Below are 61,133 nucleotides of genomic sequence, written 5' to 3' on the forward strand. Positions count from 1 at the left end.
CAGCCCACAACCTGATTCGGGGACCAGCCAGGCGACAATTAACAAGAAATCCCCTACAACAAGAGGCTGAGGCCCCGGAAGGAGATGAGGTCCCATGCCAGCAGCTGTTCCATGGCCACGTAGCAGCGTGTCCGAGCCGCCACTTTTCCCCGCAGAAAACTGTGTGGAGAGCAGGGGTGTGAGGCGACCATCCATCCTGCTCCCCCCTGCTCACAGCTATTCCCGGAAAGCACACGGCGCCGCAGCTTTATCCCTGATGGAGCCCCCAAAAACAACACCCCCGGGGCGGCAGCAAGGCCGGGGGTGGGGGTGGGGGGGAGGAGGGCGTTGGGACTGGCAGCCGGAGCGCTGCACGCCCCCAAGACGAGATCTCGGTTATATTTATCACTCGACAGTACCGGTCCCCGCTATTTTTAGAGCGGTGTTGCAGCTGCAGCGAGGTGAGTCGGCCGGGGGAGGGGGGGGAGGCGGTGAGAGTGGCTGTTTTTTACCGAGTTTCACCCAAAATTTGCTGAAGTCAAGGTGTCACCCGAACGGCCCGCGGTCGGGTCGACGGCAGTAAGTCCGCACCGGGTCAGAGCCCTCCCCCCCCCCCCGCCGCTGCCTAATGGCTGCTCCGTGCTGAAGTATTTCTCAGCAGCCATTTCCCGGGGGGCGGCTGCCTCCCCCCAACCCCTCCATCCCCCGCCCCAGGTCCTGCCCCCACCGACGGCTCCGGAACCGCCATTTCCCAGCCTGGGTTTGCTGGGAGAGGGCTGGGCCCGTGCGGCACCCCGAGCGAGGGACACCCGTGTCTGTGGGGCCGGGGGGGGCCGTGTCCGTGGGGCAGAGGCGCAGGGTGACGGCGGTGGCAGCACATCCCCCCCCACCCCCGCCGGCTTCACGGCGCTGAGTCAGGCCCCGCCCCTGCAGCCGGGCGGCCAATGAGGAGCCGCTTCGTCTGGGACCGCCCCTTCCCCGCTGTCATCACACACCCGCACGTGGAGGGGGCGGGAAGAGGGTGGTATCTCGGCGCGGCGCGTCACCACCCGCCCGCTCGCCCATTGGTTGCAAAGTCACACCGCTCGCCTCGCCCCCCGCCCTGCCCCGCCCAGCGCACCAATCAGCGCGGGGGAGGCGGGAGTTGGGGGCGTGTCCCCGCCGGCACCCGGAAGGAGCCGCGCAGCAGTCGGGGCCGCGGCGGTGGCGGCAGCGGAGGGGGCGCTGGTGGGTCCGGCCGGGCCGCGGCGGGTAGGGCCGGGCACCGGGGGGGGAGCGGGCCGCTTCTCCGGCGCGGGAGGGGTTAGTGCCACCAGGTTCCAGAAGGTTCGGGGGCGAGTGGAGGTGGGGGATGACGGTGGGGTTGGGGGACCGGGGGGGGGGGGGGGGACGGGACGAGCGAGAGCGGGGAGGGGCCGCGGCCGGGGGGGGCCGTAGCCGGGTGGTACCGGGGGGGTGGGGGGGTGGGCCGTGACTGGGATGGGGGTTGTGAGCCGGGGGCGGCTGCGACCCGGGAGCGGTGGTACCGGTGGGGGGGTTGGGGCCGGTGGAGGCTGTGGCATGGGGGGAGGGGTGGCCTCGGGGGGACTGTTCTTGTCCCCCCCCGGACGTTCGTGCTCGTGGGACCCGTGGCGGTGGGAACGTGGCAGAGGCCCCGAGCTGTCGTGTCACGTCCCAGCCACAGCAGAAGGACCCGTCAGGGGGACATTTACCCACCCCAAATGAGTAGCTGGAGACCTGGTGGAGGTTTCAAGCGTTTTGCTGGAGCCGAGGCACCCAATTTCTACAGAAACCGCATGGGTGGTGTGCGGCATCCTCTTGGCAGTCCCAGATGTTGCCTTTAGAAAGCTGCTGTGCGTTAGGGAAGGTGGAGGGCAATGGCTGCATCATGGCAGCTGGGGCTGTGGGCTCGCTCACAACCCACCCGTGAACATGACCCGACTGGTGACGTGTACGAGGGGCATAGACTTGTCTCTGGGGCTGCCAGCCGTCTTTGTTTTTTTAAGGGAGGAGCGTAGAGTTTGCTGCTGTTGTGTAAAGTGTGTGGTAGAGGAATGCTGTGCTGTGTCTTAGGGTATTTTAGAAGTCACTTCCACTCCATGTGTTTTTAAAAAGCATCACATGAGCAAAAAGCTGTGTGTGGACCCGTCCTCCTCTGCCTGAATCGTGTCCATTAGCCTTAGTGAAGATGGGAAGTTGTGACCTTGTGGACAGTGTAGCAGGATTGAACCCTGACACAAGGGCAAGTCTTGGCAAACTTGGTAACGCGCACAGGAGGTGAACAAGGCCTAGCAGGTGAAGCAGGAGAAAACTCTGAATGGGATAGGTAGTACTAGTGTCACTTTTGGATGGGCTCTGCTTTAGAAAGGGGTTGAGGACCAGCAGAATGAAATCATCCTGTAAATCATGGTCACCGCCTTGTTTCATAGCAGCGATTCACATGATGCGTAAGTGAGCAGCAGGGCCCTGGTAGGGACTACATGTCCCAGCATGCAGCTCCTGTTTGGGCATGGCGGCAGGCTGGGATCTGCAGCCTCCTGGCAGCTCTGCCAGGGCTGAGGGCAGGGCAGCAGTGGGAGCCGGGTGGGCAAGGGGCTTTGTACAGGGTTTGGGTCAGAGTGGGACACTGCTGCTGCTGCAGTGTCTCTTGCAGAGGAGGCAGCACCAGCCTTCGCTTCATCCGCAGCAGCTGCTCCCATAACGTTTTGCCAGGTTCCTGCTCACTCCTGGGGGGCCCAAACACATCTGTCCCCATGGACCCTGGGCTGGCCAGGATGTGTGGGGACAGCAGAGCCCTCCTGTCACCCCAGCCATAGAGCTGTGGTCCTTGGGGAGCTCAGCTTGTGGACTGAGGTCAAGCCTGTGAGTGGGGCAGGGCTGGGGCCGTTGCAGCTCTGCTACTCACCTTGTTTCTGTGCCCCGTGTGAGCAGTTTCATACCCACTGCCAGAAGGAAAGCTGGTGGGGTCACCCTGCAGTGACTTTAAGGACTCTACTGTTTGAGGGGCAGCTCGCTGAGGGGCTCCCTGACTCTGACGCCTCTGCAGCAAGCTGGGCAGAGCAGCTCTTGATGCTCTCTGTTCTTCATGTCTGCCCTCGCTGCAGAAATGGACTTTCGCGAATAACGTATTGTTTTAATTTTACTGGTGGGGTTGATGTTTCACTCCTGGCAGCTTCCTCCAAGGCAGATGAAGCACCCAGTCCGTAACACCCTCCCTCTGCTGTGATGCTGAGCTTTCCCAGCCCCTGTTCCTTTGGCAGTTTCAGGTCTTCTGAGCATGCGGAGCAGGAGGAGGGTAGGAAGTTCCCTCCCTGGGTTCGAGTGACCTCTGAACGCAGGGAAGCACATCTGCGCTGCTGGTCTTCCTCCTTGCTATCTACCACCAGCTGCTTGCCCTGGCATGTTTCTGCACAGCCGTGCTGAGTAGCAGAGGGCAGAGACACACCAACCTTCCTCACCGCTTCTGGGTCTGAGGGTGGTTCAAGGGAATAGTTACTGATCTGACTCTTGAAAGTCAATGACTCTTGACTCTTCCTGAAGCCTTTACCTGCCCTTACTGCTCTGGGCCTGCCCACGCTTGTCCCCTTCTAGATTTGGTAGGCATCATCGTGTGCTGTGTGGAAATGCAGAGCGCCTGGGGCCCAGGACGCTTTCTGGATGCAGAACAAGAAAACACATGGTTTATGGGTATGCGACCACAGATGTGAAAGGAAAAAATGAAGCAGTATTGGTTAGAAAAGTGGTGTCCTCAGCAGGCTGCCAGTGTAGCTGTAATCAAATTATTGGAGGCTTCCATGGCTGGAGGAATTAATGAGTCAGGTTTGAAGCAGGACAGGTGTGAAGGGCAACATGGGAGAAATCCTTAAGGGAGCCATTTGGAGGTTAACAGATGGTTCGTGGAGGGTGTCGTCATGGGTTACTTGGCAGTGACAGTCTTCTGTGGGAGAGTTTTGCCTGATGGCTCTCCACCATGCATCGTGCCCAGGAACCCCTTCCTCCAGTGGGTGGGGTGGGTCCCTGTGACCTGCTAACTCCATCGTGTGTTTCTGGTCCGTCCTTCTGTCCACAGTGTGCGGCAGCGCTGCTCCCTGGAGCCTGTTTTCTGACCAGGTCTCTTCCTTTGTTTTTTTCCATTTTGCTTATGAGCAAGTGAGCCCGGTGAACATAACCTCTAAAGAACTTGGTATCACAAAGTTTGAGGTTTGCTTTAAAAATGTTTTTCTTTTGCTGGCAAGTGTCCTTGCAAATCTTCATCCTTCCTTTGCCTTTGCTCCCCTCTCTCATAGTCTCCTTTGCTTGGCCCTGTGAATGCCCAGCTGCCAATTAACATGTTTGCTCCCTGTTTCTGTCAGTGTCCTCAGCTGGTTGTGAATCCTGAATGAAGAGCAGCTGAGCTCACATGCTCTGCATTTCAGAGAGCTTTTTCAGGACCGGCCAGTGGTTTGCAGTCATACTCGCCTGTATTGTGGCCTGGACAACCCCCCCAGCTAAGCAGCGTGATGGCAGAACAATACTTGGATGGGAAACCTTCAAAGGAGTCCTGTGTACTGCAAAAAGCGCAGTTAGCAATTCAGCTGGAAGTGCTTTTTAGTAACGAATCCATGTCCCGGGCCAGGGCTGATGTCAGCCCTGTGATTCTTCTTGTTTGAAGTGAACAAAGATGCAAAGCCCTTTATGCAAGAGCTGAGGTGATAATCCAGATCTCCTGGCCTCAGACTGTTTGGGGTAATTGCATTCTTCCTGGGGAGTGTTTTCAACCCGTCCCTGTCAGATACATCGCCGTTGCTCCCAGCGCTGCAGCAGTATGTGGGTGGCAGTACTTCAGCCGTGTCCAAAGCAATTCTTGTCACTGCTCAGGCTTAGACCCTTTCGAGCCTTCTCTGAAAGACAGTGTGGTAGAGCAGGGAACTGGTGGAGGGTTTTAAGTATGGGTATGTTTACATATACACATGCTACACTTACTGGGGCTTGTTCTGCTTCTAAGCTCTCCAAAAACAGCCCTGGTGAGCAGCTGGTACAGCTTCCAGGCGGGACCTTTCCTGGGATGCGGGTGCAGACTTACCTGCTAGCTGTGTAGGTGCAGATGACATTAAGCATAAATTTTCTGGGTGCCTTCATGACTGCCCTAAGGCCCAGTGCACCAGTAAACTAGTGTGGGGATGCCTCCCCACATCACGATTTAAAGGCTGTGCTTCTGGGGGACTGGTAGCATGACTGTGCTCGCTGCTGCGGCTCTGGTTGGAGCTGGGTTGAGCTGCCGGTGGTCCTGCAGGGTGGTAGCCTACACAGGAGGGCAGGATGGAGAGCAGGGACTGCTCCTACACAGCTTTTGCTCATCACGCCTGTGGCCAGGGCAACATCAGACCTGGTTTGGGGGAGGTTAATGTTGTCTCAGTTTTCAGGACCTGCTGGGCACAAGGACCTAGCCCCCACACAGTGCAATCTCCAGTAGTCTGTAATTACAGCACTGGGAGCCCAGGGAGGAGTCTTAATGTCTTTGTGATGGTGTTGGCAGGTCTCTCGAAGATTTCTATTAAGCAGTTGTCGTTTTCCCCCCTTCCCTGTAGCCTGGGAAACGCTGCAGTGTTGGATTTGGCTTGGTCTGTTTGGGTTGTTCAGAGTGGTGTCTCCCCACAGTGGAGTTTGGTCCTCCCTCCCCTGGCTCCGTGTCCCCACAGGGTGGTTTAGTGGGTGGCCTGGGAGGACCACAGCCAGAGCCTGTTCTTGCAGATAAACCCTGTGCCAGTGCACCCACTCGAGTGCCAGCAAAGCCTGTGTGGTGGAGCAACCTATGGCTGCGCGGGTGGAGAAGAGCAAAGCCATGGGCGCAAAAAGGACTTGACTTCCCACTGAAATCCCAGGAAGGGGGATGGTGGCAGTGACCGTAGCAGCCCTCTCTGGGGAACCATCTGTGCACCCACCCGGAGTAACACAGGGAAATGGGGTGATAACTGGAACTCTGGGAGGGAGTCAGGGCTGTAGCTGGAGAGGTGGTGTCGGCACTGGTAAAAGATATGGGGGGTTCTTCGTAGTGCTGGGGTGCTCAGGGTCTCTCACTTCTGTTCACAGGCCACAAACTCGCTTGGCTTGGACAAGCAATTACTGCCTGCCCAGTGTTCAGAAGGTGTTCCTGCATGGGCAGGTTATTTCCCAGCTGAGCTGACTGTCTGCCTGTGCACTTGTCTTTCCAGGTGACCCAAGACAGCTGGAACAAGCAACCCGAAGTCCACCCCGCGAGAGCTGACAGCTGAGAGCTGCCTTTCCCATCTGCTTCAGCCCTACACCAAGGTTAGCACTCATTCAATCATCACTAGTTTCTCTTCCTTTACCAGGGCTGTATGAAGAAGCTGGGTAACCCTGTGCTCTCCTCCCTGTAGGGACAGCCCTGTAGAGTAGGTATCACCCAGGTGAGGTGCTCCCACAGCCCAGGCTTGCTGGGTGCTCCTGCCTCCCACCTTGCTGTCAGTGTGGCGAAAGGAGCCTGGATGCATACAGCTGGTGCTGTTAAGACTATCGAAACCTGCACACAGTTATCGGGAGCTCAAGGGCAGTGTGTTTCAAGCCCTTGGGAGCTTGCAGTCTGTGCTCCTTGGTCCTTCTGTGTACTGGGAGTATTGAATGGGAGTGTTTCGCAGCTGCTGGTCTCTGCTGGTCCCTGTCCTTCACCTGAACAAACAGAGCTGAGACTTCACTCAGAGCTTGTGGCAGACATGATCCTTTCTATCGGAACCGGTTGAGCTCTGTCTGCATTTTCCCAGGATTTTGTAGCTCAAGGAGGCCCTTGACCGTGGTGTTTGAGGCTTACAGTGACAGTGAAGTGTTTCAGGAGGACTAGTAGTCTTTGTATTGCCACTGTCAAGAAATGTGAAGGTCAGGCCCTCGCTGCTCTGAGATAACTGTTGGGCTGAGACAGCTGTGGGCTTCCCGCCTCGTCCCTGTGCCTGGGTGCTTGCACCCCTGCCTGGGATCCAGCAGCGCCTGCCCCACCTGCATGGCGTGCTCTCACCGGGCAAGGAGCCCTCATCAGCACTGTGCCTCTGGAGGGGGAAAGGCCAAGCCCTTCTCTTGCTCCAGAGCTCAGGTATGATTTGGCCAGGAGAGGTTACCTGGGGAAGCTGCTGTTTAGGATGCCTGGCTGCCCAGGCTGTGTGGCTCTTCCTCCAAAGCGTCTGCCAGGGGAGTTTGGGTCCAGTCCAGAAGCAGTTGGAGACTGGGCCATCTCATCCTTCAGCTTGATGCTGAAGTGGTACCCACAGTGAGTGAGGCAGGGGTAGATTCACCAGGAAAGTTAAAAGGAAGGAAGGAAGAAGTCCTTCGCTCATATCAGTGCTGTGTGCTGCAGACTCCCAGCTACACAATGCAGTGGCAGCAGAGCAGCCCCTTTATCCAGCTGAATTGTGACAATCACTAATACCTGCTCCATGCTGGGATCTTATGTCACTCTTAGTGATGGAAGAGAGACATGTTATGTGGCTAAGACCAGAGAACAGGTTTACTCTTGTTTCTGGTGGAGCTGGTTGCAGTTCCTAGTCCCCCAAGCTCACAGCACCTTCTCAGGGCTCCCCTAACTTTTGACAAGAGGCATTTTAGCACAAGGCTTATGGTGAATCCACTTTTTCCCCGACCCCCTCTTGCTGACCAAGTAGCTTGATACCTCCAGGGACAGCAAATCTCCTATATATGTGTAGTGCAGCAGCTTCTCCCATTACTTCATCATAGTATGAACCTCTTCTCTCTGGTTTAGATAATGCCTAATCGAGGTGGTACTGGTGAACTTGTTTTTGGGCTGAATTAACCATGTTAGTTCAGTTTAGTGCAGCTGGCAGTAATCTGGAAGCCAGTACAGCTTGTAGACCCTTGGACAGACTTGCAGTGCTTCTGTCGGGAGTGCTTTACCGGTATACTCAAAAGACTGGAACACCACTCTTATGAAGAAAGACTGAGGGAATTTGGTCTCTTTAGTCTGGAAAAAAGACGGTTGAGGGGGAACGTGATCCATGTTTATAAATACTTAAAGGGTGGGTGCCAGGAGGATGGGACCAGGCTCTTTTCGGTGGTGCCCAGTGACAGGACAAGAGGTAACGGGCACAAACTTGAGTATAGGAAGTTCCACCTAAACATGAGGAGGAACTTCTTTACCTAGAGGGTGGTAAAGCACTGGAACAGGCTGCCCAGGGAGGTGGTGGAGTCTCTGTCTCTGGAGACATTCAAAACCCACCTGGATGCGTTCCTGTGCAACCTGCTCTAAGGTGTCCCTGCTCTGGCAGGGGGGTTGGACTAGATGATCTCCAGAGGTCCCTTCCAACCCTATGATTCTATGACTGGGCAAAGTGGAGGTTTTATCTTTAACAGAAAGTGGTCAGCCTAATGTCCTTCAGCTTGGTCTCAGCATGTGTGGGCTGCCGTTGTCCCTTGGTATTACCAGCTGATCTAGGAGTAGGTCTTCTTTCCACTGGAAATCCCAAGAAAATGCTGCTGCCCCCTTCAGAGATGGGAGCCTGGGTTCCTCCTGAGTATTGGCTCTGGGGTTATGTGAGGAATCCCCTCTTTGCTCTACCATCTCTGTTGCAAGTAGGTTGGGCATTCAAAGATCCTGTTCATGGGAGTGTTGGGACAGCTGGATCCTTGTTTGGTTCTCACTGCTCCCAAGAATGGAGCAGATGATCATCTGCTGGGGCTAATTTTAGGTCTCTGAACATTGCCGGTGTCCCTCTGAGCCCCTATTTGTGTGTGATCCTGTGGCTCCCTGCTAAGAGCCATGTGAGAGTCCCGTATCCATGTGTGTGAAGGTTTTGCTGGGGCATAGCGTCCCAGGGATTAGGAAGAACTTTGAATTCCTCACTTACCTAAAGTGACTAAGCCATATCAGATATATGTCTGACCCTTTTTTTTTAGCCCTAGCACCAAGCACCCTTTGGACCTTGCTTTGTGGGTGCCCACGCATTGCGCTTTGGGAAGCAGGCTGCAGCTTTCCAGCCTTTCCCTGCCAAAAATGCAGTCTCCCTCCTATTTGCAGGAGTCTGTTCCTGTTGTCTCAGGTGGGCGCATGCGGTGCAGAAAGCAGTCTTTGCAAAGCCTCTGCATGTGGAAATACTCCAAAGCCCACAGATGAGTGGGACAGAAGCCAAGCTCTGGGCCTCTCTGTATGGCTGGATGGCTGCTTGGCATCTGCCACTGCCATCCCTTAGCCTGGCGCAGCATAGGGTGAGGCCTCCCGGCCTCTCCCTTGTTTGTACACCCGAGACTTTTGGCCTCTCTGCACATTTTGGTTTCCACTTGCTCAGGTGATTTTTCAGCAACGCTGAGCTTTGCTAAGTTTCGTGTTGAGGCAAGACGTGGCTCTGCAGTTTTGGCCCATCTTTATTTTTAGCCGGTGTAAGACATGGTTGATGGTATCAGAAGGAAGTTGCATGGTCTCCTGAGCTCCGTGACTCATCCTGGATCAGGACCGAGGCTTCATTAGCTTCTGCTATAACCCTCAAGTGATGTAACCCATTGTGGTGGGCCTTACTGGATCTGGGGATGGGTAGAGTGGGGAGGGAAGCAGAAGCTTTTAAAGTTGATTTTTATCCATTCTGTTAAGTCACTAAATTCATTCATTGAAAGATATTGGCAGGTATCACACCTGAGCATGGTTCAGCAGGGTCCTTTATCTTCTGCTTGTATCTTGTGCCTGTGTGGGAGAGGTGAACAGGAGAGGATCTCTGCTTACGTGCTGGGTTGGGTAACTGTTCGTCAGCACATAGCAACGTTAGACAACAGCTTTTTAGGACAGGAAGTGAAGCAGGATCCTGTCTCCGTTTTAAGCCACAGTGAGGTTCAGTGCAGCAGAACAGAACTGCCTGAAATGGAAATGGGCTGGGACTGGAGAGCAGAGACCTAGGAGATGCCTGCCAGGCTGCAGCAGGAAGAGTCTGGGACCTCCGTTTCCATCAAACCTGGTGCTGCTGTGCGGTAAAAAGAGCTCACTGGGCTTTCTGACATCCAGGCAGCCGGTTCTGCTGGACTGGGCAGGGGCTGCGTGTCACTGCCACGGAACAGGCAGTGTGGGACAGGCAGGGATGTTGAAGCATCCCTGCCTGCCACGGCATGACTGGGGGTGCAGCTAGAGAGGCCTCTGTACCCCAGGTCTGGCTGCCCAGCTCTCCTGTGTCGTGCCTCAGGACCAGGCACAGTGGGGTGCGATGTACCTGGGTCTGGAGTAGGCACCTTGCCCATGAAATGGGTGGGGATGAAGGCTTGTGGGAGTGGGCTTCCGCATCTGCCCCCCTTTCCTTCCTCAGGGTGATGAACAGCCCTTTAAGAGCGTGTTGAGGTTTTTGGGTGTTGTGCAGCAGGTTTTATGTGTGGGGCAGCGGGGAGGGGACAGCAAGGCTTGGGGGAGCAGAGACAAAGGAGGGAGGCAGGGGGACATGCTTGGGGGGATTGCTATGGCAACATGCTGCTGACTGCATCGCCTGCACTGTGCTTTCTGCAGCACAAGGTGGAGGAGCAGCCAGGGCAGACGTGCAGCCTGCTGCGGCCCTCGATGCAGCCCCATCCCAGCCATGCTATGGGCTCGGCACCGCTGAGCTTTTGTGTGACAATCTGGTGTCCAGAACCATTCTCCTCGCTGCAGCCTGGGGGTGGGTTGGCCAGGGGTGTTTTGTCCAGCTTCTCCCCTCTTTCACCCCTCTGTGGGGAACGGGCAGGCAGCTCCTGTTTGCAGACCTGTTCTGTTTGAAGCTTTGAGTTGCAGAGCAGGCCCAGCCAGAAAGAAAACAGTCTCCTGAGCCCTCTCACTGTACCACAGAGGGAAGCAAGTCATTCTGCTGCCCTTACTTATCCTCGGATAATCAATGTAAGTGGCTCCAGCCACGCCTGCATCTTCGCAGGATGCCCAAACCTGTACCATGCCGTCCACCTCTCACAGCAAGTTTGTCTTGCTCCAGGGTATCTGTACTCTGATGGAGAGCAGACGCTCTAGTGATCCCTCTGATATGGTCCGAGACCATCTTCTGGAGCAGGCAAAGGAGAGGTTATATGTTTCAGATGCTGCCTTTGGGCAAACCCCTTTCTAGATGCTGGCAGAGAGCTGGCTCCTGTTGCTGAAGGAAGCAGGGACATCATGTCGCTCGCTGCATGGAGAGAACAGGTCAGGAAGCTGGCTCCAGCCTGGCCATAATGTGAGCGTGACTGAGACCTGACCTGTCATCCATGATGTGCCTCAAGTCCTGGATGCGAGCCAGGGGGAAGGGACCGGCTGGCAGCAAGCACAGCTTGCCCGTCTCAACATGGGTGGCTGCGTGAGCTGTAAACCTCTCTCATTACACCTCTCAAAGGTCAGTGCTCGCAGTGAGCTACAACGCCCTGCCTGCAGCTCTGCCCCCCAGCCCAGAGCGAGAGGGGAAGGAGCCTGCCCACCACTTTCGGAGGATGCTCTGAGGTCAGATGTGTGGGATTGCCATGGGGTGGCACACACTGCTGTAGTGCCTGTGGCCAGAGTTTGTCTGGAACTAGGATGTTCAGGCAAAACTGGAGGGGAAGGGATGCTTGTCCATGAGCTGCCCAAACAACCTTGCGCTCACAAATGTCACGATCCCTTCCTGAGCTGTGACCACTCCGTTGAGCTCTGAATCAGGGCACAAGCCTCAGAAATTCCCCTGAAAACCATTTCACTATTTCCAGTCTGCCATACTGTCCCTCTCCAATTTAGGGTGATTATAAGATCTATGTAGACTGTCCAGCGCTGCCCACTGCTACAGTTTAGTTATCTTAAAACTCCCACATGGACTAGACTTGTTTGTAAAATGTCCCCTGGACTCCAGACCTTGGTGTTCACAAGGGAGAGCAAACAATGGGATAGAAGCTGGAACGTGGAGCCTCTGGGAAAGCCACCTGCAGCAGACAGCAGTGTGCTTGCTCCCTCTTGCTTCTGACAGGTTCCTTCCATTTTCGGAGGGGAACAGCTTGCTCTGCACTGACAGCTGGAGTTTCCTTCTTATGGAGGAAGCTGGGACGCTGGTACCTGACACTGCATTTCAGATCAGCAGCTTGAGCGCTGCTGTTCATGTATGTGACCTTCAGCATTTTGTGCAAGAATTGGCTTTACAATATATTACAGGTGCAGATGACGGTGGAGCATGGTCAGGATCCATCGAGCCAATCCGTAGTTCCCTCTGACCCCACTTTCACAGCCTGTTGTTTCTGACCTTTCCTCCGGACTGAGGCCCCAAAATGTGCATGAAATATCGTGAAGTGGATGCAGAGCCCAGCAGATAAGGCTCTGGATTATGTGCGTGTGTTGGGGTGTGAATGGACACTTTCTAGGGCAGGGGGTGTTCTCTCTTTTGCCATTTCTACAGCACCTCACTTGCTGAGATCCTTGCCCGAGACTCAGTCTCCTGGGCACTGTGACCTGATGAGTTATGACCGTGACATCTTTGAAGTGCTGCTCCCTCTTTTTCTGTCTTGCCTGTTCATTTTCAAGCACAGCACAAAGGATCAGAAAAGCCCAGCAGTGGTGGGGTCACACACTCTGCTCCTGATTTGGGGAGGAGTTAAGACAGGCAGTGCTGGAATAAGCATTTAGGGAGAGGCAGCCAAGAGAGATTTCCTCCTGGCTGAGCTGCGGCGTTGAAGTTTGGAAAGTACTGTGTGGGTTACGTGCTGCTGCACTTTGCTGCTGCCATCACCTTAGGCAAGTCTGGGACATGAATATCTGCTAGTAGTCAGATGGGGACACCATCTTAACCAGTGTCACTCTGAAAAAATGGCCAATGTCCTCTTGGACATCAGGAGCAACCTTAATGCTGCTGCTGTGGAAAGAGAGCTGGGGATTTCAGCAGAGAAATGATGGATCATTGGGACCAAGAGGAAACTTTGACTCGGTGGGTGTTTCTACCTGCATTCCCTGAATTGTGAGAAGATAGTCGAGCCCGGCAGTGCTGTACAGATTGCCCTGTCTGGAAGATGCATAAAGAACAGCTTGCAGGAGCCAAATCTTTGCTCAACTCAGACCTGGGGAAAACGCCTGGACTCTGTGCACTGGGCTTTTCTTACTGCCAGTCAGCAGTGCTGTAGCTGGGTAGAGAGAGCATTGCGTAGACAGGTTAGCACAGTCACTCAAGTCCTTTCCGTACCAGCGTTTGCGTTACTGATGAGATTAGCATAGCTGGGCCAGTGGTGGACAAAGAGGGTAATTCTCAAGGTACTCTCTGCTGTGGCTGCCAGAAAAATAAAGCAGTTATGGCATCAAGTAGCAGGTCGGAGCTTTGCTTTCAATTCATCTTCTACAGCAGCAACAGCTAAAAATATGATCAGTTTTTGAGGAACTAGAATATTCTCATGCTTTTTGTTTGGGTCTGGTCTGCCGACCTCTCCCCTGACACTCTGGGATCTTAAAATATTTGCAATGATCCCTCCTCGCCATGTGATAAATCTGAATAGAGACAACACAAATATCAGCTGTACCCTGAAAGTGCTCTTCTTGCTGCTGTGCCTGTTCCCTGTTTCACGGCTTGGATTTGTTGAGGAAACAGACTTATGGCTACTCGCCTTCTCCTGTGCTGCTCTCTCCCTGGTAGCTGAGTAGGAATGATTTATTATAGATTACAGCTCTGTTTAATTCTGTTTCTCTACAATATCATACTGTTAGCATAACTGAGCGAAACGCAGCAGTGTTTCCGGAGGAAGACTGCTATCAGAGGCCACCCCTGTAGCAGAGGCTGGAAGCAAGGAGGAACAGTTTACCAGGAAATGCCTGTGTTCATATGCTGGTGGCTTTTGGGAAGGAAAAGGCATCATACCCTTGAAAGCCTCCTTGCCACTCGACTCCAAACGTTGCTGATGGAGCTGCAGCAGTGTGAGCAGTAGTGAGAATGCTGCCCTCCAGAGCTTGGGAAAGGTCTGACCAAAGTGGTGGTCTGGAAAGAAGAGTCAAATTCTGTCCTCAAGTGAACCTCCAAGTGGGTTTTTTGGAGTGTTTTTTATTTGGGTTGGTTTTGGGTTTTGTTGAGGTGGTTTGATTTGGGCTTTTTTTTTTTTTTTTTTTTGGCTACGGAAAAGAAAAGGTATTGCTTGTGCAAATCCTCGTAAAGAAAGAGCAGGGAATTTACTTTGGAGTGAGCCTGCCTGAAACTCGATACGTCTCAGATGTGTGTTAACAGAGAAATGAAAAGATTGTGCCATAAAGTGATAGGGGATAATGAGTTTAATCTACTATTATGTTGTCCTGAGAGATAGAGCTGGGGCAAGGGTATTGGCAATAAAGTTATGCTTTGCACAACAACAGCAGCAAATACCACCTGAACGCACTTCCCCAGGGAGGAGTGAAAGGATCTGTTTTCATTGTCCCCAGGAAGGTGGAACGAGGCAGCCAAGAGACACGGGCCTGGGGAAAGATGCCAGGAGATTTGCAGATGAGCAGTGCGTAGCAGCTGGGCGTTTTCTTCGGCTTGACCTCTGCTTCCCCATTCAGTGGCCCAGCTGAACTGGACGACACTGGGCTCCTAACCTCATCGCGATCTTCAGAAATGCAGTAGAGAAACCGTAACTTTAATAACATTGTTGAAGTGTTTGACCTGGTGCCTGAATGGACAAATCTTTATATTTATCTTCTCTGCCTACAAGGTAGATAGATAGGTGGTGATTTGCTACTGCACCAGTCATAGGGATTTTAAAGGATGCTGGTGTGGGTGAACACTGCTTTGGGCCTGGTCCCGGGAAGCTTACCTGGTGAGCAGGCCCTCAAAAGGGTTTTTGGAGGTGTGTGGTGAAAACAGAGAGGCTGAGGTCAGTATCTGGAAGCTTATCAGCTCCTGGAGCTGGACCAGAGAATTGAAGTCTTTATTCAAACACATGAATCTTTTAAAGTAAAGAATGCAATAACACGCTCTCAAGGAAGCGTCCATATTTATCTCTCCCCGTTGCTGGGGTTTTCAGAGGTGTTGGTACCACCCTTGCACGACTCCCCAGGCTGTGGCCGGTGCTGGGACTGGCCGTGCCTGGTGTGGGGCTGCCCACCCACTCTCCTTCCCCAGGACAGTGACAACATGCTGTGACTCGGTTTCCCTGTGACCTTGGGAGCAGGGAGGGGTGGTGCGGGACCGGAAAGGGGCAGAGGGGAAGTGACAGCAGCTGGTAAGGAAATGGCATTTTGGGGTGCTGCAAGGTGGCCCTGCCCCATCCCATCTGCAGAAGTGATGTTTTGGGGTGCTGTGGTGCAAGCCTGCTCTGTCTACTGTGGAGCTGGTGTTTCGGGGTGCTGGAGGGCAGCTCTGTTCCATCCCATCTGCAGAGCTGGTATGTTTGGGTGCTGCAAAGCAGCCCTTGCTCCGTACTGCCTTCTGCTGTGCCAGGGATCGTGCTAGGGCAGGGAGGGCTGGTTGTACCTTCCATCCCCTCTGCGTTCCCGTGTGCAGGGTGTATGATTACAGATAGTCCCATGGCACTGCTTCCTCCAGCGTGTGATTTATGGGCTGCTGCTCGGGAGTGCTGTCACTGCACTCTCACCTACGTGCAGGCTGCAGGGGTAACAGCATGGCATCCCTCACTGTCTCTGCTTTGCACTTGGGCATGGAGCAATGGTTGTACCCAGGGGTGGGAGCAGAGGAGTCCTCGCAGGAGGGACAAAGGGAGTGCCTGGTCCCACTTGCTTTCTTCCTCACCTCTATTCTTTCCTTGCAGCCCCAAATTTGCCTGCATGGAGCGTGTTCTGTAAAAAAAAACAAACAAACAAACAACAACAACAAAAAACAAACAACAAAAAAACCCAAACCCAAAACAGCTGAACTGAGGGCAGGCAGAGCAAGACCAGCTGACTATAAAGAGTTGTGAGCCTAACCCATGTTGCTGCAGCAGTGTGGGGCACAGGGTCCCCACATGGTAGACGCTTGTACGGATGATGAGGACGGTCAGAGACATCTCCCCATGCCCGCCTCGTTGTATGTATCTAATGCATCCTGCAAGCCACCAGTAGATTGTCAGGACAGCTCTTTTGTAGGTGGAGGTCCAGCTTCCCAGGGATGCTGCAACCGACATTGCTTCTGTGAAGCACTCTTTATTTGAGGCGGTACCCCAAGGGTTAAGCCACGGTTGTGGGGTAGGGTCTATAGCAGGAACAAAGAGGGCTTTTAAGGTCTGTGTTGGGCTGGGAATAGAGGGAATTGATTGAGCCTTTCCCAGTGTGTTGAATTACAAAGGTCATGGAGACCCTTTTGCTGGGAGGCAGCAGTGGTTGAGGTCCCTGCTGGAAGTGGGGCAGAGAGAAAAGAAACTGTGCAAGTCAGTGAGGGCAACTTCATGGGGAGCTTTAAGATGAGAGTGAAAACTGGAACTGTATCCTGAGATGAGTAAGTGTTGAACACAAGGCTGGGAGCCAGGAGGCCAGGGCTGTAGGCTTTGTGCAGGCCTTCTGCCCTGGGATTTTTGGGTGGTTTGGCTTTGGTTTTCCTCCCAATATTACATTTGCAGCTGCCCCCACACATGGCACCTGAATTCGCAGTGTGACTGGTGTAGCCAGCACTTGGGCCTCTCCAACCTGCTCTGAGCCGGTGGAGGCTGAAGAGAGTAAAAGGCAATGCCTGCAAGGGAGGATCTCTCCAAAATGCAGAAGAGGAGACAGTCCAAGTGCCTGCAGGCATATTTTTGACTTGACAGAAGAGGGAAGTTGGCTTTTCAATGCCTGCTCAAGCGAAAACTGGATTTTCCATGTGTAGTTAAGCAGGGAAGCCCAAGTCTAGCTGCTTTCCTGGCCCTTCTGCTTAATTGTCATCTGCTCAGCATGCCCCGTGGGGCACAGCACTAGAGGGTCCAGCAAAAGAAGCTAGGGAAGCGATGGATGGCAGAAACCTGTTTCCCTTCCCACAGCAAGGTGGAAAAAAGGACACAGCTAGTTTCTGTCCTTAGCGTCAGATGGCGTGAGCCAGCTGGCCAGCCCACCCAGGATGTGTACGGAGGGCTGCAGGATGTGCTGAGTCAACAAGAGCATCCCCTTGCCGAGGGCGGGGGGCTGATCAGGGCTGCCGAGACAATAGGGGTTTCCAGCTTGCGGGAAGGGTGAGCGCCAGCTGCAAGCCACACGGTGGGCTTTCCAATTTTAGCAAACTTAGGTTTGTGTTACTGACCAGAAAAAAGGCAGTTTCGTCCTTCAAACTTTCAGGCTGGATTAGCAGGCACTTGGCCATTCAGCTCCATCCCCTGGCACAGGTGTACTCCCCCCATATAAGCTTTCATTTAAAGAAATTCCACATCTGGTCTTTATGTTGGATCAGATGACCTGGGATGTGATTTTTGGAACAAAGAACTGGTGGTTCATCGGGTTCTGTCTAGGAAATGAAAGCTGGTCCCAGAGAGCACTCCATGAGGGTCACTGAAGCCACCACCTAAGTTAGCAGCCTGGGTCTGCTCTACTTTTTCAAGCACCAGAAGGGAGAACTGTAGGGAGCACAGAACAGTTGTGAGAAGGAGAACCCAGAAATGGAAGGCTAGGTTCAGCGCTCTCAAAACCATAACATGTTCTGTTCACCTTGGTATGCTCTGTGTATTTGTCCTTGTAACCAGGAACCATTTCAGCAGAAGCATCAGCTGATGCTAAGTAGCAGAAGCAACTTCTGCTGCTTAGCATCAATGTTGAGAAAGCCTGAACTTCTCCATCTGTTGTTGCCAAAAATCCTCTCTTCTGGTCCTGTCCTCTGGCATCACCTGTGCTGCAGAAGCATGCTACCAACGTAAAGGTGGGTGAATAAACTGGTTCCTCTCTGCTGACAGTTTCCAGCTTGCTGACCTGAAACATGCTATGTGAAAGCAGCAAGGTCTTGTCACTGTGCTTTGGAGGGATGCTCTGCCACTCCTCTTAGCCACCTGAGATGCAGAAGGGGAACACAAGGCAGTCGCAAGGGATCCCCTTGGTGTGGGAGAGACGTCAGAAGGAAGGGCAGCTTGGCTGTCTCTTCTCTGCTCTTCCCCCCAGCCTGGCCAGAGGGGGCTGTTGCAGGTGTTACCCCTCTGTTAGTCACAAATGGGGGGCCAGCAGGAAATTGTCACTGTCTGGCTCAAATCAGAGCAGTCCCTGACTACTCTAACTGGGTGTCGGGCACATGCCACAGCTTCCCCTTTGCCTTGGGGCTACAGCAGGGAGCCAGCCTTGTCTCAGAGCTCACGTAGGTTATTGCTGCACTTGCAGGGGCTCCCCAGGGCTTGTAGGGAAGCCCATCTCTGATTTAAATTAAGCATAAATTAAGTTTAGATTGCTGGGTCTGTCCTGCTGGTGGCCGCTGAGTTTTGTTCAGGTGCTTGCCCAGTGCTGTGACCTTGGTGACACTGTGACCACGCTGTTGGCTTTTGGCCTCGCTGATGACATATGGTGAGCACTAAGGATCTCCCACCCTGCCTCCTTAGAAGGGACCGTGGGGACTGGAGCATCCTGATGAGCAGGGGTGGTGTGCAGGGGAAGCCACTGGAGCCCACGGGACCCCATGTGACAGAAACTTAGTTTTCTTTCCCCTGAGAAGTGATAAAAGCTCTGTGTGTACATGGTGCGGATCAGGAATGTAAAAATCTAGGGAGAACCAACAGTTCTGACTTACAGTCCTAAGCTTTGGCATAAGATCATTCTTTGTCCCTATTAATACATGACATCCCAGCCCAAAACATTGTCCATTCCTCCCTGGCCAAAGGATGGTTTAGTCTGCCCTTAATTCCTGGGTGTCAGGGCCTCCTGACCCATCTGGGGATGTGTGACCCTGCTGGAGACGTGATGCTTGACTGACTTGTCCTATTGTAGCACCAGCAAGGCTTTTCCTGAGTAACCTGCATGTGGCTGTAGGCAAAATGCTTCAGCTGGACAAGCGCTCCTGAGTGGAAGGGACTGGAGCCCCTTGTCAGCACGACTCTGACCTGTGGGATGTGGAGGAGACAGCGTGAGAGAAGAGCCTGTGTCTGATCCTGGTAATTTTCTCCTGTAGTCAGTGGGAAATGGATCTTCCAGCTATGACAGGCAGAGGCGCAGGTCCGTGACCGGGTGTGCTACGCAGACTGGCGTCTTCTGCACGCGCCGGCGCTCTGGTGTGCTCCTTGACGCAGATGGATGTGCTCTGGTACGCAGACCGCTCGCCGTCTGGGAGGTGTGTGCCGCAGCTCTCGCTGGGCTCTGGCACAGCTGCGGCACGCGGTCTTCCTATGTCTGCTCTGGTCCCCACTGAGAAGGAGGCCGAGGTTAGACGGAGAGCCCTCAGAAGGGGTGATGCTGGTGGAAAGGTGAAAGGACATGGGGCAAAGCCTGTGTGAACTTCAGCCCCTACCATTAGGGGAACTGCTAGTTGGAGAATCAGCCTGCAGAGGACGTGTATATGTATCGTCATGTGTGTGGCTTGTACTGTCCAGATTTCAGGAACTGGCCAAGCCTGTGTGCCTGGCATCGGCAGTGGCACCAGCTGCTGCTGAGTGACCATAGCCGCGCTCAGAGGAAATCCCTTCTTGGCTGCCTGGAAGCTCTCCACCCTGGAGAGTCAAACTGGGAAGAGGCACAGCTTGGGGGGGAGGTATGTTTGGCTGTACTCAAAGGCAGATTAGTTGGCAGACAGCTCTCCTGTGGATCTGAGCTGCGACAGCACCTGGTAACCCTCCCACAGCCAGTGGTGAGGATCAGGCTGCCAGAGGGCTGATAAAGCCCACAGGGTTTGTCTGGAAGGCAGCCTTGGAGCCCAGAGGAAGCCCTCCCCCAGCATAGCTCCTTATCTGGCCAGCGCTGGCACACAGCGGCGCTCCCAGGCCTGACGTTCTGCCCCATCTCCCCGCCATGGGCTGCCAGTGGAGACTTCTCTGTTTCCTTCCTGCCTCCTGCTGCTGGGTGCTGCAGGAGCCGAGGGGTGCCCGGCCCGCTTTGCTGCCTTGTAGAGTTCATGTCATTGCCCCAATGACTGCGGCTGGCTTGCACGCGCGTGTGCGCACAAGGGCTGTGGCAGAAATGGGTGAGTCAGGCAGGATCAGGGGGTGAATCACAGGGGAATGAGTCATCGGGCAGCAGAGGGCAGGTGCTTGCCCGGGGCTGGGCTTTAAGGGAGCCCAAGGGCTTGGCAGCCTGTGCCGGGTCCCCTGGGCGATGGGTTGAGGGTGCCGGAGGAGAGCTGGGAAAGCCACGGGGCTCAGCGGGTGGAGGCAGTGCCTGTGGCTTGGGAACGGGCCGGGATCCAGCTCAGCCATGTGCCGAACCCATTCTCTGCCCGCATCTCCTCCAGCCTTGGGTACGTTGCTGTCCTGGAGGGGCCTGGGGCATCCTCGGTGCTGAGGCTTTCCCAGGAGGGATGGAAGACAAGCGCCGTGAGGGAGCAGTGCGGTGAAGAGGTATCCCAGCCTCCCGGGTCCCTGTCCCCATGCAGGCAGTGAGGTGTCCAGATGGCCCTGGGCACACTGAGCAGGTCTCTGTCCTGGTCGGATCCTGCCCAGTAAGCTTCCCATCTGCTCTGAAAGAGCAGGGAGAGGATGGAAAAACAAATGATCCCTGCTGGGGCAGAGACGGATAAATAGATAGGTCTGGATTGAGGGAATGCAGCATTGGGGGAGAGCTGGGAGAGGGATGATGTGCTGCAGGTCTGGGGACATAGTTGGTCATTGGTTCTAAAATCCCGCGTGCGATCTAGACTCTGCTGCAGACCCAAGGGAGTGTCGGGTGGTGATGGGTTGCCGCTTCCCTCATCCAGGGACCTGCTCTCAGCTGTTGAGTTTCCATCTAGCCCAGCTGATCTCTGCTGAGTTTGACTACTGATGGTCCTGCTCATCGCTCCGGAGGGCAGATTCCCTGTGGACGTGATGGAAGTAGGCCTGGTATCAGTGCCACAGCGGTGAAGCCAAAGCTTTCTATATTTAGGGCCAAACTTCTTGGATCAGGTACTTGGGACTCCTGGCTCGGGATAGCCTAGGTGTGTTGCAGCAGGAACTGTACTTGGTATCGCTTCCAACCAGAGCAACTTGAACAAAAACAAGTCCTGCTCATTCCAGTGCTGAGGTGAGTCCCTTATTTTACAACATCCCCAAGGTGTCTGCTGCTCGAGGCTGGCCGCAGGTACCTCTTGTCCTCCCCGGTGGCACCCTTGGCTGGGCAGGATGGAGGCTAACAGGCTCCAGCACTCTCCAGAGATGCCCTGGAGCTCTGGTCCTGCCATGGGGCTTCTGGCCAGTGCTGCAGTGCGTCGGGGGCAGAGGCAGAGAGTGGTGGGTTTGTGCAGCCTGGGAAAAGGAACGTAGTGAAGGGGGCTCTCACCGCTGCCGGCAGCTGTGGTTTTGGAGAGAAGCTGAAGCCAGGCTCCCCTGGGAAGTGCCCAGCGACAGGATGAGAAGCAATGGCACGCAAGGGAAATTCCAATTAGATACCAGGAAAAATATTTCCCCACAATGGCGGTTAGGCTCTGGAGCAGGGCCCGGAGAAGGGGGGGGCAGTCGCCAAGAGAAGGGGGAGCAGTCACCACATTTGGAAGCCTTCAGCCCTTGGCAGGGGCAAGCCCTGAGCAACCTGCTCGGCGTTGGCCCTGCTGTGAGCAAGATTGGACCAAAAGCCCCTGACGCCCCTTCCCAGCATTGTTGTTCCCCAGTTCTGCAGTTCTCGGAGTGTTTGGCAATGTAGCAGCTCATGATCTGCTGGACTGACCAGCCTCTAGGCGAATGGAGGGATCAGGGATCAGTTCTTCTGTCCATCCCCTTTTCTCCTGGCTTGGTTTGTCTCGTCCATATGGTATTAGCAGTGGACGGAGGTGCTGGTTTAGCAGCATTGCCCAGCTCATTGCTTTGCCCTACCTATCTTAGCCATCTCTCCAGAGGTCCGTGATATTCCCCTCCCTGCATGAGTACAAAAATCCCATTGGCATGGGACGATAAACCATCCACCCTGCTCTCCTGGCAGAGCAGAGCTGTGATCTGCACGGGGGTGCTGGTGATGTCGGGAGGCTGGGGAGGACACCGGCCCCCAGCTCTCCATCTGGAAGGGCTCCAGGTTTGTCTTCCCCGTGGTGCCTGTCCCAGAGACAGTGGAAATTTCAGGAGAAGTCCCCAGTAGCCTTTTTAAAAGCTCCAGCTGCCTGACCATCCCGAGCAGATAGGGAGCAAATGGAGGCTAGATGAGCCTAAAGAACTGTCTGGAAAGAATTACTTGCTCCCAGTATTTTCTGTTTCTTTGCCAGCCTTTTATTCTCATGGCTGCCGTTTTCCTGATCCTGTCCTTCTGCAAGGCTGGCTGCTGGCAGCCTTATCAGCCTTGTCTTCAGTAACAACTTTGCTCTGCGATTTATCGTGTCTCCGAGCTTTGACTCTGGTGCCTGATACTGCAGAAGCCTGTGTCGGATGTGCAAGTGCTCAAAGAGTTTTTGGTATTTGCCCTTGGCCCGTCTGCAACAATAACAACCCAGAGCAAAGGGGGCTGTGTGTAGCCATGGTGCCTGGGCAGAGCTGACCTGCAGCAGTGGCTATGTCTGCCTCCCCGTCTGGCAGAGGCTGGGAGGATGTCCACGCTCACCAGATGCTTTTATGTGGATTTTCAAGGTCTAGGACAAAGATCCTTTCTCAAGATCCAGATCCTTTCTCAAGTCGATCCTCTCAGCCGTTCCCTTGGGCTCATTGATGCTGGGCTGCAGTTGCACTCAGAGCGCTGTGAGTTCTCTGTTCCTCAGTAGTCCGCTCGTTACTCAATACTGCTCTGGGCACTCTTGCGTTACTTGGATACCCCTGTTACAACACCTGCACACATTGAGAGCAGTGGGGTGAGGTGGTCTGAGCCAAGAGGCCCCTGGGGTCCATTCCCAGCTGCACAGGTAACTCTGCATGGCCAGGGACAAGCTGGTTCCTGGTAGAGCTCTTGGGTCCCTTGTGGGCCCTTGTCTCTCTAGGAGGGTCAGGTATAGGGGGACATCTATGTCCCCAGAGGCACAGCTGCCACCAGGGTTGAAGGTATTTTGGACCCAGTTACCATAGTTAAGCTGTTTTTTGAGGTCTCTAAGCTTTGTGTGATCCTACAGAGGCAGTGCAGCAAAACATGGGCTGCAACAGTGGCAGCAAGCACAGTCTGCACGGGAGCCTTTGCATCTCTCAGGGACTGATGTGGGGGCTCATGTCCTGTGCAGGTGGGCTGTCTGGGGAAGCAGCTGTGTCTTGAGCCTGTCTTTGTTCACTATCGCTTCTGAGAAGACGGAGGATGCTGATATGCCGGTGCCCCAGTGCTGTGTAGTCCCTGCAGGCTGCACCTGCCAGATAGCCCTGAGGGCAGGTCCTCTCTGGCCTCCGCCTGACATGAAGCACCTTGGCTTCCTCCTCCTCCATGCAACACACAGGTGCCAGGTGGAATCCCCCTTCCATCCTGAGGGCATTCCTGGCCGTGTGCATTGCTCGGAGCCCTGGCAGCTCTGCAGGAGCCCAGCCCCCATGGAAGGGGTGGTGGATGCACTGGGCAGAGGGCTCTGCTGTTGGTGGGACCTGTGGGTGGTTTGGGGTGCATGGACCAGGACGTTTGCCATTTTCACAGGATGAAATAGGGGTTAGACAGTGTCTCCCACTCTCCTGCGTATGAATATGCCTGCAGTCAGACATGCCAGTGCCTCCTACCCCCTTGTTTCCCTTCAAAGGGGCTTATGCACTCGTGCGTTTGCCTCCTTTACAGGCGACAGTGTCAGTGTTTAAGTGCCAGTTGTGACACCCTTTTCCTAATGCCAGCAGGGTGTTTGTCTTTCACCTTCAGTCCCATGGGAAGGAGAGACTTTTCTTCTCTGTGACAAGGTACAGGACATTGAATTCATGGTGGAAACCCTCCTCCCCTGCGGTAGCCCTGGCTCTGCCCAGCTCTTTACAATCAAAGATGGACAGAGCCTCACCCTTATGGCCCGAACCCTTGCCCAGCCCATGCCACCGCTCTGGCCTGTTGCTAGACTTCAGACTTTCTAAATCGCTGCTGGGTGTGCATGGCTGTGTGTGTGAGTGGTATCTGCTCCCCCCGTGCCATGTAGATGTCTAGTACAGGGGCGTGGAGGTGGAAAAGATGCTGAATGTCCCCACAGCTGCTGCAGCCTTATCTCCAGGCTGCAGCTTGATAATGCTGAGCTGGAGGCCCAAGTGCCTGTGCCCAAGCACCTCCCTTGGAGGGCTCTTACAGTAAAAGGAAGTGTATTGCAAGAGGGGTTGCGGTGAGAGTAGGCAGTTCTCACCGGGTAAATGCTGTGTGCACAATCCTTGCTGCCCTCCCCACCAAAGGCACTTCACCTGCTGCCTTTTGTCACGCATAGCTTTTGATGCCTGTGTCCGGAGCTAGTTGGCGTAATGCAGCATCCCTGGGACCTTCTCCGCTGCTCTGCAATGCCCTGGTGACTGTTCAGGGAGGTAGGGAAAGGTGTTGTTGCTGTGGTTCTCCAGATGGGTGTTGGGGACTCGATCGGTGGAGCGTGTGCAAGGCAGCTGGAGTTGGCAGGGCTGTAGGGGGGTGGCAGTCGGGGTTGGGGGGACACTAAGGTAAGTTGTGGTATGAGCTACAGCAATCAGCAGGCAACAGCACAGGTGAAAAGAGCTGGCCATGTTGGGGACATGCACAGGAGTGCATGTAGACAGGACAGGGTCTGATGATGGTGGAGGATGGGGTTGGGATGGAAGTGAAGAGGAACGCCCTTGTGGGAATACAGAGCCCAGCTACCATTTAAAGAATGTGGGGAAGGTGAAGTGTTGTGCGTCTGGGATCAGGCAGTGTGGATGGCTACAGGCCATCAGGGTACAGGAGCTGGCTTGGTAGGGAGGAAAGATGGGGCTGTGGTTGTACACAGTGGTGACCAGAGGGAGAAGAGACCGCAGAAGTGGGAGCAAAAGGGGTCCCATCACGTGCTGATTGCTGTGCTGTCTTCTCCTGGCTCACAAATCATCACCCTGCCTCCAGAGCTCCTGTCAGAGGCTCGTGTTTCTGTACCTGGCTCATAGTGATGGAGAGCCGGCTGAGCTGTTCATGCTGCATGGTTAGATCACGCTTCGCACCGCGCACAGCCCGGGACAGGGAACTGATGGGATCGGGGTTACCACTAAGCTGTTGCCTATCCATTAGGGTTGAGTTAAATGGGTTGGGATAGGGTTTGCAGGGCTTCTGATGCAGTCAACAGCCCCAGGGCATCATTCCTTCTCTTGGGACATCAGATAAAAAGCACTGTTAATGCTAACATTTGTTCATTGCCTAGTATGGTGAGGGTCTGCTCCTGCTTGGACCTGGGGCATGCCTGCCTTGGAAAAATGTCCTTACTGAATTTGAAGCATGGGGGCATGTTGGTACCCTGGTCATGGTGGGACACCCCAGGTATCATGCAAGCACAGAGACGGGGTCCCTGCCCCTCTGCCAGGACCTGTGTGCCTTCTCGTGGCTGTCCTGTGACTGGCTACACACGCACGTGACTTTGTAATCACCAATGGTGGAAAATTTTCCATCAGTTGCAGTTGGCACTGAGGTCTGGAGTGGAGCACCTGGTCTGGATGGTCATCCAGTGTCTGAGGTCCCCATCCCTCTGGCCACTGCCCCCAGAGAGGGACAGGAGGACTGGAAGGGAGCTGGCCGGTATGTCCCTGTGCCTGGGTGGCCAGGGGCTTGCTTTTGCTGCAAGGCAGTTTCTTTGTTGCCCTGGGGTGATTGCCACGGCCGCTGTGCCACTGCAAGGTCAATGCTGTTGGGCTCCGCAGATTGCTCTGGTGTCAAAGCTCACAGGCGCTGTGCCTTCCCCCCAGGAGCAGTGGTGCGCAGCAGCTACCCCGAGGTGAAAAGACACAGCTTTTTATGAAGCTGAGCCAGCCCGGAGGAATTTTCCCCTTGTGGCCAGCTGTTGTCCTGGGCCTGGCTTGCGTCCTCCAGCACTTCCCACCCCGCGCTGCCTCGGGGAGGGGACCAGGGACTGGCCCACCCTCCGGACTCCCTGCGCCGGGCAAGTGGGTGCCACCTTGGGCTCGTGGGGGTGAGTAGCTGCCGTGGAGCCCAGCAGCATCCTGCTGCCTCTGCAGGGATCCTCTTGGGCAGCGGAGAGTTTTCCCCACCCCCAGCTCCGCCGCTGCCTCTTTGTTTTCTGGCAGAAGCCTCTGTGCCTTTTCATTGCTGTTGAGGCGCCGAGCAGGAGCCTACATGTGCCGTGTGTGCGTCTCGCCGGGAACGTGATGCGGGCTGGCAAGCTTGCCGGGCTGGGCATCTCCCTCGCAGGGCTGCGGAGGCCAGCCGGCAGCTTCTGGGGGGTCTCCTTTCCGTGGGCTGTTCCTCCGGTCGAGCAGGGCTTCAAGGCCGCTGGTTTCCTCCGCAAAACCCTCTTTCGCCTTGGCAACGTTTCTGCACCTTGCCACAAGTAGAGTAAGTTGGATGGGAAGGGGTTGGTCCTCGGCTCAGCTCCACTGGGGGCTTGGGCTCTCCGTTGCGGTCCTCCCTCACCCTTGCTCCTGCTGAGAAGGCACCTGAGATTAGAGCAGCACCAGGGGCTGCAGAGCCGGATACGGCAGTGGCTGAGGATTGCCTGTGCTGCGCCTGCCTCTCCGTCTATTTGATCTCTCGACTTCCAGCGGGGACTGAATTCCTGTGCTGGATTCTGGGCTCGGCTCTTGTGAAAGGATCCAATTATTTCAGAGCTTTGAGCATCTCCATTTGCTGCCCATATTTGCGGCGCCCGGGTCTGCGCTGGCTGGAATTCCAAGTGATTAACGTGGCTGTGACATCCCTCCTAGGGGTGTTATCTTTGCTCGCTGTCCCCCACCGCCCCCCTCTTCCTCCTCCGGCAGCCAGCAAGAGCGAGACAGGCAGGCAGAGACAAAGGTCTGTCCTCAACCTGAGCTGTCCTCCCCGTGAGCGGCTGCTGCATGGGATTTCCCTGCCCTGCCTGCTGCAGGTTTGCTGGGCTCCCGGTCGAAAGCTGGAGCTGGGTGGCCGTGGGCTGTATCACTGAGGTTTGATCCTGCTGGTGCTGGGTGGGCAAGGGGCTGCTGCTGGCATTGGAGAGCTGTCCGATTGTCCTGACGGATTTTAAGCAGCTTTTCATTCTTTGACTGCGCTTTCCTGGGGAGAGGGGCAGCCGTGCATGGAGGGGAGGCTGATGCGGAAGGGGGGGGGGTGTTGGACGTGGGGGAAAGCCGTACACAGGTGGCTGTTGCATAGTAGGATCTGCCTGCAGACCCTGCGAGCCCCTCTTCCCAGCTGCGGGCTATTGTCAGCATCGCTGCCTGCGTGTGAGGCAGCCGGACAAGGTGGACGGAGGCGATCCATGCCAAGACCAGGGGCATCATAGGGAGCAGGGGTAAGTCCCCAAGCCAGGAGCTTTGCTCCAGGTCCCTGGGTTCCCAGGAGAGGTTTCATTGTGTTATCCTGGGGCAGCTGTCCCTGCGGCACCTGTGCGTGGGGCTGGGGCTGGGGAGGCTCCACACGTCTCTGGGTGCCCCTCAGGAGCCTGCTGCAGCCTGGAGCCCCAGCAAAGTGCCCTGCGGGGAGGGATGCTCTGTCCCCAGCGGCTTCTGCACCCTGTCAGTGTCCCCTCCCCACAGGGTGGGAGGAAGAGCGGCAGCGAACATGGGTGCTGTGGGGCAGAGGGAGGTGTCGGGTCTGTCTCTGTAGAAGCTGTCTCTGGTGGTTTCTAGGAGCTGGCACTCCTAACATGGGCACTGCCTCTTGCCCCATTCTTCCTCTCTGAGCTTGGGATTCCTCCTCCCCATTATCAGCACAGGGGCCAGCACTGAGCAAGGCTCTGCAGCTGCAGAAATCTGGCCCAGCAGGAGGCTTCCTGAGGACCCCCAAGAGCAGCACTTGCCCTTGCAGTGGGGCGAGGATGCTCCCTCTCTCTGCATTCTCCCTCCCCCTCTCCCTTGATTCTACCAAGTCTGAACTCCTCCTTTCCTAACCTGAATCCTATGGGAGTGCCAGAGCCACGTCCACACCAGTTGTCTTTCCCTTCAGGCACAATTTGCTCCTCTAGCATCTCTCTAACCATCTTCTCTCAAGGATTGCCACCTCTACTATGGATGGTGCTGGAGACGCTCCCCAGCCTCACGCATCTGTCTCTCTGCTGACGGTGATACGCCTGACCTGGGGGGCTGTGGAGAAACCCTCCTCTGGTGGCAGCTTGCAGCTGGTGCTGCCGTCCTTCAGGGCTGTGATGGAAATTTTCTGCCTGCTGGTGCTTCTCAAGTTCTGCTCTTAGTCTGTGCCAGGGAACTTCTGGGTTTGCACTTCCACTGGTTATATTTCCTTCCTTCTCCTTGGGTTCAGATAGGACCGAGCTGTGACTTATCCTCCAGGCAGCCTGTTTCCAGAAGTTTCTGTTGTCTTGTGCTCTGCTTGTACCAATGATGATTATTTGCCCTCTTGTAGCGACAGCCCCTCCTGTTCCAGGCTGCATGGTTCCTGCTTCACCCCCAGTGAGACTGCGAAGGTCTCCCTAGCACTTCCCATGAAGAGGGAGCAGGAGGGAAGACGGCAGCAAAAGCTGGCTAGTTTGGGTTTGGTTTGTTTTTTTTTTTGAGGTCTAAACGGTTCAAGGACCCCTCTTGGCCCTGCCAGCCCCCAGGCATGGTGCTCTGCCCCAGGCAGTAATGCCCAGGCCAAAGCCTCTTGCCCAGTGACCATGTGTCCCCCTTACTCTCTGGCAATGTCACTCTGGGAAGCCACCGGGATCCCTACTGGGTGAGTGTGGCCCCTTTGGGCACAGCTCTTACTCTTCTCCTTGCACCAGTGCCATGCTGCCAGCCCTGCTTGGCTCCCCTTTCCAAGGGCTCTGCCCCACGACACATGCCCCTCTGACTGGCAGAACAGCCCCCACACCCATCCCATGTCCTTTCTGGCTCGTAGAGTACAGTTAAAACCACAACAGATCCTTTTGCAGGCTGCAGCCTGGCATGCGGTACAGCTGCGTGCTTCCTCACCCACCATCCTGCTCTGTTGCCACCAGACTGAGACCACAGTCTGCTAATTCTGGGTTCCGCCTAGATGTACTATTAGGAATCAAACCAGCGGGTAAGCCAAGCTCCCAAGTCCCTCCAGGCCTGGCGTTGTCATCCTGCATCAGGGTCTGGCGGCTCGCTGTACCTAGGGAACGTAGTGTCTCTGCCCCAGCGCCTGGGAGATGCTCCCTCCCTCTTTTGGCACTGGGTGTTTTGTGGCTGTTGAAGCGTAGTGCCCTTCCCCAGGCCTCATTGGGCTGTAGGAAGAGAGGAAGGCTGTGCCTGGCATAGCTCTGAACCCAAGTGCTGGGAGACCCTGGCAAAAGCACAGGGCCCCTCCTGCCCCCTGAGCATTGAGGGTGGCTGGGAGCTTGGCAGGAGCAGGGCAGAGAACAGGAGGAACTCTGGCTGGGCTTCCTCCAACAGGCAAAGCCCTTTAAGTCCTATCTTAGAGTCAGAGCACCAGCACAGGCTGAAACACTGGCAAAATCACCATCACTTGGGCTTAAGAGTGGCCAAACATGGAACCCCACATGCTGCATCCAGGGGATGGTACCCGTGCTGCTCAGCTGAGCTGGTGAGGACCTGGACTTGGCTCTGACCCATCCAGGTGGCCAGAAGGAGATCTCTGTAGATGCGTGGCTCAAGGGGAGAAGGGAGACCAGGTGCTGTCTCCCTGTCCCTGCTTAGCGTCCAGGAGTCCCTGGTCCCCGTGTTGCTCTCCTGCTCTACAGGGGGGTGGTGCGCTAGCACTGTAAGATACTGAGCCCTGCTGTGAGTTGACTGGGCTCTCAGTGCGCAGGAGCTGCCCTGGGAGGCAGACCTAAACACAGCAAAGAGAAACTCCAAGGCTAAAGGAAGGAGGATGGGAACCTCCCTTGGCCACGGTGCCTTCCAGAAGGGTGAGGAGCAGTGCTGTACTCTAGTTGCTCAACATCCCAGGCTGATGGGCAGTCCTCCAGGGGGATGTACAAGGAGGTCCCATGGTGTACTTAGAGACACTTGGTGGGCTGGGGAATTCTAGCATTTCCCAGCACAAATGCTTCAGGCCACAGTGTCTGGGCTGGCAAAACATGGTGCATCCCCTCGTGCTGGGAGTGTGCCCTACTGGCTAGTGCTGGCATCACCTGGTGACTGGTGTTGAGATCTTGGCTGGGATGGATTTGTGGTGTTTGCATGTCAGCTTCTCCTGATGGACACATTCTCCTGAAAGGCAGCTGCTGCTGGGGAGCAAAGGACTTGGCTTGCCTGTGCCAGGATTTGGGAAGGGCTGTGACTGCAGAGCGACATAAGAAGGAGAAAGAAAGGATGCAGGTGAAACTGCATATTTGTCCCACCATGGACACACACAGGAAGGATGTGGCTTTCTCCCGCTGCGCTGTACTGACTCTTGCTGCTGGTTGCTGATTTTGTTTCCCAGTGGTTGACTGTGTCACACAAGTCATGGTACAAATCTCTTCCAGGGATGGAGGAGGGAAGCAACAACCTTGCAGGCAGGCAGAGCACAGTGTGCTACCACCTCGGCATCCACCCACAGCTGTGGGCATTCACTTGGTTTTCCACCTGCCTTGGTACAGGACCCATATGAGCTGCCAGGAGGAGCTGATATTTACAAAAAGCTTTTGTTGAGGTTTTGGACCAGACGTTTCTTATGCTACAGTGTTGATTTGCCCTACTGCAAGCACTCCTTGGGAGCTGGTGTATTGTATCTCTGTTCTAGCTGGTCACTGGTGGTGGCCTTCCCCACCGCTGCTGCTGGTGGCTTTTGGGCTGGCCATCTCTCAGGGACTGGCCATGACTGCCTGTTAGTTACAAATCTTATTGGAAATGTAATGAAAGAACAGCCCATTTCCTGGGGCAGGCGAGGTCATGCAGCGAGCACAGAAAGTGACCTGCTGAAGTGGGCTTCCCACTTGCAAGATGATGGGATAGAAAACTTGCTGGACCAGGGTGCCAGAAAGGGGGTGCACTTGGGTGTTCGATGCCTCCGAGCATCCCTCTGGGGATTTTGTTCATCTGCCTATTTCCAGCCTTCAGGGCAGTACTCACCACTGGGTTGGGATGCCCAGTGGTGGCTTCTCTCTGCACAGCTGCTGAGTGAGCCCTCGGTCAAGGGCTGCATGGCAGGGGAGGTGGGGACAGCACAGTCCCCAGGGGTGGGCAGCATTTTCTTCTTCGCCTGGAGGTTCCTGGGCCAGCAAAGCTCATAGGCTTCCCCTGGCACAAAGGAGCCGAGGGTGGAGGTGTCCAAAGGCTCCTGCCCACTCTGAAGGTGTTGCACCAGGAGCTGCTGCCTGAGCTGACTCTCCTCCTTGCCCTCTTCCAGGCGTCAAAGCTGCAGTGCCGGTGGATTATGACCACAGGGGAGCTGTGTTGCATCTGCAAATCTCTGTCATGCATCAAGGGCACATCTGAGCAGGTGAGTGCTGTGCACATGAAAGGACTGCTATCTTTTGCTCTGGGGGAAGCTGGTGGGGGGCCATCATGGCTCAGGGCTGTCAGGCTCACGGTTTCTGCCTTCCCTGCCAGGCATCTCTTATTGAAAGAAAACAATTGCAAACTCTTCTCCTTGTCTGTAGGGCCAGACAATGTCCTGTGCTGTGGGTGAAGGGCTAGAGGTGAGCATGAGACCAGCAGCTAGCTGGAGGCCCAGAGGTTGCTGGTGATCTGCACTGTCTTGGAAAGCAAGACATGAAATGGTCACCAGAAAGAAGGAGGGATCTGTTTGTGTGCACAGATTTTTATACAGGAACACATGCAAAAGGGATGTGAAATACAAGCCAGATATGAGAGTTCACAGCTTAGCTTAAAATATTTGAGGTTTAAATGGAAATCAAGGTGATAGCACTGTCTGTATGTGGCCTTTGGGTTTGGGAAGTTGGGAGAGGCTGAACCCCAATGCTGCCTTCTCTGCCTGTGTGACCCTGCAGGCAGGCGGTACCCTCCTGCCCTTCTCCTGGAAAGCATCTGAATCACTCCAGCCCTTTATCTCCCACTTTCCTTCCTTTCAGAGCTGCTCTGGAAACTGAAGAGCTGGAGAGAACGCTGCAGAGGTTTGGAGGCACACAGTGATGGTGGGAGCCATTCCACGGCAGCCACGCCGCTTCTGGGGGGTGCCTGGCTGGCAGGTGTCTTCAGCTAGTTGTGCCAACGACCGCCCGCTGCGGGACAAGGAAGTTAATCAAGAGCAAAGTGGGGTTCTGCTGCAGAGGGGTGAGTGTGGGGGGCAGCCAGGACAGGCTGCAGTGTGCCAGGTTACACAGAGGGGTTGAGGTTGGGAAGGGCCTCTGGAGGTCATCTGGTCCAACTTCTCTGCCCAGGCAGGGCCACCTAGAGCTATTGTCCAGGACTGTGTCCAGATAGCTTTTGAATGTCTCCAAGGATGGAGACTCCACAACCTCTCTAGGTAGCCTGTTCTAGTGCTCGGTCACCCTCACAGTAAAAAGAAAGTGTTTCCTGAATTTCAAACAGAACCTTCTGTGTTCCAGTTTGTGTCCATTGCCTCTTGTCTTTTCACTGGACACCACTGGAAAAAGCCTGGCTCCATCTTCTTTGCACCTTCCCTTCAGGTATTCATATACATAGATAAGATCCCCCTCAGCCTTCTCTTCTCTGGGCTGAAGAGTCACAGCTCTCCCAGCCTTTCCTCACAGGAGACATGCTCCAGTCCCTTAGTTGTCTTAGTGGCCCTTTGCTGCACTCTCTCAGGTGTGGCCTCACCAGTGCTGAGTGGAGAGGAAGGATCACCTCCCTTGACCTCTTGGCAATACTGTGCCTAATGCAGCCCAGGATACTGTTGTCCGTCTTTGTGGCAAGGGCATATTGCTGGCTCATGGTTGACATGGTGTCCACCAGGACCCCAGGGTCTTTTCTGCAAAGCTGCTTTCCAGCTGGTCAGCCCCCAGCATGTCCTGGTGTATGGTTATACCTTTCATCACTCCTTTTAAACAAAATCCCTGGACTCAACCACCCTGGCCTTCCACTTTTCCATCCCCATCGCAGCAGGGGTCAAAATAAATGTGTGGCCTTGCTCTCCAGACAGCCTTGACCCACTTGGAGAACCTATTCCCCTATTGCTCACCTGCCTCTGAGCCTTTGCTCCACAAGATCAGGTAGAACTGTGGGGACAGCCAAAGGGCAGAGCTGCCGGGCATGGGCAGTTTGTCAGGGTCTGGAGCTCCTCGGTCTGCTGGTGACTTCCTGCGTCTCCTCAGCTCTTGCAGCCATTTCAGTATTTATCATGCCAGAAAAACTCGTGGCCAGGATTCTCACAGCTCCCAAACTGGGATGAAAATCAAAAGTGAGGTGCCATGCAGCATGGAGGAGGTGACACCCTCGGGGCAGGCAGGGGTGGGTGGATGGTGCAGGAGTTCATGGTGGGCTCTGCCATTGCTGGTACCACCCAACTGCTAACTGAGGTGGTGGTCTCTGGACCAAGCCGGCAGAGCTGTGACATTAGGTCAGGTTTCCCCAGGCTGCCCAGCCAGGTTTATGTCCCTGCCATGCGGCTTGCAGCATAGGGCCCTGCCTTGTTCAGCGCATGCGGTGGGGCAGGTCGTCTTGGCGAGCTCTGGGAGATCTTGTTGCTGTTGCCCAAAAGGGTGATTACAGGCCTGAGCCCCTGGGACTGGTCTGACCTGCCTGACTCCTGCGCTTCAGAGCAGTACAAGCACACCAAGTCCCTGGCAGAGGGCAGGCCCCCCTTTCACCACTTGTCCGGACTTGTCCTCAGTAGCCTCCAGCCTGGCTGGAGACTTCTCTCCATGCCCAGGCCTGGAAGGAAGTGCTGATCCTGTAGGTGGGTGATGCCACAGGATTCCCTGGAGAGCCACACCAGCCTGCTTCCTCTTCCCATCCCCAGAGAAGGAGGTCCAAGTGGGACTGTATGGAGAACTGCCCTCTTCCCAGCAGGTCCCTTGCAGCCAAAAGCCTGGACAAGGACAAGGATCCCAGGCTGATCTCCGTCCTCCTGCTGTCTCTTTCCAGATGCTGTGCTGCAGTGCACCCCATAGCGGAGCACTCACCTGGATGTCCTGAGCGAGGAGGGGTACAGCTCCCACCCTGCCCTCACACCCAGACCTGTGGCACTTTACGGTCCTGCTCCTGCTGCTGCATGGGCTGTTCTGACTCTGGCTCCACTCGGAGTCCAGGCAAGTAAGGCTCCATGCGGCACATCCACGCAGAGACGTCCCTGCCCCCGGAGCATGGCACAGACCCCAGCCTGTCCCGGCCCAGTGGAGAGGCACCCTTGGAACCTTCCTCACAGCACTGCACCCACCACAGCATCCTCATGGGCTACAACGAGACAGAGATCAAACGCCAGAAGGTTTACCAGGTGTCCATCTTCTCCCATCTCTCCAGTTCCTCTGAGAGCACGGAGCAGCGGGCAGGCAGTCGGCCGGCTGTCAAGAGGAGTTACCCTGAGCAGCGAACTACAGAGGGGGGGAGAGATCCCAAACGAACTCACTGGGGTGGTGGGGGGGTGGACAACAAGCGTGATGGGGGCCCTGGACAGGATTCCCTGGATGATGACGATACCTTTGAGGATGGTCTGCTGGTGGAGGAGCTATCCCTGTGTGGCTCTGCCCAACACTTCTCCCACAGCGGGCTGCGGGTAGTGGAGCACCGGTGTGAGGGCAGCCCTAGCCACAGCCCCAAAGCCAGCAGAGAGAACAAGTTGCAGGATGTGTCCTCCTCCTCCTGGCCCCAGCACATTGCTTGCAGTACTTTGCACAAAAGAGATGGTTGCTCTGTCTCATTGGGGGATCAGTCCACAGCCTATGGGGAAAATGAGGAGTGGGCAAGTGGCCACAACTTACTTCACCTTGATTTGCACAATATTGCACAAACAGCCTGGTTGGACTCTGGTGGGAAGAGAGAGAAGCCAGAGAGCAGCCCAGCTCACAGTAGCAGGGCTAGTGGCGAAGAGGAATGGCCAGTGGTGGCCAGTAGGTGCAAGGAGCCCCCATCTCCTCAGACAGCACTCAGTCCTGAGCCCAGCAACCTGAGCTCCCTGGAGAAGACTCCCTGCGGGAGCAGCCAGCTCAGCAGTGGCAGCTGCCCGGTCAAAAGGAAACTGCTGCCCGCTGCTGAGGTTGTGGCCGACTCCTGCTCTGAGGACGAAAGCCTGTACCCATCAGGAAGGAAGAAGAGGCCCCTGCTATGCCATCCGTTGCCTACGGCCTGCCGCAGCACTGATGCCAAGGGGGCCCCATTCTGGAATCACCTGCTTCCCACAGCCAAGGTGAGCATCGCTCGTGGCGGGAGGCAGGGCATGGCCTGGGGACACTGGCTGTCCTCGTGGGCAGTGTGGTCCATCGTGACACAGCACCTTGTCCTGTCCCAGTGCCACAGCACTGGTGTGAGCAGGACACTGGCTGACAGCCAGCCCTGGGACAAGTGGTCTATAGGCTGTCACCAACTCTTGACACCTTTTAGTCACTGGATCCTCTGCTTGCAACCAGCTCTTTAGTCTAGAGAGCCTTGCTCGGACAGGACACAACCTTCCTGTGACAGCGGTAGTTGGATGTGCGGCATGGGGTGACAGTGTCTGGCAACTTCACATTAAACGAGACTTACTGTCGGGCTTGGGAAGAGTGGCTGTCTTCTGCCTGCCTGACAAGGAGGAAGGCAGAGGGGTGGGGTGGCTTGAGTCTCCGTATGTGATATCTATCCATCAGGGCAAGGGTTTGGTGGTGGGGGGTGGGACTGGACATGCTTTGATCAGGGAGTGGGAGCCCCAGTGCTGTGTGCAGAGATGCCGCTGGCTTTTCTGCAGTTCTGGGGTGCCCACAGCATGTCCCCAGGGTGCTACAAACTCAAAAGTGGGGCAGACTCGGGAGACTTTGTGACCACCCTGGCAACTCAGGAGCTGCCTGCGATTCTTCCCTGCTTACCAGCCCCTCCAGGCCAGCGCTCTGCCTTCCCTGTGTCCTGCCAGCTGAGGCTGCATCAGGCTCTTGCCAGAACTGTCACGCTCCCCATCTTCCCTGGGGGATCCCATGGTGTGGGGACCTACAGGGACAGAGCTGCCCAGGCTTCTTGCTGCTTGGAGCCAGGACACACTGTCCATGGGGCACAGCTCCATCCCTGCTCGCGTGCCCTTTTTGGTGACTGTCCCCCAGCCCGGCTGCCCCCAGCACTGCCCTTGCAGAGTGAAGCCCTCCAGCAGCTTCCCTGGGTTTTCCCGCCCGGTCATGCCAGCCAGCTCCATCATCCCTTTGTGTTGTACTGCCCTTTGTGTGGCTTCCAGAAGATAAAACCTCTGAAAAGGGGACATCTTTAAAAGGAGGCTGCAGTGTGGCCCTGGTTTTAACCCTCCACCCTACTGCTGTAGACCCTAGCAGGGGGCAGGGGCAGGCAGCACGCTACGCTGCCCGGCAGCACTACTGAGGACTTTGCATGAATCGCCAGGGGACAGGACTTTTCCTGGGCTGGTCGGGTAGCTTCATCATACGTGTTACCCTTCCCTGGGAGGTGCAAGGGGGTGCTGGTGCATGGCTGTGTCTGGGGGTGTCTTGTCACTGCGGATGGTCCTGAGACCTGCTTTGCAAGGTGGGAGCTGTGCGCTGCACTCTCAGCTTGGATACCAAAACCCTCATCCCCAGCAGAGCGACTTTGGGGTTGGGGCAGCCCCACATCTCCACCAGACACCACAGCCCTCACGCTGCCCTGCTGCCCCCCCTGCTCCTGCAGAGGCTGCTGATGGCTCCCCATAGATGGGAGCGTCTCTGATCTGCTGGGGCCTTGTGGGGCAGGGCAAGGGGTGATGACACCTCCTGGGGGTGTGCAGTCCCTGGTTGCTGCCCTAACACCGTTCTCTATTTCTTGTCCTCTCCAGAGCTCTGCGGGTTGCACTGCGCTTGGGAGGAGGGTGAAGAGCGGGCTGCGCCTCAAATTGTGAGTGTCCCGGCAGTCCCACAGGATGGCCATGGGGGCCCAGGGTGACCAGCCATCCTAGCACCCCACAAGCCCGTGGGAGGGTTGGGTTGGGTTGCTTCCCTGCCCCAGGTGTCTCCCCTCTACAAGACCCCACGCTGTGGGGCGGAGGGAGGTTTCTTCTGCCCATGGTGGGTAGGAAAGTGAGTTCAGCCTCCACCAAAGAAAGGGACAGGGGGACCTGGAGAGGGCAGCCCAGGGCTGCATGCTCTCCAGTCCGACACCAATCTTCTTCTCTCTCTCAAAGGCAACATCTCCGAAACAGCCTCCGGAGGGGTACCAGGTCCTCCACAGCATCCTGGGCCACCACCACTGTCAGCCATGCTCTGCTGGGCAACTTTGAGGTAATGGCACACACCTCCCAGGGAGGGAGGTGGGTCTCCAGGCTGGGCTGGTGAGAGGTGTGAGAGGCTGAACCCGACAGAATCCATGATTGTACCCAAGGGCCTGGCGTGCGGTGGCTGTGTCGCACAGCCACCAAATACCAGCAGGTTGTCTCAGCCAGCAGATCCTTGGGTGATATGCTAGGACCCTGGACCCTGCTGAGATGGCTGCTGTGGGGCTGAGCCCAGGCGCTCTTGTTGCTTCTCTGTGTTAGGTGGCTGGTTTTAGTCCAGCAATTCAGGATGGGTCTGTCTCAGAGTGAGCAGCCAGGGTCACTCATGGGTGGTCTCCAGACAGCTGGGAGACACGTGCAGGCAAGCAGACACATGGTCAGGGTGGAGATGGGGGGGATCTCACCAGCAGCTTCAAGGCGAAGGGCAGTACTGGTGTTTGAAGGTCCCTAACACTTCCCTCCTTTCTCAGGAGTCCATCCTGAAAGGGCGTTTTGCACCATCGGGGAGGATCGAGGGGTTCACAGCAGAGATTGGTGCCAGCGGCTCCTACTGCCCCCAGCATGTCACCCTGCCTGTTGACGTCACCTATTTCGACATCTCTGAACACAGTGTGCCCTCGCCTTTCCTGGTACGCGGACAAGGGAGGGCTGGGACCGTGGGGGAGGTGAGTGGGGGCTGTATCCAGGCACTGAGCATCCTGCAGGATGCCCCTCTCCGAAGAGCGTGGCTTGAGCAACCGCCTACCTGAAGAGACCGCTGGCGGTGCCAGGAGCAGTTTTTAACCCAAAAAGCAAAGAGGGAAAGAAGAGGGAGCCCTTGCAGTCATATAAACAGGCAGGCTGCTGCCCAGCTGTCTCATGGCTGTTGCTTTGCTGTTACCTCTGTGTTGCTGCTTGTTCACCCCCTAGTCTGGAGAGGCATTGAGCTGAGCTGCTTCTTGCTGCCTTGTGCCAGGCATTCCCGGCAAGAGAGGCTCTCAGCCCCATGCTGGATGCCAGCTGGGCTCTCCATGGGCTTTCTCCTTCTCATGTGCTCTTTCTTTGGCCCCAGGGAGTGATTGACTTGGAGGCCTTGGGAAAGAAGGGTTACAGTGTCCCCAAAGTTGGAACCATCCAAGTGGTGAGTCATCCATCCCCTGGTCTCTGTCAGTGCCATGAGGAGGGGACACAGTGGGCTCCGTTTGCCCCCCAGGGTGGATATGCTCCATTACATTGGTTGGGAGGGCAAAAGCCAGAAAGCACATGCAGAGGGGTTACGTGGCCACCAAGACAGCACAGCAGAGGGGAGCATGGGGTCCCTGGGGTGCTAGCAGGGAGACAGGGTGATGGGAGGTGCAGGGAAGGAAGATGTTGGTGGGGAGGGATGGGGTCTTGGCAGGAGAGAGTGTACATGCAGTGGTGATGGGAGCACAGGAGTGGAGGTGGGTGGAAAGGACTTACCTCTGGGCCTCAGGTTAAGCCCTTTGGGTCTGGTGTGGGGCTCTCTGGACCCTTGGGCCTGCTGGTGCTGCCCCGAGATGCTCCAGCTCTGCACTGTGGATCCATTCCTGTGCCCTTCCCAGTCTCACCTCCTACCCTTCTGCCGCCAGACCTTATTTAACCCCAACAAGACTGTGGTGAAGATGTTCTTGGTGACATACGACTTCCAGGACATGCCAGCCAACCACATGACCTTCCTACGCCACCGCATCTTCCTGGTGCCTGTCGGGGAGAAGGAAGGGCCCACCATGGACCCCAGCAACCCACTGGGCACCAGCCCACCCCGCAGGGTCCTATGCTACCTGATGCACCTAAGGTAGGGCACACTGGGAGGGATGAACACCTGCCCCAGGGTCACCTCTGGACTCCTCTCCCATGTGTCCCTGCCTCCCCCAAGCCTGCAGGGCAGAGTGGGAGGGTGGCAGCCTGAGCCCCTCTCCCTGGGGAGGAACAGGGACCGCCTGCTCCTTCGGGGAGGTCAGAGCTGTCACCCTGCCCCAGGCCAGTGCCCGCTGTCCCTCTGAAGGTAACCAGTCTGGCCACCTTGACTAGGGGCCAAAGTAGGCGAGGGGGTTGTGCCCCTACTGAGGCTGTCCTGCCCTTGCCTGGGAGCCTGAGGTCCCTCCACCCTGCTCTTGTCTCCACTCAGGTTTCACAGCTCCAAGTCGGGCAAGATCTACCTTCACAACGACATCCGGCTGCTTTTCTCCCGCAAGTCAATTGAGGTTGACTCGGGCATCCCCTACGAACTGAAGTCCTTCACGGAGATGCCGAGGAACCCCTCCTACTCACCCCGGGCCTGACCTTCTCCATCCCCCAGGGCCACCAGGGAGCCTCCAGCCCAGCACTTTGGGGAGAGATGAGTAAAGGGCCAGCATGCAAGCACTGCCTTGAAGTATTGCCCTCCCTATGCACCCCTGTCCTGTCCTCCTGAACAGCACAGATGCCATGTCCATGCCCTGCGGCAGGGCTGGGATCACAGAGGGGGTTTCACCAGGAGAGACAGGGGCTGGGGAGCAGCTTGGAGACTGGGCTGGAGCAGGTGGAGCAGTGAAGAGTTGGGTGGGGGGCTCTGGGTGAAGCTGCCCACCCTGGTCCTGGAGTTGGGAGCAGAAAGTGTGGGAAGAGTTTGTATTTATTTGTATTTATTGTTGCTGGGAGAGCAGAGGAGGCTTGTGCAGAGGATCGGAAGTGCTGTGCTGTTCTTCCCCCCCACCCTCAGTCCTGGATGAGGCCTCTGGCAGTGCAGGGCTGCCTGTGTTGGCGCAGGGCTGTGGGGACTGTGAGGGTGACTGGGGATGGACGGGGACACCTTGGGCTGTGGAAGACAGGGTGACCCACCACTCAGCCAGGGTGGAGCTCCTGGGTTGGGGCTGTATTAAAAGCCCTGGGAGAGGCTGAGACTTGCTCTACAGGGCCAGCCCTGCTTCAGGCAGCTTGGGGCAGCTTGGACTTGCCCTCTCACCCTCAAGAAGTCTATCAGGGGAAGCGGCCATTGCCAGGGATCCTGGGGGTAGGAGACATGGCTGTCACACGGCTGGTGTCCTGAGGCTCTCTGCAGAAGCATGGGGATAGCAGCAACCCCCTACACCTCCCGGTAGGAGCCTGTGTGCCGCGGCTCTGAGGGAAGGTGGAGCCGGGGGGCCGGCTGCGAACAGGGGATGGATGGAGGGCGGGTGGGAGCCCTGACTTAGTTTCTGGGAAGGGGGGGAAGCACCACAGGGCATCACACGGGAGCGGGGCTGAACCTTCACTGGGGATTTGGGGGGGGGTGATGTGGAGGGGAGCCCGTTCACCTCCACGCCTCGGGGTTCCGCCGGGGCCCGCTCGCCGCGTCCCAGCGGGGGCGGGAAGGCTGTACCGGTACTTTTCGTCTTTGTTTCTAATTTAATAAACGCCTGTTTGGAAACCCAACTCCATCGCATCCCGTGCTCGGTGAAAGGGCGGAACCAGGGCCACCGGCCCCCGCGGCGAGACGGGCCGCTCCGGGGCGGAGTACCCGGAAGGGGCGGAGCCTCCGGGGAGTCCTTCCGGGGCGGGCGGCGGAGCGATGCTGGCGCGGGCGGGCAGCCGGGCCGTGCTCGGGCTCGGCCTGCTGCAGGTGGGGCGGGGGAAGGCCTCGGGGGACCGGGATGGGGGAATGAGGGGGTCTCCGGGGGGGTCGGGCCGGGCTGGGGCGGAGTGCCCGGGGTAGGGGGTACTGAGGAGGCCGGGGGGGGGATCTGGGCTGGGGATGGGGGGCGGGCTGAGGGTGCTGGTGTCGGGGCTCTGGGGAAGTGGGGGCTCGGCTGGACAGGAGGAGGTGCGGAGGGAGTGCAGAAGAGGTCTGGCGGGTGTTAGTTGGGGGGCGGTGTGTGAGGTAAGCTAGGGGGATGGGTCGGGGGGAATGGGGAAGGGTTGTAGGAGAAATGGCTGTGGAGGCTCGAGAGGTGAGTCGCGGTGTGGGGAGGGTTAGTGAGGAGGCTGGGGGAGAGCCGGGCATGGGAGGTGGTGAGGAGAGGTGGGGGAGTGAGGGACTGTAGGGAGTGAGGTAGTGCCCCGGGGGGGGGGGGCAGAAGGCAGCCACAAATGGGGAGGGACAGGCCGTCAAAGGGGGGCGGCCTGGGACTGAGGTGAGAGAGAGGGGTGAGAGGAGGAAGGGGTCTGACCCCAGGTTACAGGGGGCTGATTGGGGCAGAAGAGACCCTCCCACACACACCTTCCTTTCATTTACAGTCTCAGAGAGGCTTGACTTCTCCCCCACGAATGGGGATATGAGAGAAGGGGAGACATGGAGAAAGCTCCAGCACGGGTGTGAGCCTGCATACACCTGTGGGGAAAGCCCTGACACTCACGCTGGCTCTGGGGCCCAGGTCTCACCGCTGTGGGGACAGCTCATGTCCCTCATGGTGTGGGCTTGTTCAGGGTGTCTGTGCTATTTCCTGCCCTGGTGTATTGGGGCCATGAGCAGCAATCCCAGGTGGGAAAGCAGGGATGGTGCCAGTCTCCAAGGTGCTGGCAGCTGGTCTCCATCCCGTTCCTTTTCCTTTCTCCAGCGCTCCCAGCAGCTGAAGCGTTCAGCATGGTTGGCCCCAGCACCGTGCCGCTTGAGCTCTGGCCTGCCCATGAATATCGGGGTGCTCTTTGTGCCACAGCAGGAGGCTTGGGTGGTGGAGAGGATGGGCAAGTTCCACAGAATCCTGGAGCCTGTAAGGAGCCGCTTTTCTTCCCTTCTGGATTCAGCAGGTTCTTAAAGCTGTAGCAAGGCGCACCTTTTCTGCAAGGATTTGGCAGACGGTGTGCTTATTTTTCCGGATTTTTGACTGCCTGTAGACTTAATTTCCCTTGGTGAAATGTTAAAAGCACTGAAAAACCTAAATTTCTCACCATGCTTAAAGCACATTCCTTCTGCCTGCAGTGTCTGTTTGCACAGCCCTCTCTAGTGTGGCTGAGCTCTCTGGGGAAAAAAAAAAAAACAGATCAGAGGGCTTAACCATCTAATCCCACCCTTTTTCCAGGGTTTGAACTTCCTCATTCCTTTGCTGGATCGGATTCGTTATGTGCAGAGTCTCAAAGAAATTGTCATTAATGTCCCAGAGCAGTCAGCTGTCACCCTAGGTAAGGAACAGCTTCTGCGTCCTACCCCTTCTGCTGCGTCCGGGGTGAGCATGGGACAGTGCAGGAGGAGTGGAAATGTCCCAGTCTCCTGCACTCAGCCCTGTCCCTGGGGACACGAGCTTGACCATACTCCTGGCTCTCCAAGCAGGAGAACCGCAGGAGGTCCTGTCAGCTCTCTCAGCACTGTGGCTTCCCCTTCTTGCTGGGTTGCACCTGGGCAGGAATTCATTTTCCAGATGTTTTCCTGTGTTGAACCACAAAAAATCTCTGTGTTTCTGTAAAAAGTATTTCAGATCGGGTGTAATGGACAGCTCTGTTTCAATTCTAGTATTAAGCTTTTTGTTTTGTCTTGGGTTTTTTTCCCCTTTAAATCTTTGTGTATGAAAATAACTACAGAATTTAATGTTTTGATCTGGAGACCTGAGATTTCTTGCGTATTAAAACACCAAAGTGTAGTGTTTTCTGGGGAATGTCAAGGTCCTTTTTACATAGCCTTTTTTGATAAGGAGATCCATTTCAGCCAATCCCTCTTCTGTGCCATGCTGTTGATACCAGGAGGGAAAGGGATGACTCTGCCCAGATGCACTAGTTCTGTCGGGGAGAGGGAGTTGCCATATTTTGTCTTTGCTGCTTCAGCAGACAAGGTGTGTTGTTCTTTCCCGGCAGATAACGTCACCCTGCAGATTGATGGTGTGCTCTATCTGCGGGTTATGGACCCCTACAAGGTACCGTCCCTGATGCGCCGACGCTCAGCCTGAGTCAAACTTGCAGCCTCTGTGGCTGCATCCAGCATATTCTGCGTGTGCCGCGCCACTCAGCTGGCCGCCTTGGCAGCCCCTTGGGCACTGCTCGCCTGGCTCTGCTGGCTCCCTTCTCCCCACGATGCCCGCTTTAGCCTCTGCCCAGCTTGCTGCGCCCTGCGAGGCAGGTGGGCTGCACACCCCGATCCCTCCCAAGGCTCTGGACTCTACTTTTCTTTGTTGAGGGTGTCTGTGGTGGGTTTCTCCCCTCTGTGTTTACCCACCCTGCCTTGTTTGGTGTTCTTCTTGGTACTGCCATTGACTCTTGTTTTTTGCTTCTGCTCTCTAGGCCAGCTATGGGGTGGAAGATCCTGAGTATGCAGTGACCCAGCTGGCCCAGACCACCATGAGATCTGAACTTGGCAAACTCTCCCTCGACAGAGTCTTCCGGGTGAGCTGGGGAGGTGCACCATGGAGCTGCCAGCATCTCGAAACTCGGGGGCAGTCTGCATGGCCAGGCTGATAAGTTTAACAGCAAAATATCCTCCGCTTAGAGGGCTTCTGGCTTCTGTTTGAGTTGAACTGTATGTGAATCCTTATCCTTGGAGATGGTCTTGTTTTGGGTTTTTTTTGGGGTTTTTTTGTTTATTTGTTTTTTCTGACCTTGGCCTGTTTCTGACCTTGGTGCCTGTTTTCCTCCTGATCTCTATCTTGTGCTAAGTGCCTCTTCTTTGCACTTTGCCATTTCTTTTGTGCCTCCCAGGAGCGGGAGTCCCTCAATGCCAACATTGTGGATGCCATCAACCAGGCCTCGGACTACTGGGGCATCCGGTGCCTGCGCTATGAGATCAAGGACATCCATGTGCCCCCGCGCGTGAAGGAATCCATGCAGATGCAGGTTTGGTTCACTGGGTGGGTGGTCTGGAACAAGAGGGAGGTCTCCCCTTCCACGCAGCATAGTTCTGTCCGGAGCTCTGTCCGGAGCTGGCAGCACTGGGTCCTCCTGTGGTGAGGGAAGTCTGTTGGCACTTCGGCTGTGAACGTACAGCTATTGAATAAATAATTTGCGTTCTTATTTCGGCAGTGGTGGCTCCTGCCTGGTACATGCAAGCCCTGCCAGCTCTCTTTGAGGCTCTGTAGGAAGCAAATCCCAGAGCTGAAGGTCTCCCCTTGAGAAAAGCCCCGGGCTCCAGATCTCCAGGCTGGAAGGGGAGGAGGGGGAAGCGGCTGTCTGGTTAGGTGTGGACCAGGCTACAGAGGCCTGTGCAGGGTGAGGCGCAAAACCAGCCCTCACCTGGGATTGCTCGGTGTTCTGTAGCTGTGTTCTCATCCTCTGCTAAGCTCTGCTGGCCCAAGCAGGATGTAGCAGCGTGTCTTCACTGCACTTGCCCCATGGATGAGATTTCCCCAGTACGGCTGTGGCAGGCTGGAATCTGAGCTGTGTTTGCAGGTGGAGGCAGAGCGACGGAAGAGGGCAATGGTGTTGGAGTCAGAGGGGACACGGGAATCGGCTATCAACGTGGCTGAAGGGCAGAAGCAGGCCCAGATCCTGGCGTCAGAAGCTGAGAAGGCCGAACAAATCAACAAAGCTGCTGGTAGTGCCTTGGACTAGAACATCTGGGGCCTGGGGGGTGTGTAGCCCTCTGCACCATGGGGTGATGCTCCTGGGGAGAGACCACATCACTGTGGGTCAGGCTTCCTCAGCCATGCTGATCCTTCCCTGCTGGGTCCATCGGACTGAGCTTCAGCTCGCGTTGCTGCCCTGCAGCCTGGGGCAGCAGGAGGTGTGCGGCCGGAGTATTGCCGTGCTGCTGTTGGGGAAGAGGAGGCTTTGCGTGCATGAAACTGTCTTGATTTGCACCTTGAAATTGTCCTGATTTGCTCCGTGCAAGTGCTTTGTCGTGGTTCTGATGCACACCCTGCTGTCGTTCATTGCAGGAGAAGCCAATGCCGTGCTCGTCAAGGCCAGGGCCAAGGCAGAGGCAATTCAGCTGCTGGCAGCCGCTCTGGCACAGCAGGTGAGCCACAGCTCCTTGGGGCAGCCACCACTTCAGCGTTGGCACTGAGGGAGGTGAAACCATGGCTGGGGTGGCACCTGGTCTTCTCTTGGACAATCCCTGGTGTCTTCAGCTGCTGCTGTGTGCGAGGAGTTTTGCCATCTCAGGGGCTGCTGCCAGCTGGGGTGGGCTGGGGAAGGGGCAAGTATGAGCTCTTGGTGGTACATGGCTCACTGCTGAGCCTCATCCTTCTCTCCCCAGCACGGCAGCGCCGCCGCCTCTCTCTCTGTGGCAGAGCAGTACGTGAACGCCTTCTCCAAGCTTGCCAAAGATTCCAACACCCTCCTGCTGCCCGCCAACACCGGCGATGTCACCAACATGGTGGCGCAGGTCAGTGTGGCCAGAGGGCCCCTGTCTCTTGCCCAGGGAAGGTGACGGTGGCCGCCTGGCAGGCCAGCCCTCTCCTCTCCTCCCCCATGACTCTCTTGTTCCCTTCAGGCCCTGGGCATCTACACCACGCTGACCAAGCCCCAAGCTGTGAAGACCCAGGAGGAGGTGCCCCCAGCCGGTGAGAGCTCCCAGCCTTCCCCCATGGAGGTGCTGAAGGCAGAAGAGGCCAGCTCCAGCTAGCGGGGCTGGGGAGGTCCCACGCCCCAGCAGTCCTGTCCTGCTGCCCTCCCCAGTCAGATGCTGCTCTTCTTCATCTCCCCTTTGTCCTAATTTTGTATTTGAATTTAAATCATGTAATAAATGGTAGCGGTGCTGCTGCAGCATGTCCCCTGGCCCTCAGGAGCCCAACCGAGGTGGGGACCATCCTTCCTAAGCAGGCTCCTGCTGAGAGCTCCCACAGACACACACTGATCCTCAGGAGAAGCCGGGGAGCCCCTCTCCTGGGGAGGACACCCCTCTCCTGGGGGATCTCTCACCAGGGACATGAGTTCTCCATCACTGTCCCTTCACTCTACCGGTAGCTGCCCCTGCGGTGTGCGACAGAGGGTTCTCTATCGTGCGCTCCTCCTAGCGCGTGCTGCGGGGAGGGACGCGCCTCTGGCGATTAATGAATTAATTAAAGCAACGTCCCCGTCCAGCTGGGGGTGCTCAGGGTCCGGCCCCCGAACACGAGGGCGCCTGAGGCCTCCAGACCGCCAGGGGGCGCTGCCGCCCTGCTCCCGTTGCCCGCCCCGGCGCTCTTGAGCGGCCGAGGCCGGGCGCGGCGCTTCCGGTGGGGGCGGTTGGCGGCGGTTGGCGGCGGGCCGCGACGGCCGCAGGTCGGGCCGGGAAGGTGTCGGGAGAGGCCGGCGCGGGGGGGGCCTGGAAGGGGTCCGAGAGGGGCTGAGGGGTGTGTGTGTGGGGGGGGTGGGGGGGTGGGTGTGCGTGTGTGGAAGGGGGTGCTGAGGGGGCAGAAGGGGCGGAGGGGCGTGAGGAGGCCGCGGGCCGGCTGGGGTTGTGGGGGTGCTGGGGGGCCGCGGGGGGTGAGGGGCTGCGAGGGGAGCCGAGGAACTGGGGGCGGGGAGGGCGCGTGTGAGGGGTGTCGGGGCCGGGGGGGTGCTGGCTTGGAGGGGGGGTGGGGGGGGTGTACCTGGCCCAGGTGGAGCCGCGGAGGGGCTGAGCCTGCCTGTGCTTCCCCTTAGGATGCAGCGGTGGCCAGTGCTGCTCTTCCTGGCCTGGGTCTGCTTTCTCTTTTTTGCTGGTATCGGACTTTTCATGAGCGGCTTCCTGCTCACCCGGATTGAGCTTGCCAGCAGCAGTTCTTGCTCAGACCCGCTTGTGCCACCACCCTGGGAGAGGCAGAGCCTCCCGCCAGGCTCCTGTTGGGCACCCCAGCGCTTTTCCAAAGCCGTGCTCATCATCATCGATGCCCTCCGTTTTGAGTTTGCCCGCTTTAATCCAGTCAAGGCCAGCCCGCTGCCCTATGAGAACAAACTGAGTTTCCTGCACCACCTTGCAACCTCCCAGCCCCGCCATGCCCGTCTCTACCGCTTCCGAGCTGATCCCCCTACCGCCACCATGCAGCGCATCAAGGGCCTCACCACCGGCTCACTGCCCACTTTCATCGACGTGGGCAGCAACTTTGCCACCTATGCCATCCAGGAGGACAACCTGCTGTCGCAGCTGGTGCAGAATGGTAGGTAGGCGAGGGCAGTGTCCCACTGGGATGGGGCACATCTAAACCGCTGGTCAGCACTCACACAGGACCTTTATTCTCCTCTCCCTGGGCAGGGAACTGCTTACACCTCCACCCTGTCAGCTAATTCTTATGCACTGCTCAGATGATAGTTGTCTCAGGCAGAGCTGTCACACAGGCAGGGTTTCTCCATCTTCAGTAAGTAAGAAGTACTCCATCAGTAAGAAGTAGCTGGGACCATGGCTTTGTCTTCGTCACCTTCAAAGATTACAAGAAAGCAGGTGAAAGTGTCTGTGATGGTGACTGTTACAAGGTCACCGTCAGGAATGGCTGTACAAAGCCAAGGGCAGTCAGTCGTGTCCTTTTTGCGTTCAGGTGAGACGCACGGTGAGGGAGGAGCTGCTGCCAGGTGTGCTGTGGGGTTGTCACTCAGACAGCAGCTGCCTCTGGCTATTAAGTAGCAACCTCATCACGTTTTCTATATGATTTGGTGTTGCTGGGGTGTGCTTAGCGCAGCTGTAAAGGGTTTGTTAGTGGGGGATGATAGAGTAGAGACAAGGGGACAGGATGCAGTCTTGTGTTAGCCAGAGAGCTTTCCTTTCAGGGCTCAAAGTGGCACAAATAACCAGTGCGTGTGATGAGGCAACATGACTGGGTTGTCTACTCCCCCTGTGTGTGAGGAAGGTGGGCAAAAGTAGTAAGTCATTCAAGGTGAAAAATGCTGGTAGACTCCTGTGCCAGAGCAGTGGCCTCGGAGGCCACTCTCCCAGGCTGGAGAGGCTCTGCGGAAACATGGAGGGCTGGCTGATGGCAGGCAGAGCAAGGGCAGTGGGAAGCATCAGTGCTTTTGCCTTCTCTTTTCTGCCTATGAAAACTCACCACTATTGTGTCTAAAGCTGGAGCCCAGGATGCACGGCTTCTACACAACCCCTGTTGGCAGCCATCTACAGCCTTGTCTTTTACAGTGGGGTCATGGTCCTTAGGTGAAGGTTTTGTCAGCTTTGTGCTGCACCTTCCAAAGTTCTGCAGCAGTATGGGTGGGTACCACTCTGCTTCCTGGTCTGCCCAACCCACCAGTCTTTCTGCTTGGCTAACGTGTCAGAGTTCAGTGATAAGTCATGAGGTCGTGCAGGTAGATTTGGTGTGAGGGGCGCTTGTAGGCTTAGAAACAGGGCTGGTGATTCCATATTCAAACTCACATACAGCCAGATGGTCAATTTAATTTTAGATTGCTTTTGGGTGTGGGTTGGAGAGGAGGCAGTACTCCAGACCCTGAGCTGGATCTGCCCAGGCTCTTTGCACTAGTTTGGGTAACAATATGACTTGGGTGAGCTCCCTCCTCTCATTGATTCCTTTCTTGCTGACTCAGGAAGGAGAGTGGTCTTCATGGGTGATGACACTTGGGAAGGACTCTTCCCGAAGAAGTTTTTCCGCTCATATTTCTTCCCATCTTTTAACGTGAAGGATCTTCACACTGTGGACAATGGGATCCTGCAGCATCTCTATCCAACTGGTAAGCAGTTCTTTCCCCAGGGCCTGAATAACCCTTTACATTCTGTGGGTGTCCTACTGCAAGTTTGGGGTAGGACTAAAGATTTTTTTCTGCTAAGGAGTGGTGCTGGGCAATCACACACTGCTGCACCGGAATTACAGTGCTGTAGCTGGATTTCCATAGAGAAGCCAGCTTTTGTGGCCCATGAACTGTTTCTGTAAATATCTTTCCTTCATTTGGGAGAGAGTGCAGCTTGATGGGACAAGGTTAGACTTCTGCATCTATCCTGGAAATACACTGCCAGGATGGAGCAGGAGGAGCAGCTTAACTTGGACACATGGCTGCCTGGGCAGGCACATAGTGCTCTGAGAAATACACAACAGTGCAGCTACCCACTGAGAGGCTGGGCCACAGCACTGCTCTCAGCAGAGCGTCAATGGCCTTGAGTCTTGGGAAGAAGGTGAAGCGTGAGATTGGTTTGTGAATTTTAGGTGATTTCAGACTCCTCCCTGAGGTCCTGGGATCGAGGAGAATGCTCTTTGCTTTGTCTGATACAAATCTTAAGTGAATCAAGTGTGCAGTGGTTTTTCATGGGGGAATCCTTGTGCCTTGTGGGAGAGCTGCAATTCATCATTTATCTGCAAATATGTTGGTTTTCATGTGTTGAGGCCCTGAAGCAGAGGGGAGAGGCCGGGGTAACTTTCTAGCTAGGGACAGTGCTTGTGTGCTGGCCCCATGTCCTGGGTGGGATGCAGAGGGGCATGTTGATGAGTCTGGCCTGAAATATCTCCATAGAAGAACTAGAGTTCTGGGTTCTCCTTTTCCTGAGCATCCCCTTGGTTTAGCTCAGTTTGTGGCCGTTTGAGTTAAGGGTATTTCAAGGTGACTTGGATGACATTGGGCTATTCCCCTCATGAGGGGTGGTGAACAAAACCCAGGGATACTGGGTCACTTGCCAGGCATTGAGCTCCCCGCGGCATTGCACGCAGGCATCCACAGACCAAGAGGGTGCCCTCTGTTAACACCTGCGTTGGTCTAGTTGAAAGCTGGGAGTGACAATGGCAGGAGGGGAAGAAATAGCAGTTTCCAGAGGCAAGCAGAAAGCTCTGGCAGGAGGATCCAGGCATAGAGACCGTGCCTGAATCCCAGGCTAGTGTGTGATGAGACCGCTCTTGTTCTGCAGTTGACAGTGGTGAATGGGATGTGCTGATCGCTCACTTCCTCGGCGTGGACCACTGTGGGCACAAACATGGACCTGACCATCCCGAAATGGCTAAGAAGCTCACCCAGATGAATGAGATGCTCAGGTGATTAGTGCAGCTGTGGGGGGTGGCCAGCAGGCTTCTTCCTTTGGCCGTGCTGGTGGGGCCTTCCCAGGGAATTTACAGATGCAGAGGGCAACAGGGAACGCTTGTGCCTGCTAACACGGAGAACTGCTTTGGCTAGCAGTAGCTGAAACCCTAGCTATCGGGCAGTCTTGGTTGCATAGACAAATGTTCACAAGAGGTTAGGTTTCGTAGAATCATAGAATAGTTTGGGTTGGAAGGGACCTTAGTTCCAACCCCCCTACTATGGGCAGGGACACCTTCCACTAGACCAGGTTGCTCAAAGCCCCAATCCAACCTGGTCTTGAATACCTCCAGGGATGGAGCCTCCTCTCACCACCCTCAGAGTAAAGAATTTCTTCCTAACATCTAATCTAAATCTACCCTCTTTCAGTTTAAAACCTTCACCTCTTGTTCTATCACTATGGTCCCTGATAAAGAGTCCCCCCACCATCTTTCCTGTAGGCCCCTTTAAGTACTGGAAGGCAGCTACAAGGTCCCCCCGGAGCCTTCTCTTCTCCAGGTTGAAAAACCCCAACTCTGTCAGCCTCTCCTCACAGGAGAGGTGTTCCAGCCCTCTGATCATCTTTGTGTCCCTCCTCTGGACTTGCTCGAACAGGTCCATGTCCTTCCTATGTTGGGGGCCCCAGAGCTGGACGCAGTACTCCAGGTGGGGTCTCATGAGAGCAGAGCAGAGGGACAGAATCACCTCCCTTGCCCTGCTGGCCACACTTTTTGATGTAGCCCAGGATATGGTTGGCTTTCTGGGCTGCGAGCACACATTGCTGGATCATGTTGAGCTTTTCATCCATCAACACCCCAAAGTCCTTCTCAGGGCTGCTCTTGATCCATTCTCTGCCCAGCCTGTATTTGTGAGTGGGATTGCCCCAAGGTACGGCTGTTTTCAGGTCTTGGAGCCGTGTTTCGCAACCAAACCATCAGGCGATGATGCAGCTGCAGTACAACTGAGCCTCACTCTGTCTATAGTGGAGATTGGCACACAGAGGTTTAGCTAATGTTTGAGATGCACTTAGAGAACCCTGGCTAGGGAATGCTGCATTTACTGCGCAACCCCATGAATTGCTCCTTTGTATCAGAGGGCAGAATGGTATCCAGGAATCCTGATCACACAGCCATGCCTCAGCACAAAATGCTGCGGCTTTTGACTCTTAGGACTGCTTTAATTTTTGGTGCTGGAAGGAGTAGCTTGCCCTGCTGCATCTGAGAGAGCAGTATATATTGTGTCATACTTACTGGGTTCTTCAGGGACCAATCCCCTCTTTCTTCCTTAAAAGTAGGAGATTACTCACACAACATGATGCAATAGACAGGTTCCAAATAAGAGCAGCCTGAAATGTATTCCTGTTGGGAACCTTCCTTCTGAATTGCATTTTGTCAGGATCCCTGAAGGCGCTGAGGAGTCAGCCACCATTCTCTGGAGACCTAAGCAAGATCAGTCCACTCTGTCTTGGGGTTCTGAGTTTTCAGTTCAGTTTTAAAGTGTGTATTGCCCTGCTTCCTGGCTCAGTTGTTGCAGCTCTGCATCAGCACTTAGTTTTGCTCAGATTCTTTTGTGGGCTTCACCTTGGTGGTTCAGGCAGGCTTGATGTGGACATGTCCTCTCCCACCTGAGCTATTTGGGCCCCTACCCAGGTAGGGGTTGACCTTTCTTATCCCGGTGACAGGTCCTTGGTGGATCACCTGGGGAATGACACCCTTCTTCTGGTGGCTGGGGACCATGGCATGACAGAGACCGGAGACCATGGTGGTGACAGCGAGAAGGAAGTGAATGCAGCTCTGTTTATGTACAGCAAAACACCCCTCTTTGGCACTGGCCCTCCAGAGGTGAGAAGAAGCTGATCTTTAGCTGTCACTACCTTAGGTGTCATTCACGGTGAAAACTCCTGGCTTCCCAGATTCCCCTCTGAACAGGGATGCCTTCCCCACCATCTTCTAGCCTGAGTGAAAAGCTGTGTTGCTCTGTTCTTTCCGAACTTCCAGTTCTTCTCCTGTCTCTCCAGGAGCCTGAGGCCATTCCCCAGGTGAACCTGGTGCCCACTGTGGCCCTGCTGCTGGGTGTGCCCATCCCCTACAGTAACATTGGGGAGGTGATGGCTGAGCTCTTCTCCGGGGATGGCGATGCTGTGTCTGCAGCCTTGCAGCAGCTCTCGGTCTATCACATCAACGCCAAGCAGGTATGGCCTATGATAGGCTTCCCCATTGAACTAGCGGGGAGAACGAATGGCTTTTTAAGCACAAACCTCTTCTGTTTAGTGGAGGTGGGGTGGTGACATAGTGTTGTCTTTGTGAGGAACTTATTTTGAAGAGTTACCTCCTTGCAGTGTTTTCTCCAGTAAAAGGCAGCACCATTTTCTCAAAAGAGAAATGTGAAATACCTGTTTAGTGCTGGTTGGGGAGTGCCATGGTGTGGAAAATACTGGCTGGGAAGGTGGCATTCGCTTCAGGATGAGGGTTGGTCACAGGCAGTCAGACGTGGATTTGGTAACTTGGGAGGCTGGTTCCTCAAGGCTGAAGATGACTACAGGCAAGTCTCATTAATGGAGATTCAAGAGTACAAATGGATGTTTTGATGCTGCTTCAGTTTTGGAGGAGAAACAAGTTAGCTAAAAAGCTATTCTAGATCAATGGCAGAAGGAAAATGGTAACGAAGGACTAAATGAAAGAAACACCATGTAACAGGTGACAGTAAAGGGGGATAGAGAAGGAACAGTTTACACCAAGCGCAACAAAACACAGAACCCCAAAAGCTGAATGGCAAAATTTGAATGAGAGTGATTATACCAGATATAAAAGAAGCGCAGCCAGAACCTCTGTGGAGGACGTGAGGGCCGTCTGTTGCTGCTCTGGGCATGCTACAGAATCAGATTTGCTGCACACATTGTAAGACATGTGACTCAGCTAAGTGCCGGCCTGCCTTTGAGAGACCCCTGGGTTGCTAGGAGCACAAGAATAACTCCTCCAGCCCCCAGCCAGCTCCTCAGTGGGCCAGTTGCACAGCACTGGTGCAAGTCAGTGAGGAGCTGGAGAGAATACGATTGCTGATGGAAGACAGCCTCTCTGCTCTGTATTTATAGAGCACTGGAGTGCTTTGTCATTTAAAGATGATAGTGTACATTACTGCGCATTAGTCACTAAGGATATAGATCATCATCTGTTAGGAATTAGCATTATTCAGTCCTGCCTGTTTAAATATTTGCACTGATTTGCCTCAGGATGTTTCTGGCTCAGATCACGTTGGTTTTGAAGAAGCCTTTGCATACCAGGGAAGCCATGCAGGCCTGCGAGAGAGGTGGTCCATATGTTTGCCATTCGTAGGCAGGGACAGGCTGATTCTGCCTGCTCTCTGAGGCAACTCGAAGGCATGTTAAGGTATCAGTGTGTTTCAGGGCTTGAGCAGATCTACACTGCTGAGCAGCTGGATGTTTGTATAGATGCCCTACTCTGGTAATATCCTTGTAACACTTTTTTTAGGACTTTGGGATCATAGCTGTCTCTGTTCCTTTCCTCATAAGCTCTCCTTAGCCTATGGTACAGGGTTAATGTGCCTGTATTGAAGAAGAGGGAGCAGTTTGATTTGATCCACTATAAGCTCTTTAATTTGATGTCTGTCCTCCAACCAACAATGTCAGTTTGACATCAGGTGCAGATTAGTAATGACTCGAAGCTTCGGGGGAAGTTTGCCTTACTGTTACCAAAGTCTCTGCATAAAAGCCCTCAGTGATGCACAGTGTTGCCAGAGGTGCATCTGCAGGTGGAAAACTGAGAGGAGTCAGCATGGCTGTCAGGATGGATATGTCACTTGAGAGGGATGTCACTTTGGCAGAGGGATTGTGTTTCCTGTCAGTCACATCCTGGATTTGGGTGACCAGCCCTGGGTGATGCAGCTGGGGACAGGTCTGTCCTGGCAGGGGTTGGCAGACTGGGGCTGTTTCCATTCTGAAGGAGGTGTGTGAGGCAGTGAATCCTGTTCCCAGTGGTCCCAGTGCTACCGTCTGACCCTGTGTCCCCTCTCCCATAGGTGGACCGCTTCCTGCACTCATACTCACTGGTGGCTCAGGACCTGCCAGCAGAGCAGCTCCAGCACCTGCAGGAGCTCTTCTCCGGTGCTGTGGAGGAGCACACTCAACTCTTGGCCCAGGTGCAGGGAGCAGCGCTGGTGCCTCCGGAGCTGGAGTCCAGACTGGGAAGCCTCATCAGTCGCTTCCAGCTCTACCTGCGGGAGGCACGGGCTGTATGCACCCAGTCCTGGGCCCGCTTCCATCCCCTGCGTATGGTGGGGGGCTGCATACTCATTGCTGCTTCCTGCTTGCTCTGCTACATGGCCTCAGAGCTGGCAACAGCATCGGACTCTTTCTATCGCAGATGTCTCTTGTACCCACTGCTCTGGGGCCTTGTGGTGGCTGGTCTGCTTGGGCTGGCCCGTGTTTTCACCCAGGAAGGGCTGGATCTCCTCCTGGTGTCATCCTGGGCAGCTGCAGCTTCTCAGCTGGGTTTTTTCTGGCACTGGTGGGGCCAGCATCCCAAGCGAGCCCATCTGGTGGGCAGTCAGCCACCCTTGGCCAGCGTTGGCCTGAGGCAGAGGCTGCGAGCATGGCTGGGGCTGGTCTTCCCCATGAGCATTCTGCTCTTCCGCTGCGGAGCTATGTTCTCCGATAGCTTTGTGGTGGCTGAGGCCCGGGTGGCCCCATTCCTGCTGGCCTCACTGGTGATGTTGCTAGTAGGGAAGCTCCACTGGGACGGTCGTCTGACTGTGCCAGAAGGACCCAAGCAGCAGCTCCTTGGCTTTTCTTCTTACAGAAGAGAGATCTGGTACCTGCTGTGCCTTGTGGCCATGCTCCTGCTCTGCGTGCGCCTCTCTGGTTTCTTCCACCAGTGCCGCGAAGAAATCCCTCAGTGCCGGCCCTCTCTTTTCCTCTCCCCGCTTGCCAGCCTGAGAAACGCACGGGCCAAGAATCTTTTCTACCTGCTGTGTGTGGCCTTGCTGGCTGGGCTGGTCTACGCGGTGCGGAGCTGGCTGCGACACTACGGCAACCTGAACAGCTCAGACCCCCTTGTGCTCTTTGTGCGGTGGGGTTTCCCTCTGGTGGTCCTCTGCATTGCCTGCTACTGGGCTGTTGCCTCCAGCGCTGATGACTCTCTCGGCAAGTTGCAAGAGCTGGTGCAGGTGGCAGTCGTTGCTTTTCCATGGGCTGTCTACGGACTAGCGTCCATGGGGCTGCTGCTCCTGCTGTGCAACCCCATGACAGTGTTCGCAAAGGACACGCGGGAGTCAGCAGGATCCATTGTCACTCCCTACCTGGGGGTTCCCAGCTCTGAAGTCGACTTCCTCCACGTCATCCCTCAGATCTACAAGAGGATGCAGGAGTCTCAGAAGAGCCGCCTGGAGCGGGGCAGCTGCAAGGCCACCGTTGCAGCATACGGGCTGGGCAGTGTATACTCAGCAGCCCTGGTCATAGCACTCACCTTGCTGGGCTTCCTCTTGATGCTTCTGCACAGTGAACGGCTGAGTCTCGCCTTCCTTCTCCTCTTCCTGGAGGCCTTCGTGCTGCTGCACATCCACACGCGTGCCAGAGGCCTTGCTGGAGACGCTGGTGAGTCAGGGCTCAGTTGAGCATCCTCTGGATGTGCAACCTTGGCCTTATCTGCAGCAACCTTGTCTTATTTCCAGCAGCAGGAGCAGAGCCCAGTCTCTGCTCTTGGGGAATGGTGGTGCACTGATCCTCAGGGAATCCTCCTAGCTTTTTTAGAGCTGCTTAAATCCTCTAGTAGAAGAGAGGGGCATGCAGCAGGGACATAACATTGGAGGAGGAGGAGTCCCTTGTGTTAGGGAAGACGGCTCTACACTCATCCCTTCTCCCAGGGTGTGAGCAGCCACCAAACCTCGCTGCTGCTGACAGAGTCCAGTAACAGGACGGGCAGCAGAGGGAATGCCTGGCCCCTCGCCGTAAATGTGGTGGGAGCCTGACTGGTTTCTGTCTCTCAAAAGAGAGATCATGGAAAGAGAACCTGGAAGAAAAGTCAATTGGGGTTTTTTGCACATGGATCTATCTTGTTCCTCAATGCTGATCTCTCTTTTTTTATATTTTATCTCTCAGAGCCTTTTTCGGTGCCCTGGTATGCAGTCATCTCCTGGCTCCTTGCTGCTTCCCAGTTCTTCTATTCCACAGGCCACCAGCCCATCTTCCCGGCCATCCACTGGAATGCAGCCTTTGTGGGCTTCCACCTTGACCACAGCACGAATCTCCTGCCTGCTGTCCTGGTGGGCGCCAACACCTTTGCCTCCCATATCCTCTTTGCAGGTAAATCAGTTTATTCCTGGGCTGTTGAGCCTGAGCAGACATGGCTCACTGCTTTGCCTTGTCTGGAGGCCTGCAGGCTGAGCACGAGGCGATGAAGGCTCCGGCACCAGCTGAACAGCAGCATCCTCGCTGTCCCCTTCTGGGGCCATAGAGCTGCCCATAGCCTGCAGCCTCCATGCAGTTGTGCCTGACCAGCAAACTGGAGCTGGGGTATATGCTTCCTGCACGTCCAGGGCATGATGGCAGAGCCTAGACTGCTCCTCACCTCCTGGGCTCCAGTAAATTCATGTGCCTTTGTCCTTGAGGTAGTCGGCTGCCCTCTGCTCCTGCTTTGGCCCTTTGTGTGTGAGATGCCCAGCTCTCAGAAGAGAAAGCCCAAGAAGGAGCCCCGGGAGGAGCTGCAGGAGGTGGAGGAGCACATGATGGAGATGAGGCTGCGGGAGTGCCCGGAGAAGTTCTCCACTGCTCTGCTGCAGCTGGGGCTGAAGTACCTCTTTGTCCTTGGGACACAGGTATGGACAGAGGAGGGATAGCTGTGGGGAGGGCTGTCTAAGAGGAAACTGGTGTGCTGTGAGAACCATGGAGCACTCTGATGAGAGAAAGGGGTCAGCCAGGGCGCGGACAGGCCCAGAGGTGATATGTCTGGTTGCAGATGGAAGAACAGCTGCACAGGTCCCCTTCTCAGCCATGCCATTTGCTGTGTGTTTTGGGAAGGGTTCCAGAGCGGAAGGTGCAGTATGGATTAGGCTGCTTTTCATACCCATCTGGCCAGAATGAGAACATCTGTTCAGAAACTGCAGGGTTGTAATCCTGCTCTCCCTCTTCCTGACCATGCCTATCTATTTTGAACCAGCTCCGGTTTTCCTCTGATCCTGTGCTGTGGTGATGTAGGGACCTAAACACCAGAAATCTAATCCTATGAAAGAAGCAAGTAGCTTTCTGGGGTGTAGCCCTTCAAATCATTCTCCCGTGTGGTCAGACCAGAGACAGTTCAAGGGAGGGGGCAGGCCCTGCAGTGGGAGCACGGGGGTGCCCCTCTCAGTGAAGTACTAGGTCAGGTTAATCACAGTGTGAACCCTCCCCTGTGCTGTCCCAGCCTGGCCTCAGGAGGGCCTGTGTGTAGTTCAAGCTGTTTGTTTTTCCTGACTTGAGGACACGATGGAAGGGAATCCTCTTTGGCATGCTTATTTCTGGTGAGCGCTGTATCAGCCTCTCAGGTGTGTGCAGTTTAGTACCACCTTCAGATGTGAACCTAGTGCCCAGGAGGTCTCTCCAGAGTCACTTGTAACTTGTTTTTCCTGATCTCCCCCACAGCTTCTGGCCTGTGTTTGTGCAGCTATGATCCTCAGGAGACACCTCATGGTCTGGAAGGTCTTTGCCCCAAAGTAAGTCACAGGAGTTGAGTTGCTCTGATACAGCGTTAGGGCTCATATCCCTGACATCTTGACTAGAGTTTGTAGACAGAAATGTTGGAAGAGACCTTGTGATCCATCTTCTGACGTCATACCTAGCAGAGGCTATAGGACTGTCCTTAACTGATTTCTGCTTCAAATTCAGAAGCTGGACTTGAAGTAGAGCCAAGAAATTTCTCCTTATCTTGATTACCAAGGACATACAGAGCCCACCTGGAAGTTAAGAATATTGAGGGCAGAGAGCCAAAGGTGAGGGTACCAGACCAGAAATGGTAAACCCAGAAATGCTAAACTAGCACAGCTTTGGGCTAGCAGGAGTGTGGGGTGGCCTCCGCCTCCAAGGGATTCAAAATCCCACCTGGATATTGTCCTGAATGACCTCTAAACCAGAGGTGTGCTTGGCTTCCAGGTTGCAGGCAGCAACTGCCAAGGAGAGAATGTAATTCACGTTTTAGGATCTGGGGTGCTACGAGCCTCCCACTGTCAGGAAAATCGGTCTTCTGGGAGTGAGGGCAGCAGCCTGTCTTTGCAGGCATGCTGGCTGTGATATCCTTACTACGTCTGTTGTGCCTGCAGGTTCCTCTTTGAGTCACTGGGTTTCGTGGTGAGCAGCATCTGCCTCCTGCTGGGGATCTCCTTGGTGATGCGTGTGGACTGTGCCGTCAGCACCTGGTTCAGCCACCTTCAGCTCAGGTAGCGTTGGAGATGTGGGGAACCTGACCTGCTCGTCGGCTGAGGCTGTGGTTTTCTCCTTGCCTCCCTGGGGCTGGGAGGGATACACGAGCCACCAGCAATGAGTGCCTGCCGACAGCAGTCAGGGATTATCCCCAGCTCCCTGCCTCAGTGCTGCACGAGAGGACCAGAGCCAACTGTTCCCCGCTCATTGCAGTGGTGTTTCTCAGCAGTGGAGGCCAGAGCTCTCACTGGGCATCTGTTGGCAGCAGGAGGACTCTGCTGCAGAAGCCCAAGAAGAAAGAGTCCTGAAGTGCTCCTCTGGAGAAACACCAGCTAGGGGTCTTGCTGCTACTTTCCTGACAACTGTCCCCACGGTGCAGCTGATCAGCTTCAGTGGCCAGCAAGGTGTCACCTTGTGGGTGCAGAGACAGTGACTAATGGGAAGGGGCCTGCTGAGGAGGGGAGGAGAGAGGAGAGGGAAGGTCCTGCAGCCTTCTCTTCGTGCTCAGTTTTCATGCTGGTATCAAAGTGCACATGGGTACACACGCAGATGGTTCCTGGGGTCTCGGTGGCAGCTGCTCCTCTGTAAAGTCAGTTGGCTGCTCTGTAGTGAGGCCCCTGCTGCCCTACACTCACTCCCATTTTCCTGGTCTTTCTCAGCCCTACAAAGGGCTCCCCTGCGAGGGGGAACAGACGCTCCCCTGCTGCCTCTTCCAGCCTGAAGCAGGCTTAGCTTGTTGGGGTGAGGGCTGTGTGGTAGCAGGGAGAACTGTGTCCATGACCAAGAAACTCTACAGTTGTGGTCTAGGCCTGTCAGTATCCCCGTAGGCTGGGCTGTAGCAGCTGAGGCTCCCAGTCCCTTCCTGAGCACGTGCTTCTGGATTCTGGCTGTTGATTCTGAGCAATTGAGATGCAGCAGTATGTAGTGACGGAGCATTGGCTCATCCCCATACTGGATTTGGTCAGGAGGAAAGGGGAGACCAGAGCAGCTATTCCAACTGTAGGAGTGGCCTTGGTGTGAACTCCAGGAACGACTCCTTGAAAGCCCTGAGCAGGTGACAAGTCTTCTGGGAGGTGGCTTAACCCACTGGTATCTGTGTATGTGCCAGGCGTTATGTCACTTTGAAGGGACCCCAGAAACTGCAGCCAATGGCATCTGTGATCCCACAGTTGGTGCTTATCTCCCTCTTAACCTTGGCGTTCTGTGTGGGACTTTGTGCCGCAAATGAACTACCCCAAACCTGCCCTTGACTGCTTGCAGTCAGGAGACGTCATAATTCTTTGTGGGCAGAGGTAGAGAACAGTGACCGTGGTGCCTGGCCACATCCCAGCAAATTCCCCCTGCAGTTTTGATGGGCGCTGGGGATTCTTTACTGCCCTGAACCACTGTGTGGCATGGTGCTATGAAACCTTTTGTCTCTTTCCCCTCTGGAAAGAGCTGAGGACTGGTTGCCTGGGATTCCTGCTTTGATTTTTGTTCTGGTCCCATTTGTTTCACGGAATCACGGAGTTTCAGAGTTGGAAGGGACCTCTAGAGATCATCTAGTCCAACTGCCCTGCCAAAGCAGGATTGCCCAGAGCACATTACTCAGGACTGCATCCAGGCGGGTCTTGAAAATCTCCAGAGAAGGGGACTCCACCACCTCCCTGGGCAGCCTGTGCCAGTGCTCTGTCACCCTCACCGTAAAGAAGTTTTTCCGTCTATTTGAACGGAACTTCCTATGTTCTAACTTGTGCTCATTGCCCCTTGTCCTGTCACTTGGAACCATTGAAAAGAGCCTGGCTCCATCCTCCTTCAACCCACCCTTTAGATACTTGTACGCCATAATAAGGTCTCCCCTCAGCCTTCTCTTCTCCAGGCTAAAGAGTCCCAGCTCTCTCAGCCTTTCCTCATAAGGGAGATGCTCCAAGCCCTTAATCACCTTAGTTGCCCTTCGCTGGACTCGCTCCAGCAGTTCCCTGTCCCTCTTGAACTGGGGAGCTCAAAACTGGACACAGTATTCCAGTTGTGGCCTCACCAGTGCAGAGTAGAGGGGGAGAATGACCTCCTTTGACCTACTGGCCACACTCTTCTCTATGCAGCCCAGGATTCCATTGACCTTTTTGGCAACAAGGGCACATTGCTGGCTCATGGATAATTTACTGTCTACCAGGACCCCCAGATCCTTCTCCTGAGAACTACTTCCCAGCAGGTCCGCCCCTAACCTATACTGGTGCTTTGCATTCTTCCTCCCCAGGTGCAGGACCTTGCACTTGGTTTTGTTGAACCTCATTAGGTTCTTCTCTGCCCAGCTCTCCAGCCTGTCCAGGTCACACTGGATGGCAGCACGGCCCTCTGGGGTGTCAGCCACCCCACCCAGTTTGGTCATTAATGAATATATTAAACAAAATTGGACCAAGTATTGACCCCTAGAGGACACCACTGGTTACAGGCCTCCAACTAGACTCTGTGCCGCTGATCACAACTCTCTGAGTTCTGTCACACAGCCAACTCTCAATCCACCTCGTTGTCACCTCATCTAGCCCATACTTCCTCAGCTTCCTAATGAGGATGTTATGGGAGACAGTGTCAAAAGCCTTGCTAAAGTCAAGGTAGATGACATCTATGACTCTCCCCTCATCCAGCCAACCAGTTATAACATCATAGAAAGCTATCAAATTGGTCAAGCATGATCTACCCTTGGTAAATCCATGTTGACCACTTCCAATAACTTCCTGTTCCTCAACATGTTTGGAGATGACATCCAGAATGAGTCGCTCCATTACCTTCCCAGGGACAGAGGTTAGACTAACTGGTCTGTAGTTCCCTGGGTCCTCCTTCTTGCCTTTTTTG

At 55.5% G+C, this 61,133-nt stretch overlaps 3 protein-coding genes and 1 long non-coding RNA gene across 4 annotated transcripts; all 4 read left to right on the forward strand.

Moving 5' to 3' along the window:
* Positions 1 to 1,167: 1,167 nt before the first annotated feature.
* LOC309683300 lies at positions 1,168 to 31,268 on the forward strand. Its single transcript, XR_014270194.1, has 3 exons — positions 1,168 to 1,206; positions 6,171 to 6,267; positions 31,190 to 31,268. It is a non-coding gene; the product is annotated as an uncharacterized lncRNA (long non-coding RNA).
* Positions 31,269 to 31,927: 659 nt separating this feature from the next.
* Positions 31,928 to 40,272, forward strand: ATOSB (atos homolog B). Its single transcript, XM_082497278.1, has 8 exons — positions 31,928 to 32,076; positions 33,850 to 35,107; positions 36,704 to 36,762; positions 37,049 to 37,145; positions 37,609 to 37,767; positions 38,190 to 38,258; positions 38,728 to 38,933; positions 39,267 to 40,272. The coding sequence occupies exons 2-8, from the start codon at positions 34,028 to 34,030 to the stop codon at positions 39,418 to 39,420; spliced, it is 1,824 nt and encodes a 607-aa protein (XP_082353404.1). The 5' UTR covers positions 31,928 to 32,076; positions 33,850 to 34,027; the 3' UTR covers positions 39,421 to 40,272.
* Positions 40,273 to 40,656: 384 nt separating this feature from the next.
* On the forward strand, positions 40,657 to 45,721 carry STOML2 (stomatin like 2). The gene is made up of 10 exons (XM_082497742.1): positions 40,657 to 40,718; positions 41,653 to 41,805; positions 42,115 to 42,214; positions 42,881 to 42,939; positions 43,304 to 43,405; positions 43,718 to 43,852; positions 44,405 to 44,549; positions 44,893 to 44,972; positions 45,213 to 45,341; positions 45,450 to 45,721. Exons 1-10 carry the CDS (start codon positions 40,668 to 40,670, stop codon positions 45,579 to 45,581), a joined length of 1,086 nt encoding a protein of 361 aa, XP_082353868.1. The 5' UTR covers positions 40,657 to 40,667; the 3' UTR covers positions 45,582 to 45,721.
* An 862-nt stretch (positions 45,722 to 46,583) lies between these two features.
* On the forward strand, positions 46,584 to 58,415 carry PIGO (phosphatidylinositol glycan anchor biosynthesis class O; the record flags this gene model as incomplete). Its single annotated transcript, XM_082497203.1, has 10 exons — positions 46,584 to 47,076; positions 48,446 to 48,589; positions 49,752 to 49,875; positions 51,579 to 51,738; positions 51,915 to 52,088; positions 53,933 to 55,505; positions 56,010 to 56,213; positions 56,523 to 56,725; positions 57,528 to 57,598; positions 58,202 to 58,415. The coding sequence occupies 10 exons, from the start codon at positions 46,584 to 46,586 to the stop codon at positions 58,320 to 58,322; spliced, it is 3,267 nt and encodes a 1,088-aa protein (XP_082353329.1). The 3' UTR covers positions 58,323 to 58,415.
* Between the last annotated feature and the right edge of the window lie 2,718 nt (positions 58,416 to 61,133).

The sequence above is a fragment of the Vanellus vanellus genome, assembly GCF_965231255.1.
Source record: "Vanellus vanellus genome assembly, chromosome: Z".
Taxonomy (NCBI): Eukaryota; Metazoa; Chordata; class Aves; order Charadriiformes; family Charadriidae; genus Vanellus; species Vanellus vanellus.

What these genes read in the sequence shown, in the direction of transcription:
- ATOSB (XM_082497278.1), top strand. Translation starts at nt 34,028, where the DNA reads ATGCGGCACATCCACGCAGAGACGTCCCTGCCCCCGGAGCATGGCACA. An exon ending in AAGTTGGAACCATCCAAGTG is followed by an intron (nt 38,259 to 38,727) that starts GTGAGTCATCCA and finishes TTCTGCCGCCAG; the next exon opens with ACCTTATTTAACCCCAACAA. An exon ending in TGCTACCTGATGCACCTAAG is followed by an intron (nt 38,934 to 39,266) that starts GTAGGGCACACT and finishes GTCTCCACTCAG; the next exon opens with GTTTCACAGCTCCAAGTCGG.
- STOML2 (XM_082497742.1), top strand. Translation starts at nt 40,668, where the DNA reads ATGCTGGCGCGGGCGGGCAGCCGGGCCGTGCTCGGGCTCGGCCTGCTG. An exon ending in CAGCCGCTCTGGCACAGCAG is followed by an intron (nt 44,973 to 45,212) that starts GTGAGCCACAGC and finishes TTCTCTCCCCAG; the next exon opens with CACGGCAGCGCCGCCGCCTC. An exon ending in TCACCAACATGGTGGCGCAG is followed by an intron (nt 45,342 to 45,449) that starts GTCAGTGTGGCC and finishes TGTTCCCTTCAG; the next exon opens with GCCCTGGGCATCTACACCAC.